The following is a 55989-nucleotide window of genomic DNA, read 5'->3' on the forward strand; positions in this document are numbered from 1 at the left end:
CAATAGTGTAACATCACAACATAGAAAGACACACTATAAAATATCAATTGAAATGACATGTTCACCTATTTGCAATTAAGCGAAATTGAGAAAAATATAGCAAAAATAGATGAATGCATGTTTAATCGGATGTGATTTTAAATTACATTTCCCAAAAATGGTCCAAAATGTTTTGATTTTTATTACTAGAAAGTGAAAGGATATGAAGTAAATGTACATGGGACAAAATCGCACACAATATATAGAAAACATAGAAAATTATCAATGAACAGGGCTTTTATTCCTGTTCTTCATCTTGACAGTTGATGTAGGGTCTTGGCACATAGAAATATTAATTACGTATTTTGTATTATTTCAAGTGAATGCACCGATTTCGTTTTCTGGCAAGAGCATTCACTTTGTCATAAATTTTAATATTTCGCCTTTTGAAGATACAAAGGCGACAATGCGTAAACGTGAAAAACCAAATTGGTAGCATCCAGCTTCCATTTTGTTCCTCTTGATGGAAAATATGCATTTACGTTTTAAATATGTTTAATTGTTTTAAGATGTATGTTTATGCAAGGATTTCTTACTATACAAATCCTTGGTTTATGTATTATTTAGTTTCATGAGGTTTCCAAGCCTTTGGGCCCAAACATGCGTTGATACTTCGGTAATAACTAAATCAGTGTGTATATAAACACCATATTCAATATGAAGTTAGTATAAGGTGTTGAAACAAAATATAAACACGTTCTTATTTTTGTCTCTCAATAATATACTTACTAATACTATCTTACTTGAAAAAAGCCGAAATACAGAAGATACTAAACTAGAGGGAGAAAAAAATCACAAGTCGAGAAAATCTGATTCAGACAACACCATGATCAAAACCTGAGATCACTATAACACATCTACACTATATATTATAACCTCAGTCAAAAAGTAACATGACAAAACAAAGCAAAACAAAAATGAACAACATAGTCAGAAGATTGCAAAGAAAACGAAGCCATCAAAACTGAACAGGGTGCTTAAGCTTACTCTTGTGCGCCTAGGGCTTAACCCTTATATCTGCGATTCGGATGCAGCAAATTTATAAAGTATTGTCAGTTTCATTTTCTAGCACACGATCGATACCACTTCCTGTTAGACTGCCGCGTAGGTCCCAGTCATCGGGTATCATCGGCTCCGTAGTCAGAGCATCGGCATTGACATGATTTATGACATATCTTACTTAACTCAGTCTACGTTGACAAATTTGACCCGCCCGGCGGAAGCTAGTATCATAAAACTTAGGCTCCAACATCCTCAGGAAAGTTGACCTTATAGTTTTATTTCGCTATTGTCTTTAGGCCATTATAAAAACATATAATGAAATACATTTGTATTTTATGTCTCTGTTTATATTAATTTGACATATAAACAAGAGACACACCTGTGCCTCACAACGGTATCGCTCACCTGGTGAAAAAATCGCCAGTTAGCTAATTAGGACTTTTATATTAATAATTTAGTTGCTCTTTGTGTTGCTGTCTTGCTGATCATTATTGCAATTTACATGCTCCGATAAAACGGAGGAATATACCAGAACAGAACAGAACATGTTTAACCTAGCTCCTATAGGTTTGTAGAACCCAAAGCCAAAACTTCAAAAACAGTTAAAATCAACATTTCAAGGGCAATACCTCAAAAACTTGTTGTAAAAAATATCATAGGTCGTTATGCTGATTTTTTGTTTTAGTTTACTCTTTTAATCTAGCTCATATAGTTCCTTTAAATAATCCTTTAAAGGCAATAACTCCTTTAAAGGATCAATTGACGATTTTGGTAATGTTAACTTAAAGTTTCTCTTTATCTATCATAGTTTCTAAAAAAAAACTTGAAAATTTAATACATTTACAATTTCCGTCAGTTGACTTATTTGTAGACCTTAACTTGCTGAACATTTTTGCTGTTCAAAATTTCTCTTTATAACAGCATTCAACTTGAGATCATAGTAATAACCCGAAAAACAGAGACATTTCGTAAAATTTATAATTTCGGGTTCAATAACCGTCCAAAAAGGGCTGTTCAATTGGTCTGAAAATTTGGTGGAAGATCTTAACATGCATGCTTATTATTTTTACTTTGGTCAGTTTTGCTTTCACTGCTTTAGTTTTTGAGATATAAGCCAAAAACTGCATTTTACCCCTATGTTTTCTAGCCACGACAGTCATATTTCTTGGTGGACAAGAATGAAAAACACAAACTGTATACTACATACCCTAATTAGTGGAGAAGATCTTTGAAAAAGTTTACAACGGACGACGGACGCATAGGAATGGCAAAAACTCTCATGGCCCAGTTTTATGCGTATATGTCTCTGGAACAATTAAGCGGAAAACTTTACCGATATGATTTAATTTTATTCAACCTAAATCTCATCTTCGGGATTTTTCCATACGATCGAAGGAAATACCAGATAGACTTCCCGAAAATGGCAACGAAAATAGAAGATTGGATGTGTGAAGAGCTAGAAAAGCTTGGCATTCCAGCTTCTCATGAAAATGCACAGTAGGTTTAGGGTAAAACATATCAGGTGATAACCAAGGGAATCACGTAACCATATAAGGTTGTGGAGATTATGAAGCCAGAGAAATAATTGCAATATGTTGATGTACAAAATGATGATTGTGCAATAATCAGTAAATCGCTTGGGATTTAATAGCAAATGTATAGATTTTAATATCTGATTATTTGATCTATTTGGCAATACTTGGAGGAAATTTTTTTTAAAACCAGGTGTCCTTCGTTAAATATCTGTACAATACGTCATTTCTGGAATCATAAAATTGAGAATGAAAATGGGGAATGTGTCAAAGAGACAACAACCCGACCATAGAGCAGACAACAGCCGAAGGCCACCAATGGGTCTTCAATGCAGCGAGAAACTCCCGCACCCGGAGGCGTCCTTCAGCTGGCCCCTAAACAAATATGTATACTAGTTCAGTGATAATGGACGTCATACTAAACTCCAAATTATACACAGGAAACTAAAATAAAAAATGATACAAGACTAACAAAGGCCAGAGGCTCCTGACTTGGGACAGACGCAAAAATGTGGCAGGGTTAAACATGTTTTTTGAGATCTCAACCCTCCCCCTATACCTCTATCCAATGTAGAAAAAACAAACGCACAACAGTACGCACAGTAAAACTCAGTATTATAAGAGAAGTCTGAGTCCAATGTCAGAATAGGAAACAAAAGAAAATAAACAAAATAAACAAAATGACAATAATACATAAAATAACAACAGACTACTAGCAGTTACTGACATGCCAGCTCCAGACCTCAATTAAACTGATTGAAAGATTGTGTCTTCATCATATGAATATCAGCCTTATCAGGCACAATCCCTCCTGTTAGGGGTTTAGTATTATACAGTCGTAAATTATATGAGAAGAACATAACCCGTGTCATGCCAACAACTGGTTTTAGAATAAATGTGTTTAATTCCGATGCAAAGACCCTATAAGTGAATCAATATTAATGCCAAAATATGCAATCTCTAATGACCTGACAACAGTATCGTAACTATATCCCTTCTTAATAAGTCTGTTTAAAGGTTTTGTAAGCTTTTGAGGTGAATACTGACATTTTTGTGCTTTGTAAAGAATATTACCATAAAAGATTGGATGTGAAATACCCGAACGTATAAGATGTCTGCATGTTGAGTTATATTTACGAATGATGTCCTTATACCGATGATAAAATTTAGTAAATGTTTTGACTAGTTTATGATATCGAAAACCCTGGTGTATTAATTTTTTAGTAATACAGTAATGTCTTTCACCGTAAAAGATCGTCAATTTCGCATGCCTTTAATGGCTTTATGATAGATAGAAGGCACGCCTGTATCCCTGCTCTATTAAAAGTTTCCAGCACTTTCAAAATCATCATTCTGTAGTATAAAAATAATTTATGTTCTGTAAATACGTAATCTTGATTCCCGTACGAATGAGGGAGGGCGACCATCTTATTAGATTTTAATTTCCCAAATATTTTGTGCAGTATAAAATCAAATTTTTTCATCAGTTTGCTCAATATGTGTTGGAAGTGACGATGCCTACATTTTGGTCACATGGTGATGGAAGTCCCATGACAGATTCAACTAAAAACCATATCCCGGAACTGCTGTATTTCTTGAGTGTACTCTTTCTATTGATGCCTGGGAGCCTTTATAAATATAAGGTTGGGGAGGATCCTCTTAAATGGGTACTATCCTCATTTACAGGTATTATACTCCAAAACGGGTATCAATTTTCAGTGATAAAAATATAATCTTTAGATTTACAGATATTTTCTGTCAAGGCGCAAACATTCGGATAAAGGACAACATTTTTGCCTTAAGACACCAAGACTGAAATATCATTAGGAAAAAAAGTTAACAGTCTTCAAAAAGTAGGAGTTTTAGAGGCCATGTATTCAGTTCTCATTTGATCTATGGTCTTAACGGAAAAAATATTGCCATTTAAATGAATATTTGGGCCATGACAGCTATCATGACAATGCATGATGAATTACACAATTTTATTTTTTATCACTACAAATTGATACCCGATTTTGGGTATAATACCCATAAATGGGGATAGTACCCATTTATGAGGATCTTCCCTAACCTGTTTATCAGTTGAGCCAAGTTATATTAAACAAAGATTTATCCTCAATTATATATAAAAGGTTGGTAGCAGGTACTAAATCACCTAAATCCGTTAAATTATTGTGCTAAAAAATCCTTGGAAGGTTACTAAATGTAAATAATAAGATAGTTAAATTGATTAACAACTTTTTATTTATTAATCCATGTTGGGGTTTGGAGGTCTGAGCTACTTTTTGTAATTTGGCAACTATAGGTTTCTGTACGACCTTCAACAATTAGCACAACCCATACCTTATAATCATGTTACTTTGTATAAAAGTATCAATCAGTACACATCCAACAGTTGGGGCAATATGCCCAATTGATTTTCCATAGGTGGTAATGGTAACGTTTTCTTCTGTAGCTCAGTCCATAACTTAAACTTGGATATGTATGATGGCTCGTTTCGAAGTCAAGGTATTTTCACATATGTGGTTAAATTTTCTGGGTACGCTGTGTGATTCATTTTTTCATAAATTAGCATACCCCGAAAATCCTTTCTTGATACGGCTCTTTGTGGTAAAAAATCCCTTTTTTCACAAAATAAGTTCTTTGAAAATTTAATACTTTGAATTCATTTAATAACTCCATAGTTTTTACACATTTATTCTATGGTCCTCTACTTTCTAAATCAACACAAATGGTTAAGCTCAGTCACTTGTTAAAAATAGAAACATGTCCAATATCACTACACAGAGATTTTTTGTTTATGCACAACTTTTGAGTTCCTCAATTTGAGGCCCATTAGGGATATTGACCCAGTTATGTATATAAGTATCAATCAGTACAGATCCAACAGTTATGTATAAAAGTCAGTGAAAGTATCAATCAGTACACATCCAACAGTCATGTTTAAAAGTATCAAACAGTCAACAGTCATGTTTAAAAGTATCAATCAGTCAACAGTCATGTTTAAAAGTATCAATCAGTTCACATCCAACAGTTAGGTATAAAGTTGGTGAAAGTATCAATCAGTACACATCCAACAGTTATGTATAAAAGTCAGTGAAAGTATCAATCAGTATACATCCAACAGTCATGTATAAAAGTATCAATCAGTACACATCCAACAGTCATGTATAAAAGTATCAATCAGTACACATCCAACAGTCTGTATTATATTTCAGTTGAATTTTTTAATGAAATTCAGAATGTTTTATAATAATATATATATATACATGATATATATATATATCGTTACATTAGATATTTGAAATTTCTGGTTTCTGTAGATGTGAACTATATATGTAATTAGAAGAATTACTTCTGTCGACAGAGGCGGATTGGGGGGAGGGGGTCAGCAGGGGCCCTGGCCCCCCTTATGGAGCTACATATATGATAAACATCAGTCCAAATGTTGGGTTGGCTTACTAGGGCCCCCCCTTTTTTAAATCCTGGATCCGCACCTGGTCAACACACTTACACACCAATTAAAATACACACAAAAAAACCCATTCAATTCTCTAATAATTAGATATATTCCTTTTCTATAATGTGAAATAGCAATTCACCATTTTTGTTGAAGAGTTGCCATTTGGAATCACAATATGAAAATGTTTGAAAGTGTCACAAGCAAAACTTGAAAACAGTAAAATGAAAGGCCAAGAAACTCGTGATTAGTTAGAGTATCTTTTGTAGACTTTTCAGTAGAATAGGTACATGAAATACAAAAAGTTCTCTAAAGACATGAAAGAAAAACAAAAGTCACATATAGATTTGTAGCAAAATTTCCCAGGTAACTTTATAGTTTGTGATTGACAACCTAGGTTACCATTCAGTAATCATTTACATCGGAAGAAACCAGTCGTTCATGTTAATTATGAGTTTTGTATAAATTTATGACATTGAAACTTCTGTTGTAATAATTTACAGATACATTCTGAGTATTGGAAGTGCAGAAGATTTAGAGGAATACATGTTGGAGTTATTAGATGGCAATGATCCACGTGTTCATAAATTTATACATGAATTATTGAAAAAATGGGATCCACCTGAAAAGTTACCTGAAATTATACAGGTACACTTCAAGTTAATAGCAGATTCTTATATTAAATTAACAGATACCTTATCACCAACAAGAAGTCATGGCATATATACAAAATTCTTAAAACTAATTAAGGTACATATTACCAGTATTTTTGAAAGTCCTACCATTGAAGTATTCTTTACAATATTAAATTTCACACAGACCAAAGACATGTAATACAAAATAACAGTTATACCTAAAACAAGAATCAGGGTGTCAACGTCACATAAAATGATAATACATACACTATAAATGTCTAAAGAATCTTGATAAAGATTATGAAATGTGTACACTATTTATTCTCTTAGGTTTACAGAAAACCTGCCTTGGAAGTCGAGGATTGGAATTCAAAGAAAAAACCAGAGAAATCAAACAAGCACACAGACAACCAGAAGAAAGGATTGGTCAATGGAGCTGTCAAATCTAAAAGTGTAAGTACAATGTAAGTTTACCGGCATAAAACACTTCATACACAAATATTTAGTTTTAAAGTGGGTCACTCTGACTTACATTTCATGATTAATATTATGCCTGAGTTTAGGTATCAGATAATTCATGAGCTAGCATCATATGAAATGATGTAAGGATGAGAATAATATCTTCCCAGTTAGAATTAGGTCACATTGATCTACATTTCTGGCTTCATTGACCCTGGGTGAGTTTATCATCTTTAATTTCAAAATATCAATAGGATTGCATTGATCACACAAAAAACATAAAAGTTGCTGGAAGGTCTCTGCACAATATCAGTAACTAGTGTATGACAACATAACAACATAAAAGTTGCTGGACGGTCTCTGCACAATTTCAATAACTAGTGTATGACAACATAACAACATAAAGGTTGCTGGAAGGTCTGCACAATATCAGTAACTAGTGTATGACAACATAACAACATAAAAGTTGCTGGAAGGTCTATGTACAATATCAATAACTAGTGTATGACAACATAACAACATAAAAGTTGCTGGAAGGTCTATGTACAATATCAATAACTAGTGTATGACAACATAACAACATAAAAGTCGCTGGAAGGTCTATGTACAATATCAATAACTAGTGTATGACAACATAACAACATAAAAGTTGCTGGACGGTCTCTGCACAATATCAATAACTAGTGTATGACAACATAACAACATAAAAGTTGCTGGAAGGTCTCTGCACAATATCAATAACTAGTGTATTACAACATAACAACATAAAAGTTGCTGGAAGGTCTATGCACAATATCAATAACTAGTGTATGACAACATAACAACATAAAAGTTGCTGGAAGGTCTCTGCACAATATCAATAACTAGTGTATTACAACATAACAACATAAAAGTTGCTGGAAGGTCTATGTACAATATCAATAACTAGTGTATGACAACATAACAACATAAAAGTTGCTGGAAGGTCTATGTACAATATCAATAACTAGTGTATGACAACATAACAACATAAAAGTCGCTGGAAGGTCTATGTACAATATCAATAACTAGTGTATGACAACATAACAACATAAAAGTTGCTGGACGGTCTCTGCACAATATCAATAACTAGTGTATGACAACATAACAACATAAAAGTTGCTGGAAGGTCTCTGCACAATATCAATAACTAGTGTATGACAACATAACAACATAAAAGTTGCTGGAAGGTCTCTGCACAATATCAATAACTAGTGTATGACAACATAACAACATAAAAGTTGCTGGAAGGTCTCTGCACAATATCAATAACTAGTGTATAACAACATAACAACATAAAAGTTGCTGGAAGGTCTATTTACAATATCAATAAGTAGTGTATGACAACATAACAACATAAAAGTTGCTGGAAGGTCTATGTACAATATCAATAACTAGTGTATGACAACATAACAACATAAAAGTTGCTGGAAGGTCTCTGCACAATATCAATAACTAGTGTATTACAACATAACAACATAAAAGTTGCTGGAAGGTCTATGCACAATATCAATAACTAGTGTATGACAACATAACAACATAAAAGTTGCTGGAAGGTCTCTGCACAATATCAATAACTAGTGTATTACAACATAACAACATAAAAGTTGCTGGAAGGTCTATGCACAATATCAATAACTAGTGTATGACAACATAACAACATAAAGGTTGCTGGAAGGTCTGCACAATATCAATAACTAGTGTATGACAACATAACAACATAAAAGTTGCTGGAAGGTCTATGTACAATATCAATAACTAGTGTTTGACAACATAACAACATAAAAGTCGCTGGAAGGTCTATGCACAATATCAGTAACTAGTGTATTACAACATAACAACATAAAAGTTGCTGGAAGGTCTATGCACAATATCAGTAACTAGTGTATTACAACATAACAACATAAAAGTTGCTGGACGGTCTCTGCACAATTTCAATAACTAGTGTATGACAACATAACAACATAAAAGTTGCTGGAAGGTCTCTGCACAATATCAGTAACTAGTGTATGACAACATAACATAAAAGTTGCTGGAAGGTCTATGTACAATATCAGTAACTAGTGTATAACAACATAACAACATAAAAGTTGCTGGAAGGTCTCTGCACAATATCAATAACTAGTGTATTACAACATAACAACATAAAAGTTGCTGGAAGGTCTATGTACAATATCAGTAACTAGTGTATAACAACATAACAACATAAAAGTCGCTGCAAGGTTTATGTACAATATCAGTAACTAGTGTATTACAACATGTATGTGTAAATGTACAATTATAGAAGGTCTTTTTTAGAATTTCAAGAGAACCCTTGAAAAATGTGAAAACATAAAAAAAGGATAACTGAAATTACCAAAAATACTGGACAATACAACAGACCACATAAACATCCAACACCTCAGAGATAAAAGACATTTAAACAAAGACAAACATCAACAAACAAAATATTGTCCATATAGCCTGACTTGGTACCGACGAAATATTTGCGAGTTTGTGGAAGGGTGTTTAAACCAAATTTACATGCTTACAAAACTCTTCCTATTCTATCTAGACCATACTGTTAAATAAAATAAAAAACCTGCCACGTGCAAAGACCAGATTTTATAAAAGACAATACAAGAACTAAATGGGCTTAGTGTTAGGTGTTCCTTTGCTTATATTTCATTTGCAAAGATTTTATATGGTAACAACCCTTTTTGAAAAAGTCCTAGATCAACAATAAGAAATGTGAGAGATAGATATATATAAAAAAAACTAGTTGGCAGAACTGTGTGTATATTTTATGTCTTGTTAGTACTTGTTATTTTGATCTTCATTGTTCAACTCATTGTTTTCTTTTTATTTTAGGATAGTTTTCCATCTGCCAAGACAAGCTCAGCACAGCTGCCTTCCAACGATCTTAAAAAGAAAAATAAATTTGTGCCGCTTTTTAGTCAGGAAGGACAGGAGAAGACTGTTGTTAAGTTACAAGGTAGAAATAGATTTAATCTTTCATTTATACTTCGAGGATTGTAGTTATCTTATTATACCCTCACTCTAGAAGAGGACCTATATTGCAGTCACTTTGTCAGTCTATCTGTCCATCTGTTTGTCCAACAAATATTTTCGTCACACTTTTATCAGAAACTAATCAACAGAATGACTTCATGTTTGGTTGTCAGTTTGACAGTGATATGTTGTAGTGTGTCAGCATGTTTGGTTGGCAGTTTGACAGTGATATGTTGAAGTTTGTCAGCATGTTTGGTTGGCAGTTTGACAGTGATATGTTGTAGTGTGTCAGCATGTTTGGTTGGCAGTTTGACAGTGATATGTTGTAGTGTGTCAGCATGTTTGGTTGGCAGTTTGACAGTGATATGTTGTAGTGTGTCAGCATGTTTGGTTGGCAGTTTGACAGTGATATGTTGTAGTGTGTCAGCATGTTTGGTTGGCAGTTTGACAGTGATATGTTGTAGTGTGTCAGCATGTTTGGTTGGCAGTTTGACAGTGATATGTTGAAGTGTGTCAGCATGTTTGGTTGGCAGTTTGACAGTGATATGTTGTAGTGTGTCAGCATGTTTGGTTGGCAGTTTGACAGTGATATGTTGTAGTGTGTCAGCATGTTTGGTTGGCAATTTGACAGTGATATGTTTTAGTGTGTCAGCACTTTTTTGATCTGTCAGATACATGTACCTACTACTTTTTGGAGATAATTTTTATACGACCGCAAAATTGGTATGAAGTTTGCGTCTCCGGCGTCGGCATCGTTGTCGTCTGAAGACACATTGGTTTTCGCACTCTAATTTTAGTTTAAGTGAAAGGAACTCTATGAAATTTTACCATAAGGTTCAATACCACAAAAGGAAGGTTGGGATTGATTTTGGGGGTTATGGTACCAACAGTTAAGGAATTAGGGGCCACAAATGGGCCAAAAATAAGCATTTTTGTAACTTCCAGACATAACTTGTGTGTTAGTGTATGGATCTCTCTGACATTGTACCACAAGGTTCCATATCACATAGGGAATGCTGGGATTGATTTTGGGGGTAATTGCCTCAAAATTTTAGGAACTGGGGGCCAAAAAAGGGGCAAAAAACAAGCATTTTTCTTGTTTCATGACAATAACTTGTGTGTAAGTGTATGGATCTTTATGAAATTGTACTACAAGGTTCCATATCACAAAGGGAAAGCTGGAATTGAGTTTGGGGGTAATTGCCCAAAACGTTTTGGAATTAGGGGCCAAAAATAAGTATTTTTCTAGTTTCCAGACAATAACTTGTGTTCAAGTGTATGGATCTCTCTGAAATTGTACTGCAAGGTACCATACCACACAGGGAAGGCTGGGATTGATTTTGAGGGTAATTTCCTCAAAATTTTAGGAATTAGGGGCAAAAAAGGGGCAAAAAAACAAGCATTTTTCTAGTTTCAGGACAATAACTTGTGTGTAAGTGTATGGATCTTTATGAAATTGTACTACAAGGTTCCATATCACAAAGGAAAAGTTGGGTTTGAGTTTGGGGGTAATTGCCCTAAACCTTTAGGAATTTGGGGCCAAAAAACAAGCATTTTTCTAGTTTCCAGACAATAACTTGTGTTCAAGTGTACAGATTTCTCTGAAATTGTACTGCAAGGTACCATACCACACAGGGAAGGCTGGGATTGATTTTGGGGGTAATTGCCTCAAAATTTTAGGAATTAGGGGCAAAAAAAAACAAGCATTTTTCTAGTTTCAGGACAATAACTTGTGTGTAAGTGTATGGATCTTTATGAAATTGTACTACAAGGTTCCATATCACAAAGGGAAAGCTGGGTTTGAGTTTGGGGGTAATTGCCCTAAAGGGCGGATTTTTTTCCCTTTTTTTCTTTAAAATTTTCCATTTTAAATTGGTTATCTCTGATTTATATATAAAAGCAAATAATAATGATATGGTTTGAATAGTTAAATTAAAATTTGTTAAGTTCTTAGACCACATTCATTCTGTGTCAAAAACCTATGCTGTGTCAAATATTTAATCACAATCCAAATTCAGTGCTGTATCAAGCTTGAATGTTGTGTCCATACTTGCCCCAACTGTTCAGGGTTGGACCTCTGCGGTCGTATCAAGCTGCATCCAGCGGAGCATTTTATCAATATGTTGAATGAACTTAAAATATTTTGCTATATATTTCTCCAGTTTGACTGCACAGAATGACTTCATATTTGGTCAGCACCTCAACTGTGATGAGTTGTAATGTATGTGTGGGTCTGTCAGACACCTACTTCCTGTTTTTATATGACCACAAAAAATTTGCGTTTGTATATTTTCTAGTTTTCAGACAATAACTTGTGTTCAAGTGTATGGATGTCTCTTAAATTGTACCACATTTCACAAATCGAAAATTTCTTCGAATATTATTTTTTTTCGAAGAGGGTGGGGGTGGGGGTAAAAAAAAATTTTTTTGGAGGGGGGTAATTTTTTTTCCTCAAGATTTAGGAAATTATTACATGTATTAATTTTCCATTATTTTTTTTGGAAGGGGGTAAAAAAAAAAAAAAAATTTTAGGGGGGGGGGAGGGGAGGGGGGTCAATATTTTTCCCTCAAGATTTAAGAAATTATCAATTTTCCAAAAAAAATTTGGGGGGTCACAATTTATTTTGAAAATTCTGAAAACAGATTTACTTAGTATAGCGCAACAGCACAGTGTATTGCACAACAACAAGAAATCTTCAATTGAATATGAATTCAAATCATATAACCAATTTCAAGTTCTTTGACTTCATTTATTCTGTGTCAGAAACCTATAATGTGTCAAATATTTAATTACAATCCAAATTGAGACCTGTATCAAGCTTGAATATTGTGTCCATTTTTGCCCCAACTGTTCAGGGTTGGACGTCTGTGGTCGTATCTAGCTGTGCTCGGTGAAGCACATTTATTTTTTCGATACTTTGAATTAAGAGAATGGGTATGCTGAGCAAGACAATTAGTGCATTCTTGTTCAAGTTATTAGTAAAAGCAAAGTGTACAAGGTCAACAAGACAGAATCCAATCAGCACAAAAATTACATTACGAGTCAAACATCTTCAACAATAGACTTATATTTATACTTCATACTTGTTCAAAGTTAATTCATGTGAAAAAAGTACAGTTACATTTTCACAATAGCAAAAACATCGTAAAAATATCTGAATTTACATTACTGTATAAGCTGTGTCTATGTGGTAATATTACAAAATTTTATATACAAAAAAAATATAGGAATCTACAATATTGTTTTATGTTTTTATCTATTGCATAGGTCGACATGCATGTGAATGCCAGGCAGCCAAACACAAACTAATAAGTAATTGTACAAGATGTGGTCGGGTTGTTTGTGAACAAGAAGGATCAGGACCATGTTTGTTTTGTGGACATTTAGTAAGTTTATCAGAAGAATGATGTTATCAAATCTGAGTGAAGTTTTTATGATAATGAAATACAACTATGGTCCCTAAATCCAAAGTTATTAAATTGCTGAAAGGTAATTTTTCTGAGGTCCACATACATCGTGTGAGGGTGTGTAAATTGTAAGGATTTTAATTTTATTTAAATTTTCCATAAAAGACAGGATTTTTTATTTAACTTTTCATTATGTTAGTACCGGTATATTTTTAAAGAAAGTGCATATTGTCAGGATTTTGATTTTTTTTTAATTTTTCAATATGACAAATAGTTGAAATAAGTCATTTTTATGACCCTATAACATAAGTCCAGTGGTTTACCTTTGTCATTACACTGTGGAGTAAAATTCATTTATGAAAATGTTTCATCTGATAAATGGAATTTATCATATAAGCCCCACATTTGCCAAGAACAGCGCATTTACCATGTACATTTTCGTTATGCTCCTGCTGCTAGGTGGAGGAGGCATTAAGGTTTACCCTTGTCCTTCTGTATGGTCTGTATGTTCATCCCGAAGTTGGTTTCTGTTTTCTTACTTTATTTTGCCTCAACCAAATGTTATGAAACTTATACACAATGCTTATTACCACCAAACACAGAATTTGAGTGGTTTAATTTTACACAGTTCTTGAGTGGTGTCCTTTTATAAATGGACAAATTGCTGAGTTTGCAGTTTCAACACTCTGCACAATGCTTATTACCACCAAACACAGATCAGCTTTTATTTGAATTCTGGTGGCATCACTTTCGCTGTTCTTGTGTAATGCCCCTTTATAAATGGAAAATTGCCAAATTTGCTGTTTTGCACACTCAAACCCATAAGCAATCTCTAATGACAACATTCAGAAACAAATGTCATTAAGTTTCAAAGAAAATAAAAGTTCAATAGGTTTGAGGTAGTACATTGACTCTAAATTATTTACAAGCGGGGCATCTGTGTCTCATGGACATATTCTTCTTTTATTTTACATGTAATAAAATTCACTTTTTTATGCCCCCGCCGTAGCGGAATGGGCATTAAGTTTTACCCTTTTCTGTCCATCTGTATGCACGTCCGTACATCCATCCGTACGTCCCAAAGTTGGTTTCCGTTCTCTAACTTAAGTTTGCCTCAACCAAATTTTATGAAACTTATACACAATGCTTATTACCACAAAACACAGATCAAGTTTGAATTTTGGTGGCGTCACTTTAACCGTTCTAGAGGTATGCCCCTTTACAAATGGAAAAAATTGCTGAATTTTTCGTTTCTGTTCTCTAACTTTAGTTTGCCTTAACCAATTGTTATGAAACTTATACACAATGCTTACTACCACAATATACAGATCAACTTTGAATTTTGGTGATGTTACTTTTACCGTTCTAGAGTTATGCTCGTTTACCCAAATGGAAAAATCGCTGAATTTTTTGTTTCCATTCTCTAACTTTAGTTAGCCTCAACCAAATGTTATTAAACTTATACACACACAATGCTTATTACCACAAAACACAGATAAAGTTTGAATTTTGGTGGTGTCACTTTTACTGTTCTGGAGTTATACCCCTTTACAAATGGAAAAATTGCTGAATTTTTCGTTTCCGTTCTCTAACTTAAATTTGCCTCAACCAAATGTTATGAAACTTATGCACAATGCTTATTACCACAAAACACAGATAAAGATTGAATTTTGGTGGTGTCACTTTTACCATTCTAGAGTTATGTCCCTTTATAAATGGAAAAATTGCTTAATTTTTCGTTTCCATTCTCTGACTTAAGTTAGTCTTAACCAAATGTAATGAAACTTATACACAATGCTTATTACCACAATTCTCAGATCAAGTACAAATTTGGGTAGCGTCACTTTTACTGTTCTTCAGTTATGTCCCTTTATAACTTTATATGATATGCCAGCGGGGGCATCATCTGTGTCCCATGGACACATTCCCCATTTATTTACCTCCTGTTATGTTTGCAGAGTTATGAAGTTAAAAAGCAACAACAACTACAACAATAAATTGACTTACATTATGGAATAAACCATAAGTATGGCGGGGTGTTATATACTTTAACATCACTGTTTGCTTAATTTAATGTTTGCAGAACTATATTCATTCATATGGTAGTGGTATCATCTTTGTCTATATAAAAAAAGAAGATGTGGTATGATTGCCAATGAGACAACTCTCCACAAGAGACCAAATGACACAGAAATTAACAACTATAGGTCACTGTACAGCCTTCAACAATGAGCAAAGCCCATACCGCACAGTCAGCTATAAAAGGCCCCGAAATGACAATGTAAAACAATTCAAACGAGAAAACTAACAGCCTAATTTATGTACCAAAAATGAACAAAGTTCATCAGTTATGCTTCTTGTCAAGTTGAATTTAACAGAAAATTAAAAAAAAGTAACATTTTTTAGTTTGCTGCCAAGGAAGTAATCTATGAATACTAGGAGATGTGTGGTATTCATCAATAGGATAGCAATTCAACATAATAATAATAACCACAAGACATTTAGAGGGCAATGCACAAAAGACAGGGGTTTATACAAATTGTTAACTTTGCATCTGATTGCAGGTTTGTACAGTGGAAGAACAGGAAGTGCTATCTCGTGGTTCAAAGAAAAGTGAACAGTTACGACATCGGTTAATGAAGGACGCAGATCGAGTGCAATATATCAGGGATAAAAAAGACTTCTTCCCTAGTTCTGGTGCTAAAATTAATGAGGGATATCAGAAAGCTCTTCAGCATAAGGATAAATTATTAGATTATGATAAAACAAGGTAATAGCATGTGCTACAAGAGGGTCTGCATGGAGAGGAAAGCCTTCATTTCTATATTTTTTATGCTTTTTTTCACTATTCTTTATTTTTTTCCCCATTATTCTCTTTTCTTCAAATGGGCATGTTAAATCTGATCCCTCATATTTTTATTACTGCAAAATGACTGGTAAATAATACAAATGTACATCAATGAAAAAAAAACATTTAATTTTCACACTGTCACTTTTTGAAGATTGGATTCAAATTGATTTTTTTATACGACCGCAAAATTTTTGCGGTCGTATATTGGTATGACGTCGGTGTTGGCGTCGTCGTCGTCGTCCGAAGACACATTGGTTTTCGCACTCTAACTTTAGTTTAAGTGAATGGATCTCTTTGAAATTTTACCATAAGGTTCAATACCACAAAAGGAAGGTGGGGATTGATTTTGGGGGTCATGGTACCAACGGTCAAGGAATTAGGGGCCAAAAATAAGCATTTTCTAGTTTCCAGACAATAACTGTGGAACGGTGTATGGATCTCTCTGATCTTTATACTACAAGTTTTCATACCACAAAGGGATGGTTAGGATTTGCTTTGGGGGGTTTTGGCTCAACCGTTTAGGAATTAGGGGCAAAAAAGGGGGAAAAACAAGGTTGTCCTGGTTAATGGACAAATACTTTAGTACAAAACATAATTTAAAGCAGTGTAAGGGAGATAAATCAAATACATCATTGAAATTATCTCCCTTACACTGCTTTTAAATTATGTATAATATAATGGTTAATGAACAATTAAGATAATTTAAAACAGTGTAAGGGAGGTAATCCAAATACAACATTTTGGTTACTTCCCTTACACTGCTTTTAAATTATGTTTAAAGAAATGCAAATTTATAAAGGAAGACCAGTAAAAATATCTGCATATGTTGCATCTTTTTTTTTACAAAAAAAATCCATATGAAAGATTTGACACTATATTTTAAATTCTATTATAAAATAGATTAAGTTAGCACTATGGTAAATTTAAATGTGTAATTATGGTTGCAAACTCCATTGGAAATTTGAATTGAGATTATGACCATATCTTGAGGGAAAGAATTTTTTTGGGGAAAAAGGGGGGGGGGGGGGGTAAAAAGAAATTGTGGGGGGTCAATTTTTTCTCATTTCAGATTTCAGAAATTAAAAAGAATTATTCTTCAAATATTATTTTTTTTTCAAATTTCAAATATTGAAAAATTTCAAGAAGTAATCTTTAATTGCACAGGATGGCGCATTAGATTTGTAAAATCTTTGACCACATTTATTTATTTGTTATGCCGAATCTAACCGTGTATTTAGATTTTTAATTTTGGGTCCAGTTTTCAAATTGGTCTACATTAAGGTCCAAAGGGTCCAAAATTAAACTTTGTTTGATTTTAACAAAAATTGAATATATGGGGTTCTTTGATATGCTGAATCTAACCATGTATTTAGATTTTTGATTTTTGGCCCAGTTTTCAAGTTGGTCCAAATTGGGGTCCAAAATTAAACTTTGTTTGATTTCAACAAAAATTGAATATATGGGGTTCTTTGATATGCTGAATCTAACCATGTATTCAGATTTTTTATTTGTGGACACCGCTATCAAATTGGTTCATATTGAGGTCAAAAGGGTCCAAAATCAAACTTCGTTTGATTTCATCAAAAATTGAATTATTTGGGTTCTTTGATATGCCAAATCTAACCGTGTTTTTAGATTTTTAATTTTGGGTCCCGTTTTTATACGCCCGTTTACAGGACGTATTATGGTATACTGTTGTCCGTCTTACCGTCCGTCCGTCTGTCCGTCCGTCTGTCCGTCCTCAACATGTCAGACATTAACTCAAAAATGCTTTAACCAATTTGCATAAAACTTTGGTGAATTGTTTATATCTATTGACGTGAGCTCCCTTTCGTTTTTTATAAAATTTAGATTTTACGTTTCCGAGTTATGGGGTTTTATTCATTAAAAAAAGAGGGATTTTCCAGTTTTCGGACAATTAGTCAAGAAAGCTTTCACCAACTTGCAAGAAATGGTTGTGAATTGTTTATATCTATTGACATGAGCTCCCTTTCGATTTTTATAAACTTTAGATTTTACGTTTCCGAGTTACAGGGTTTTATTCATAAAAAAGGGGGGGGGGATTTTCCAGTTTTCGGACAAAAACTCAAAAATGCTTTCAGCAATTCTTATGAAACTTTGGTGAATTGTTTGTATGTATTGATGTAAGCTCCTTTTAGAATTTTATAAATTTTACATTTTACATTTCTGAGTTATGGGGTTTAATCATAAAAAAAAGGGGTGATTTTCCAGTTTTCGGACAATAACTCAAAAATTCTGTCACCAATTCTCATGAAACTTTGGTGAATTGTTTATATCTATTGATGTAAGCTCCCTTTTTATTTTCATAAATTTCTAATATGACATTGAGAATTAATTGAACTTTATTTGTTTATAGTCTGACAACAGATTTACTAAGTATTGCACAACAGCAAGAAATCTTTAATTGAATATAAATTCAATTCATATAACCAATTTCAAGTTCTTCGACTACATTTATTCAGAAACCTATAATATGTCAGATATTTAATTACAATCCAAATTCAGACCTGAATCAAGCTTGAATATTGTGTCCATTTTTGCCCCAACTGTTCAGGGTTGGACCTCTGCGGGCGTATCTAGCTGCGCTCAGCGAAGCAGTTTATTTAAATTGGTCTACATTTAGGTCCAAAGGGTCCAAAATTAAACTTAGTATGATTTTAACAAAAGTTGAATTCTTGGGGTTCTTTGATATGCTGAATCTAAACATGTGTTTAGATTTTTGATTATGAGCCCAGTTTTCATGTTGGTCTAAGTTGGGGTCCAAAATTAAACTTTTTCTTATTTCAACAAAAATTGAATATATGGGGTTCTTTGATATGCTGAATCTAACCATGTATTTAGATTTTTTATTTGTGGGCCCCGCTATCAAATTGGTTCATATTGAGGTCAAAAGGGTCCAAAATTAAACTTTGTTTGATTTCATCAAAAATTGAATTATTAGGGTTCTTTGATATTCCAAATCTAACCGTGTATTTAGATTTTTAATTTTGGGTCCCGTTTTTCAAATTGGTCTACATTAAGGTCCAAAGGGTCCAAAATTAAACTTAGTTTGATTTTAACAAAAATTGAATTCTTGGGGTTCTTTGATATGCTGAATCTAAACATGTGTTTAGATTTTTGATTATGGGCCCAGTTTTCAAGTTTGTCCAAGTTGGGGTCCAAAATTAAACTTTGTTTGATTTCAACAAAAATTGAATATATGGGGTTCTTTGATATGCTGAATCTAACCATGTAATTTGATTTTGGACATTGGACCATAATAGGTAAATTAAAAAAAATCAAGTTCTTAGACCACATTCTTTCTGTGTCAGAAACCTATGCTGTGTCAAATATTTAATTACAATCCAAATTCAGAGCTGTATCAAGCTTGAATGTTGTGTCCATACTTGCCCCAACTGTTCAGGGTTCGACCTCTGCGGTCGTATCAAGCTGCGCCCAGCAGAGCATTTTATTTTATTTACGATTTACAGGAATTCTCTTTGCATTTTACAAAACCATTTTAAGGTGTACATGTACAAGAAAGTCCATCCAGGAAACTTGTTAAAAAAAACTGTATTCTGGATAAAACATGTCTGATAAAAGAACTTAATACAACTAAAAGTGTCTATAACCTTTTCATCGCAAAATCTAACATCTTAAAAGATTTTAATCAGTTAAGCTTTGTTTCTGATAATGTTACACTTAAGGCACAAATTCCAACCTCAAATGGTACCACTGCAACAATTTAAACTAGCATATTATTGCAAAAAGGGTGATCAAGGTGATGAACATGACATGGGTGATGAAAATATATGTGATACGAAAAAGGGGTAGGATAGGCACAAAAGGGAAATGAATTTTGAAGATGTTTGTACTTGCTGTTTCTAATTTCTATACACCAATTTACAGGAAATTTCTTTGCATTTGACAAAACCATTTTCAGAAATCCCTACACCTTTATAGACAATATTTCCATGGAAAACTGTGAATTCAGAAATTTTTGCTACGTTTTTATTGTTGTAAAAATTACTGCGCTTAAATTTGGCGTAAAATTTTAAATTTTGATTGTATTATATATATATGCATCATTTCCAGAAACTGTAATACTTAATCTCATATTTTTATCAATACTTTGAAAAACACTCACAATAGTAAATGCACACAGAAATTTCTTAGTATATAATTCAATCAAAAGTTTTATTATCCGGAAACTGAACATGTTCATTGTTCAATATTACAGGCAGGTGTATTATGTTAAAAGTGCTCTTATGAAGATTATTTTTAATCTACATGACATGTTGCCTACCAAGTGCAGTTTTTAATTTGTAAAAAAATTAGACATCAACAAGCAATGACCATGAATGAAATTCATTTTTGGCTACAAACCATGAATGAATAGCTATCATTTAAAATTATATCATGTTGTTAACTTTTGGAACACTGCATGGTTGTATAGTATGGATTTATGATATCTTATTTATTTGAGAAGAACCGTTTGTTTGATGCAAAATGAAAGATTTATTTATTGTGGTCGATTTGTCACATTAGAAAATTCAGTAAAATAGGGGTAAAAATGATTAGGACTTCAAATATATTTATAAATTATTTTTCATTTTCAGTGCAAGAAGAACACAGGTAATAGACGATGAATCTGATTATTTTGCTACGGACAGTAATAGATGGTTAAGTAATAAAGAACGGGAAAAATTACGGAAACGTGAAGAAGAATTACGGTCACAAAGATTTGCTTCAAGAAAAGACAGAAAAATTACATTAGATTTTGCAGGTCGACAAGTGTTAGAAGAAAACAATACAGTTGATATGTATAATGTGAACGATGAGGTAGTTCAGGAAATACACTATGGTGCTAAACATAAAAAACAGGAGTTTGTACACAAAGAGGAAGACTTTGATTCACTTACTGGAATTGTTAATCCAAATATTAAACAGCATGCACCTCAGGTAGATATCATAGAGTAACTTGTCTGGCACCTCAGGTAGATATCATAAAGTAACTTTTGTCTTGCCTGGCACCTCAGGTAGATATCATAGAGTAACTTTTGTCTTGTCTGGCACCTCGGGTAGATATCATAGAGTAACTTTTGTCTTGCCTGGCACCTCAGGTAGATATCAAAGAGTAACTTTTGTCTTGTCTGGCACCTCAGGTAGATATCATAGAGTAACTTTTGTCTTGCCTGGCACCTCAGTTAGATATCATAGAGTCTTGTTTGGCACCTCAGGTAGATATCATAGAGTCTTGTCTGGCACCTCAGGTAGATATCATAGAGTAACTTTTGTCTTGTCTGAGAAGAATGTTGCAGAGTGCCAATACTGGGACCATGTTAGATCTTATTATAAAACTTTATATTTCAGAAGTTAGAATGCCTGGATACTTCACATCTTGTATATAGATGCCTTATGCCCTAAAGTTTCCGTCTTGCCTATTTCTGTTGTCTTTGATCTTATTTCCATGGTTGAGAAACTGCTTAAAATATAGGTTTGTGCATATCTGTCTGGCAGGTTTTGGTTGACCATAAACTCATTTTCGTGGTTCATAAGTCAATATTTAGTTCCTTTCTGAGGTACTGGTACTTAAGCAGAGGGTCAACTGTATATGTATTTAGTGTTTGGCACGATTGAAAGGTGTACATGTCCATCTGACCTGATTCAAGTTTATATGTCTATGTTAAGTTTTCTTGAATAGGTCTCTTTCTCAGATACTATAAGCAGTAGTTAAACTATATGTGGTGTATGGAATGATTGAAAGTTGTAGATGTTTGTCTGGCAGGTTTCATTAGATCTTGAACTCATTTTCATGGACAGTGGTCAGCATTTAGTTTTTTTGGCTTACACCCTTTTCTCAGATACTATAAACAACAAGCTAAGTCAACTACATGAACATTTGGTGTATGGAATAATTGTAAGGTGTATATTGTCTGTCTTGCAGTGTTCATCTGACAAATGACCTCATTCTCATGGCTCATTTTTCAGCATTAAGTTTTTGTGGTTTCACCTGTTTATAATATACTACAAGTAATAGGTTCACTATGTTTGGTGTATGGAATGATTGTAAAATGTACCCTTGTTCAAAAGCATGAAAAAACCATTGGTCATTAATGACATCCCAACCAATGGTTGATGAAGAATAGCAATAAAAGTGCTATCCATTGGATATATGGTTACAATTAAATTACAGCTAAAACATTTTGAGGGTTTTTATTCAGTTATTTAAGTTTGTTTTTAATATCATTGTTAGCATCCTGTTTATAAAGAGACAATTTTCAGTATCAGCCAATCAGGGTGTAATAGTACGTAGCGGAGGGGGCATTAATTAAGTTTTACCCTTGTCCATCCGTACGTTCATCCCAAAGTTGGTTTCCGTTCTCTAACATTAGATTACCTCAACCAAATGTTATGAAACTTATACACAATGCTTATTATCACAAAATACAGATCAAGTTCGAATTTTGGTGGCGTCACTTTAACCATTCTAGAGTTATGCCCCTTTACAAATGGAAAAATTGCTGAATTTTTCGTTTCCATTCCCTAACTTAAGTTTGCCTCTACCAAATGCTATGAAACTTATACACAATGCTTATTACCACAAAATACAGATCAATTTTGAATTTTGGGAGTGTCACTTTTATTGTTCTAGAGTTATGCCCCTTTACAAATGGAAAAATTGCTAAATTTTTTGTTTCCGCTCTCTAACTTTAGTTTGCCTCAACCAAATGCTATGAAATTTAAACACAATGCTTATTTACAAAATACAGTTGAAGTTTGAATTTTGGTGGTGTTACTTTAACCATTCTTGAGTTATGCCCCTTTACAAATGGAAAAATTGCTGAATTTTTTGTTTCCGTTCTCTAACTATAGTTAGCCTCAACCAAATGTTATTAAACTTATACACACACAATGCTTATTACCACAAAACACAGATCAATTTTAAATTTTGGGTTTCACTTTTATTGTTCTAGAGTTATGCCCCTTTACAAATGGAAAAATTGCTGAATTTTTCGTTTCCATTCTCTCACTGAAGTTAGTCTTAACCAAATGTTATGAAACTTATACATGTACACAATGCTTATTACCACAAAACTCAGATCAAGTACAAATTTGGGTAGCATCACTTTTACAGTTCTTGAGTTATGTCCCTTTATAATGTTATATGTAAGTGAGGGGCTTCATCTGTGTCCTATGGACACATTCCCCATTTATTATTTTATACCTGGACCTGCAGGATATTAACAGAACATTGAAATACAAACGTACTACCTTTTTAGTTTTATTGATTGTAGTCACTACATGTATAACTTCAAAATTTTAAATCAAAATTTAGTTTTGTTCATAATGTTTGGTAATTTCTTCAATGAACAAAATGACGGTAGTAAATTCATGTGGAATATAATACAGTACTACTAAATAAACTTGTTCAGTGTAAGTCCTAGTAATAGTTATATCAAGAGTTTTATATGATATTAAAGGTTTTGCCTTGAATATTTATGTTGTAAAAATGTATTAATAAAATACCTTATAAATATTTCATGTTTACTTAGTTTGTAGATGAAAAGGTAAGTGGAAAAAATTCTCCAGCAAATGTAGTGGGACCAGAAAAAAAGAAACCAGTAAGAATACAAGACAGAGAGTTGTTACAGATGTCAGATGAAGGTCATTGTCTTAGCATGCATCAACCATGGGCATTATTGTTGGTCAAAGGTATTAAAATGTAAGTATGCACCAACCATGGGAAAGTCAAAGGTTAAAAATATAAATATACATCAGCCATGGGCATTAATTACTGTTAGACAAGGGCAAGGATCCTTAAAATTTTCCACACAATAACAGGTTTTTTAAGATGACAGGTTCTTTTTCAAACTATCAAATTCATATTTGATTCAAGGCATCAACAAAGTTGTATTAACAGTTTCACCACATTACTCCATGAAAATTGTTACTGATTTCTAAACACATTCAAGAACAATTTATGGAATGTTATAACAGTTTAAGATTGTAATGATTTTAATGACTTCAAGCTGTAAATTTCTCAGGAACAGACAATGCTACTTTTGGTTTTGATAATCAATATAAAAACTGGAAGTTGAAAGTTAATCATAGATTACAAGATATTCTGGATTCATCTTTGGGGTTCGCTCTGTTTATCAAATGGCAGGAAATCATCATGTTTTTATGTCCATGCCACTTGGCGAAGTGGGTATAAAGTGTTACCCATGTCCATCCCATCCGTCACCTACGTCCTTAAAATTGGTTTCCGGTCTCCAACTTTAGTTTGCCTCAACCAAGAGGAGGAGAGACAGGAGAACACTTTATCAAGATAGACGATAAATTGCATTATTTCATTACGTTTCAGCAAATGCTAATTTAGATTAAAAAATCAATTCGAACACGTGCTTTTACATTGACTTACGCAATCAGCATTCCCCCTTTTAAATGAGTACAAATAAGACGTAACATAATTTCATGCCAAATATCACAGTACAACAATTATCGATATCATTGAATCACTTTACAATTTTAAAAGTAAATACAACTTGATAATCTGAAGAATCTATCGCAAATCCGAATTCATTTTGTAGCTCACAATCAAACTTATACATCCGGTTTATATTCAGAATCGAAAGATGCATGTTGCAGAGTCTATTACTATGAAATTTGCAATTTAAAGTCATTAAAATCATTTTAAGTTGTAAACATTTGCCCTGCAAATCTTTACTCAACGTTTTACAAAACGGGTACAAAACTTGTTGATGCTGCATATCGTCGATACTGGTTCATGACATTTGACAGGGAAAAAAAGATCCCCCGATTTTTAAGTCCTAAACAATTATCAAAATAGCAAGAAAACGACTTAAGGACAGCTTGTGGCCATTCTTTTTTTGGGAGCCATGCAGGCTTGACATTGAAATTGTAACAAATGACAATTAATGAAAATATTTGTTATATTCTGTAATGAAATAAATATAATAAGCAATACATCAGTTTGTTCACCATTCCTTACATAGAAATGGAGGATGGAAATACTTTCGATCATGTCACAGGATAGACAAGGGGTTTTGTCATGGTGAAAGTTCCTCCATCGTTAAATTGTCATCCATGCAGATCCCTGGTCACTTTTACGGTTTATGAGTTATGCCCCTTTATAAACATAAAAATTGCTGAAATTTTCGTTTACGTTTACTAACTTTAGTTTGCCTCAACCAAATGTTATGAAATTTATACACAATGCCTATTACAACAAAACACAGATCAAGTTGAAATTAAGTGGCGTCACTTTTACCGTTCTTGAGTTATGCCCTTTATAAATGGAAAAATTACAAAATCTGTCGTTTCTGTTCTCTCACTTAAGTTTCTCTCACTCAATCAAATGTTATAAAAGTTATACACGATGCTTATTACCACAAAACACAGATCAAGTTTGAAATTGGGTGGCGTCACTTTTACAATTAGTACATTGACTCATGCATATTTACAAGCGGGGCTGTGGCCCATAGACACATTCTCCATTTATTTTATTTTATTACCTGTAATATTTTTTTTGATATAACTGATACTAGTAATAGTTTCACTGTTTTAATTTGGCATGAAATCATTTTGCATGTTATGATTAAGTGTCTAATCTGTTGAAGACACTTGCACACATGCATATTTAACATAGTAAATAAAGCACAAGTTTGTCTTCCGATTTTACATATTGCCAATAAAAATTCCAACAGAGCCAAAGTGAAGGATCTGATTTTAATCAGATTTGCTAAGTACACACTGTAGCTGAAATATTCTGTAATATTCTACAATTATTAGTGAAATAATATTTACACTAAGAGGGAAATAAATCAAATGTCAGAGTTGGTTATTTTTTTTGTTTTCAGTCATGAAGGTAGATCATGGTATACACCTATTCGTGGACGGTTGTGGATTGCTGCAACAGCCAAATCACCTTCTCCACAGGAAACTGTGGATGTTGAACAACAGTACAGATATTTACTTAATGGTAGAAATTAATTTAAATCAGGAGAAAATTTTTAATGTTAAATGTGGGACTCATTTAAAGAAGTAACACTGGGTTGTCATGAGTTGGGCAGGAAATGCTTATTATTTCATAGCACCTGACATTATCTACAGGGGTTCATGTTGCACACCATTCAGATATGTACACTGTTTATCCTCTCACCTTTTTCTTTCGGCTACGATGCTGTCTGTTTTTATCTTACTATTTTTAATGCCCCATAATATCTTTTTGTTTTTAAGATAAAAGAACAATGTAGACACGTCTGATATTTTAGTCTGTCTGGAAAGGTTGTTTGTATATGGGAAAATTGAAAAGTTACTGTTGAATTGATAACAAAAAAGCTTTAACAATATCCAATCAAGAACAATACTCTACAAAATGTTTCAATGAATAGAAATGAATAATTCCTTTAAAAGAATTGAAAACACATACAACCACAGTTTTCATCATTCATATAGGGGTTACTGTTATTAAATTTAGGGTGCACTTAGAACCCTATCTACATAATTGTAAAATGTCAATGTTTTTAGTCCCCTATGGATGAAGTCGAAGGGACTGTAGGTTTGCACTCAGTCAGTCTGTCTGTCTGTCTGTCTGTCTGTCTGTCTGTCTGTCTGTCTGTCTGTCTGTCTGTTCTACAAATCAGTTTTCCACACTTTTTTTCTTCGTGCTTGAAGATATTGACTTGATATTTGGTGTATTGTTTAATCATGACAAGTTACAGATCTGGTCTGATGATTTTGTGCAGAGTTATGGTCCTTTGACTTAGAAAATTTACTCAAATAATCAGTTTTTCGCACTTTTTTTTGTCATGCTTGAAGATATTGATTTGATAATTAGTATATAGTTTTATCATGACAAGTTACAGATCAAGTTTGAATTTTGTTCCGGTCTGATGATTTTGTGCAGAGTTATGGTCCTTGGACTTAGAAAATTCAATTAAATTATCATTTTCCACACTTTTTTTCGTCATGCTTGAAGATATTGACTTAATATTTGTTATATAGTTTACACCGAGACAAGTTATAGATCAAGTTAGCATTTTGTTCCAGTACAATATATTTTTAACCGGTAGGGGACTATGTATTGCCATGCAATACTCTCAGATTGCTTGTTAATTTTAATCTTGTACAAAAATTTTGAATTGCAATTGAAGCAAAAGAAATTTATATTTTTTGTTAATTTGTTGTTATGACTATATATTCATTCTTAACCCTGTATTGTTTCTTCTTGTTGTTTAACCTGCAATGAATGTTGTTCCCTTTTCAGTAATGTTGACAATGTTAATGTTAACTACTTAAGTTGAATGTTTCTACTATGTCTATTTCGGAGAAATATTTCTGAACACCTATACATCTCAACTAAGAGAGTATATGGGCCCTTCATTCTCAGTCATGATCTATGGACTTTGAATATTTTTTTTTTTCTTTCTCATGTAATGTTGAGTTTTCTGATAAGATGTATTTATGAAGAAGCATGTATGATAAGCTTTAAAGTGTACTTAGGCATTAGTATATACCAGTATACATTTCGATTTCAAGCTGAATTAGAGCCACCTGAGACATGTTTTAGACTTGAGATATTTTTACTGTTTTTGTAACATTAAGTTCTCTGTCAGACTGGATGCTTTTTGTGATAGTATTTAGGAAAGGCTATTGTTATATAGTATGCTTTTGTATAGGCATCTATGCATTGTAGTTTCAAACAATATAAGGATTTCTTTGCAACTTTACTTTCAAATGGAGGAAATTAAACCCAGTCAGAAGTTAAAACATAAACTCATCATATACGTTTTTTCATGAACAAATCACTGGCAAAAGCCTACCCGAAAGTCTCCAATGCACAGTATGACAGTGCATCTAATTTATACTTTTCATTTTGATTTTGATATATGTGTTTGTATTAACAATTATATTTATTTTCATTTAGACCAGAAGTTATCATTCCCTACACATTACCCAGTAGCCTGTTTGTTAGGTTGTGTTGATCTAGTCGATTGTTTACCACAAGATGAATATAGAAAAAAGGTAGATAAATATTAACAAGATTAAATGAAGCAACGTGCAAATTTTATACTTTGTACTAATTTAAAACATAAGTACGAAAAAATGTAGTAAACAATGTTAAAATTGTATCCATTAGATGGAACAACTGAGTGGCATTGTTTTTGTGTTGAATAATTTTGCTGTTCTTCATCTCGTAGTCACAGTTAGGCTTTCAACACAGAGCAAAAAATTTAGAATCTAACTTAATCTATTGATTTGAAATACTGTGGATTCATTTATAATTTGTAAATACCAATATTCGTGGATAGAGAAATATTTGTATTTCAGTGGATACTTGATTTGGTGATTTCAACCAAATTTTACGTACTGTAATCTTGAAATAATTGTGTAGGAGTTATTTTCAATTATTTGGTGATAATGTCAAATACACCAAAACATCCCCTGAGCGAATAGTATGTAGAAAGCAACAATATTGGCATAAAAGATGAACTTACCATTTAATGAGGGAGTTTGACCTTAGTATGAAAAGACTAAATGTAAAAAATAATGAGCATAGAACTTTTTTCTCCATACAGCTGTTGCTGTAAAAGGTCACTCTTATCCAACAATTTCTCATATAATACGTCTGCTACAACCTCATCCTGACATGTATGTGTAGCATATTTATATAAACATTATAGTATTTTTGTATTGCCTGCGATGAAAATCGCAGAAAGCGAGACATAGGGATTGCTTTTCCGTTGATGTTAAGTTTTCTGCTTATGTTAGTTTGATAGAAACAACTTGTGATAGATCATTGATATTTAGTATGAAGATGCATTACTATCAGTACATATCAGTTTGACGACTATTTTGAGGCCCTGCCCCATAGTCCATGGTTCAGTGACAATGAATTAATTAGCAATTTTAAATGTTAAGTTTTCTGCTTAAGTTAGATAGATAGGAACTACTGGTGATAAATCAATGATATTTTGTGTGAAGTTGCATTGCTATCAGTACATATCAGTTTGATGTCTATTTTGAGGCCCTGCCTCCTATGCCATGGTTCAGTGACTTTCTATAAATTAGCAATTTTCAATGATAAGTTTCCTACTTAAGTTAGTTTGATATGAACTACTTGCAATAGATCAGTGATATTTTCTATAAAGTTGCATTACTATCAGTACCTAGGTCATGGTCCAGTGACTTTCAATCAATTAACAATTTTCAATGTTAAGTTTTCTGATTAAGTTAGTTTGATAGGAACTACTTACAATAGACAATATTTTTTATAAAGTTACATTGCTGTCTGTACATCTCAGTTTGTCAACCATAAGTCCATTTCGAGACCCTACCCACTAGTTGTCCAGTGACTTTGAATTAATTAGCAATGTTACTTTCCATCAGATTGTTTTTTTCTGAATTTTATGCTGACAGGCGAGACATATCTCTGTGTCAACAGTTTATTTTTAATTGACCCAAGTACATCATAGTCATTACTTTCATAACTAAGTTTTTTGTTTCAGTTTCCAGATGGGGAGTCAATATCACCTTATGTGTTTATATGTGAAAACCCACAAGAATTAGTTGTCAAATTTCCAGTTAAAGGGAAACATAAGATATGTAAGTTTTAATTGGTATACAATATATTCTATGTTTGTGGAGTTGAGTTTAATATCTGTGTATTCTATATAATAAATTTTATTTTATTATTGTGTCACATACTGATTGAACATTATACAATGACATAATAAAAATATACATTAAAACAATCAGTACCCAGCCATTAGATTATATATGCCTTTATATGAGTCCAGGGAGGTTAAAGTTCGACATGTAAACCTCATGATCATTGATCAACCTTTACAAGAAAGATAATACAGGAACAGGTCAACATGAACATGTTAGTGAATAAACATTGTATCTGTGACATGTCAGGTTTAAAAACAGCACATAATCCTGTGTCATACATAGTGTATATTGTTGAAAATGTAAAACTTAAAAATGAAAACTGACTGATTCCTACCACAAAAAAAGTAATATCTTCAAAAAGTCTAAATCTACATTTCTAATTGTCTTTTTAGTGTTAAAATGTCTCACTTTTTATGACAAATAATCTAAATTTCATAAATGTATGTGCAAAAAGAAATACAAATCAGTGACAGATTATTCCTCAATTATTGATAAAAACAACATGATTGATTTTTGGACAGCTTTTTTGGTCAAACACACCTGCAGCATGCGGGGTACGAACTGGCAACCTCAGTGTTAAGAGGCTAGTGGTACAGAAGATTTATTACTTAGACCACTGGGCCACTGAGACTCCTAAAAAAAAATCCAAAAGAAAATATGAAATAAAGTATCCTATCCCCATTGTATTTGACTTGGGTATATAACTCCACATTCAATAAAACACTTGGAAATCATATGAACGGTTTATGAATTTGATCTTCACAATTTAATATAAGTAAATAAGGAATCAGGTGATTACTTCATGTTCATTTGTAGTTCTTTTGAGGCAGTCTTTATGTTCATGGCCAAAAATTATCAAACTGAATACGGGTAATGTTTAACACTTGCAAATAGAAGCAGGAAATCAGGGTGAAAAACATTAATATGTACAAATAGATCTTTGATATTGACAAAAATAGTTTGTATTTAATGGTCACCTTTTCAACAGTTAGAGAACAATTTGTTTTGTTATATATTTTAGTTTTTATACGACCGCAAAAAAATTTTGTGGTCGTATATTGGTATGACGTCGTCGTCGTCGTCGTCCATAGACACATTGGTTTTCGCACTCTAACTTTAGTTTAAGTGAATGGATCGCTATGAAATTTTACCATAAGGTTCAATACCACAAAAGGAAGCTTGGGATTGATTTTGGGGGTTATGGTACCAACAGTTAAGGAATTAGGGGCCAAAAAGGGGCCAAAAATAAGCATTTTTGTAACTTCCAAACATAACTTGTGTGTTAGTGTATGGATCTCTCTGACATTGTACCACAAGGTGTCCATATCACAAAGGGAATGCTGGGATTGATTTTGGGGGTAATTGCCTCAAAATTTTAGGAATTAGGGGCTAAAAAAGGGGCAAAAAAAAGCATTTTTCTAGTTTCATGACAATAACTTGTGTGTAAGTCTATGGATCTTTCTAAAATTGTACTTCAAGGTTCCATATCACAAAGGGAAAGCTGGAATTGAGTTTGGGGGTAATTGCCCAAAACGTTTAGGAATAAGGGGCCAAAAATAAGCATTTTTCTAGTTTCCAGACAATAACTTGTGTTCAAGTGTATGGATCTCTCTGAAATTGTACTGCAAGGTTCCATATCACAAAGGGAATGTTTGGATTGATTTTGTGGGTAATTGCCTCAAAATTTTAGGAACTAGGGGCAAAAAAAGGGGCAAAAAACAAGCATTTTTCTAGTTTCATGACAATAACTTGTGTATAAGTCTATGGATCTTTCTGAAATTGTACTACAAGGTTCCATATCACAAAGGGAAAGCTGGAATTGAGTTTGGGGGTAATTGCCAAGAACGTTTAAGAATAAGGGGCCAAAAATAAGCATTTTTCTAGTTTCCAGACAATAACTTGTGTTCAAGTGTATGGATCTCTCTGAAATTATACTGCAAGGTTCCATACCACAAAGGGAAGACTGGGATTGATTTTGGGGGTAATTGTCTCAAAATTTTAGGAATTAGGGGCCAAAAAGGGGCAAAAAACAAGCATTTTTCTAGTTTCAGGACAATAACTTGTGTGTAAGTGAATGGATCTTTATGAAATTGTACTACAAGGTTCCATATCACAAAGGGAAAGCTGGGTTTGAGTTTGGGGGTAATTGCCCTATATGTTTAGGAATATGGGGCCAAAAAGGGGCCAAAAAACAAGCATTTTTCTAGTTTCCAGACAATAACTTGTGTTCAAGTGTTCCATACATTCCATACAATTTCTCTATGAAATTGTACTGCAAGGTACCATACCACAAAGGGAAGGCTGGGATTGAGTTTGGGGGTGATGAATTATAAGGGGTTCAAAAAATTTGGGGGGGGGGATTTTTTTTTTCCTTTTTTTTTTTTTTAAATTTTCCATTTTAAATTGGTTATTTCTGATTTATATATAAAAGCAAATAATAATGATATGGTTTGAATAGGTAAATTAAAAATTTTTAAGTTCTTAGACCACATTTATTCTGTGTCAGAAACCTATGCTGTGTCAAATATTTAATCACAATCCAAATTCAGTGCTGTATCAAGCTTGAATGTTGTGTCCATACTTGCCCAAACTGTTCAGGGTTCGACCTCTGCGGTTGTATCAAGCTGCTGCAAGCGGAGCATTTCATTTTAGTTTATACAGTGTGAATAAAAAATAAGATCTGTGAAAATTTGAATATCAAACTATACCAAGATTTTACAAATCCTTCTTCATTTTATTTTTTGCAGATAAGTTAGATGGACATATACACCAAGCTGCCAAAAAAGGATTAAGAAGTTCAAGTGATTAAAATCTGTGATATACAACATGATAATTGTTTTATGTTATTACATGTCTTTGCATACCAGTATATACATTTTAATTTTTTCTCAGCATCAATGCATCAGATTAAACTGCAAGACCTACCTAGAAAAAAAAGCAACATTGTAATGACCAACAAGATTACCTGCCATCTTTTCAAAATCTGCATGGGGAATTCAATCACAAGAGAACCAAATGCATCTCTTAACAACATATCATTTAAGTGCTTTTAATCTAATATACTAAGGTTTTGAATGAGTTACCATATTGTTTTGCCTGTTTTGTCATGAATATGAGCTAAAATATAGAATGCCTTTTTTGAGGTATTAGTCTATATAATTTATGATTTCAAGTGTCAGGCCAATAACTCTTCATCGGGGAAATCCTTAATGAATGGCAAAAGTTGGTAGGTCGGATCATGGAAGTATTATATCGACAGGAATAACAACAACGCCAGTTCAAAGGTTTCATCTGCGTTACCGCCTATCTTCCGATTACTTGTTAATTAGTTTATTATATGGAATGATAATTGATTCTCGGCATGTGATCAATCAAATCACTGACAATTTTCGGTCATTTTCGTGTTCACGGAAATTACGAACAGACGGTTGTTGTCGTATATAAAGTAAACCGAATAGTTCACTTGTTACATTCCGCTGCTGTACGCTGCCGAATAGAGTCATTCATTCAATGTTGATTTTAGTCTATTTTTCCTATTTATGTCTTTTTCGATCTTGATAGTTTAAGCCGACAGTTGTCACATATGAAATTGGTGAAAAAGGGTGGATCATGTTCAATTTTAATATCTAAAGATAGTTAAGAACCATTTCTGAAAGTTAAGAAGATGATTGTACAAAAAATATGTTTCGACCTGTTCTTAAATACGAATAATCAAAGTCTTTCGTATGTACCAGTCAATTAAAATATTCACAATTTTAAACCTATTATTTAATTTGTACATAAACTAATTCATATAGAATAATACATTTGCGGTTAAAAATGCTCATTTTGTTTGGTTGTTTTTCTTTTTGCTGTAATGTATTGTATTAATACTAGTATTCAATTGTTAACACTTTTTAAAATAGATATAAATTTAACATGTTTTACGAACTTATTATCCCGATTTTAATTGTCCAGTTTCAATAATGTAATCAATGACATTTATTGCAAATACATAAACCTAAAATACTTAAAAGTAAATAACCTTTTTATAAATCTCGATAAACTTGGCACATTTCAACAGTAAAATATTCTATGTCTACATTTGTCTACATTATTTTGTTAAACATTATGTAAAACCTGATCTCTTCATCGTTATTACCTGTTTTACTCGTGTTCTGCTTTCAATCTAAAAATACTTTTAGAACAGTTTAAAACAAACAGTAAAAAGCAAAAATATGCAAAAATAAATACAATTTTCCATGTTAAACTGTTGTAGTTTAAACAATTCTCATCCGTTTTTCAAGTTTGTTACATCATTCGATTTCTTTCTGAAGGTAGAAGTTTTATATGATACAGCGCCACCTTTGATTTCTTTCTGAAGATAGAAGTTTTATATGATACAGCGCCACCCTGTAATTAATAAACTAGGGATTTTCCACAGGTGCTTATAATTACCGGACTCGATAAAATCATGTGACTGACAAGAAATTCTAGATGCGAATTACAACTGCGGTATCACAGATAGTAACCAAAGGGGTCTTGTCGCTGAGACAATAATTGGATAAAATCATATGACTTTAGTACAGAGCTCTGCAGGTCATTAATACATGCTAATTTATCGTTGTTATTCCTTCTCATAATACTTCCATGGTCTGATGGAGAATTAATGATATCATTCACATTATCATTATTTTCATTACTAGGTGTAAAACATTGTTATTGAATTATTAGATATAACAATTAAATATCATTTATATATTTATTCTTTATATTTAAAAGCACATGAAAAAGATGTTTCAAAATAGCTCTGTACTGGTAAAAATGTGATTTAAGTCCTTTATGGAGACCAGTGTTGCCAGCTTTTCTGATTTAATTCATAAAATTACCAAATTATACATTTATCATAAATGTATATCAGCACAGCCTAAGATTGTTGTGACAATCAGCTTAACATTTAATTTCAGAATATATCAATATTTTGTATATACAGTGAGTTAGATTCGTCTTTTTTCCCTGGAACTATACTTCTGCAAGTTTTTTAAAAGTTACTTGAAAAATTTCATTAATTAGCACTTTTAATATTGTAAAATAATGTTAACATTGCTTACATTTCAAAACAGAAGCAATGACCCAATATTTAATTACATCACCTCGCTTAAAGGACTGGTTCACTTTTGATTCCATGGCTATTATCTGCCCCCCACTCTTAAATAAAGAAAAACACCAAGCATAAAAGAACTAAAAGTTCACAGGAAAGATCCTTTATGGAATATGACAGATACTTTTTATGCCCCCGCCGTAGTGGTGGGGGCATTAAGTTTTACCCTTGTCCGTCTGTAAGTACGTAATCCGTACGTACGTCCCAAAATTGGTTTCCGTTTAATAACTTGAGTGTGCCTCAACCAAATGTTATGAAACTTATACACAATGCTTATTACCACAAAACACAGATCAAGTTTGAATTTTGGTGGCGTCATTTTAACCGTTCTAGAGTTATGCCCCTTTATAAATGAAAAAAATTGCAAAGTTTTAAGTTTCCGTTCTCTAACTTAAGTTTGCCTCAACCAAATGTTATGAAATTTGTACACAATGCTTATAACCACAAACACAGATCAAGTTTGAATTTTGGTAGCGTCGCTTTAACCGTTCTAGGGATATGCCTCTTTATAAATGGAAAAATTGCAAAATTTTTAGTTTCCGTTCTCTAACTTAAGTTTGCCTCAACCAAATGTTATGAAACTTATACACAATGCTTATTACCACAAAACACAGATCAAGTTTGAATTTTGGTGGCGTCCCTTTAACCGTTCTAGAGTTATGCCCCTTTATAAATGGAAAAATTGCTAAATTTTTATTTTCTTCTAAATATCAAGTAATTTTTAAAATTGAAGTTATCTTCCTTTGTCCATGATTATAGTTGAATCAACTACAATCAGTGCTTTATACAATGCAATGTTTAATTTTGACTTCCACTGATAAAACACAGATCAAGTTGAATTTGGGTAGTGTCACTTTAACCATTATTGAGTTATGCCCCTTTCTAAATCGAAAGATTGCAAAATTTTTAGTTTCCATTCTGTAACTTAAGTTTGCCCCAACCAAACATTATGAAACCAATACACAATATTCATTACCACTAAACTAAGATCAAGTACAAATTTTTTGTTTCCGTTTTTTAACTTTAGTTTGCCTCAACCAAATGTTATGAAACTTATACACAATGCTTATTACTACATAATAAAGATCAAGTTTGAAATTTGGTGGCGTCATTTTAACCGTTCTAGAGTTATGCCCCTTTATAAATGGAAAAATTGCAAAGTTTTTAATTTCCGTTCTCTAACACTTAAGTTTGCCTCAACCAAATGTTATGAAATTTGTACACAATGCTTAAAACCACAAAACACAGATCAAGTTTGAATTTTGGTAGCATCACTTTAACCGTTCTAGAGTTATGCCTCTTTATAAATGGAAAAATTGCAAAATTTATTGTTTCCGTTCTCTAACTTTAGTTTGCCTCAACCAAATGTTATGAAACTTATACACAATGCTTATTACTACATAATACAGATTAAGTACGAAATTTGGTGCCGACACTTTTATAATTCTTGAGTTATGTCCCTTTATAAACATAAAAATTGCTGAATTTTTTAGTTTGTCTCAACCAAATGTTATAAAACTTATACACAATCGTTCTAGAGTTATGCGTGTTTACAAATAGAAAAATTGCTAAATTTTTAGTTTCTGTTCTCTACTTAAGTTAGCCTCAACCAAATGTAATGAGACTTACACACAATGCTTATTACCACAAAACTCAGATCAAGTTCAAATTTGGGTACCGTCACTTTTACCATTCTTCAGTTATGTCCCTTTATAACTATATGATATGCAAGCGGGGGCATCATCTGTGGAGACATGTGGACACTATCCACATTTATTTACACCAATATAAAACCTTTATAAAACTGGTGATTTGATACGTTTTAGTCACTAAAATTCATGAAGAACGAAAAGGCCTGTTTCCTCCAAAAACTTGAATGAGGATTATGTAATATGTTTTATGATTGTCCAAAATTCAGAATCAGAAACATATTTTTTAAGTCCTTTGATACATTATTTTCTTTTGGGAGTTGGGACCATTGTGTTAAGGTAGGATGGGGGTTGTGTCATAGTAAATATTTTTGAGAGGATAAAGGAAAAGAGGATCATACAAGTAAAACTTATGTTATAGATATCCTATCAACTTCTTACATGTTCAAAACCAGATAGATGAATACAGGTAACTATTGGGTTTCTGGATAAGTCTCAGTGAGTTCATTGGTCCTTATTATTTGTCGAGAGACACACTATTTATTCACCATAACTCAAGTAATATTCATGATTCCTCAAATATCAGAATAAAAAATTAGGTGAATGCAAATTTAAGAATTTTAGTGGATAAATTCACAATGACCTTCAAAATTTTAATTATATACATATAGAATAATACATGGCAAAATCTGTATCGCATGCTGTATCACCACGAGAAACCAATATCAGTCTTGAGGGCCGAAGGTCTTATTTGCTTAATATCCACATCGTAATGTCCCCTACAACCTTATTACATGCTCAATAAGGTATGAAACTGGCAAATAGAATCATGTGCAAAACAGTGTAGCCGAGACCATTGATTGGCGCGCTAAAATATCCCATTGACTGGGTCAGATTAGGTGAACGTTCGTCTGTAACGCCCACAACTCACGACGTATTTATTATAGACATTTAAACTGTGGGGTCACCAAAGGGTCTCAGCGCCTAAATAAAATAATTCGAAAAACTAATCAGGAATAACCTTTGTGTTTTGATTTATATTGAATACTTAAACGTTCTTTACTTGTGTTTTCGTTATGTTTTGATAATCAATTTTTATGATATCGCACGTTCTTTCAGCAAAAAAAAAGGATTTAACTGGCTTTAAAAGTTACAATGCATGTGTTGATTATTATCTTTTTTTTTCGGACGTCAAAGCGATTTAACAATTGCGGTTGTCCAATTATGTCATCTTTTAACTTTTATCTGGTCAAAATTTTATTTTAGAACGAATGCATGATCAACTTTTAAAAGTGTGCAAACACAAAACATATAGACAAAATATACTTCTTTCTTGTCTTTTTCGTACTTGCAAGTTATTAGACAGTAAAAAGGCTATTTGGATCAAGCCTTGTGAAATTTGCATTTACGTTTTTGAATAGGTAAAATGTATAGTTTGGTGAACTTTTCTGCTAACTAATATACTTGTGAAAAATCCTTGGCAACAGAAACATATTCAGCTTTTTTTTTAATCGACCCAATTTAAATAGTAATGGACGACTTCGTACATTTTATGATCACAAATAAAATATGTATATAATATACTGTGCACTGTAGTTCGTATATATACTGAGACCCTTTGGCAACCCCACAGTTTAAATGTTTATAATAAATACGTGGTGAGTTGTGGGCGTTACAGACGAACGTTCACCTAATCTGACCCAGTCAATGGGATATTTTAGCGCGCCAATCAATGGTCTCGGCTACACTGTTTTGCACATGATTCTAATATACTTTAAGATCATGTATTTAAAAGCATGCACTAACGATACTGTAAACTGTTCCTTCCCGTAGAATACAACCTACCTTCCCAATATTTGTTATTAAGTTTAATCATTATACTACAATCAGAATCTGAGCTCATTTGTAATCATAAATATGGACAACAATATTACCAAGCATCATCTATTCAAAGATTATTAACAGACCGGCAAACAGGGGATTCCTATATACACAGTCATTGGACAAAAATGAGTTCCCACTGAAAGACCTATTGTATCTATTTTATAAAAATCGGTCATAAAGTTACTGGGTAATATTTTTTTTGAAAAAATATCGATTTTAGTTGAAATGATAGGACATTTCTTGAGTGGGAACTCACTTTTTAGCTCACCTGGCCCGAAGGGCCAAGTGAGCTTTACTCATCACTTGGCGTCCGTCGTCCGTCGTCGTCGTCGTCGTCGTCGTCCGTCGTCGTTAGCTTTTTACAAAAATCTTCTCTGAAACCACTGGGCAAAATTTATCCAAACTTGGCCACAATCATCATTAGGGTATCTAGTTTAAAAAATGTGTCTGATGACCCCCACCAACCAACTAAGATGGCGGCCATGGCTAAAAATAGAACATAGGGGTAAAATGTAGATTTTGGCTTATATTTCTGAAACCAAAGCATTTAGAGTAAATATGACATAGGGTAAAACTGATTATCAGGTCAAGATCTATATGCCCTGAAATTTTCAGACAAATCTGACAACCTGTTGTTGGGTTGCTGCCCCTGAATTGGTAATTTTAAGGAAATTTTGCAGTTTTTATACGACCGCAAAAATTGAAAATTTTTTGGTCGTATATTGGTATGACGTTGGCGTCGTCGTCGTCGTCGTCGTCGTCGTCGTCGTCGTCGTCTGGCGTCGTCCGGCGTCGTCCGAAGACACATTGGTTTTCGCACTCTAACTTTAGTTTAAGTGAATGGATCTCCATGAAATTTTACCATAAGGTTCAATACCACGAAAGGAAGGTGGGGATTGATTTTGGGGGTTATGGTACCAACAGTTAAGGAATAAGGGGCCAAAAAGGGGCCAAAAATAAGCATTTTTGTAACTTCCAGACAATAACTTGTGTGTAAGTGTATGGATCTCTCTGACATTGTACCACAAGGTTCCATATCACAAAGGGAAGGCTGTAATTGATTTTGGGGGTAATTGCCTCAAAATTTTAGGAATTAGGGGCCAAAAAAGGGGCAAAAAACAAGCATTTTTCTAGTTTCATGACAATAACTTGTGTGTAAGTGTTTGGATATTTCTGAAATTGTACTACAAGGTTCCATATCACAAAGGGAAAGTTGGAATTGAGTTTGGGGGTAATTGCCCGAAACGTTTAGGAATTGGGGGCCAAAAAGGGGCCAAAAATAAGCATTTTTCTAGTTTCCAGACAATAACTTGTGTTCAAGTGTATGGATCTCTCTGAAATTGCACTGCAAGGTACCATACCACAAAGGGAAGGCTGGGATTGAGTTTGGGGGTGATGAATCATAAGGGGGTTCAAAAAATTTGGGGGGGGGGATTTTTTTTTTTCTTTTTTTGTCTTTTTTTCCTTTTTTTTTTCTTTTAAAATTTTCCATTTTAAGTTGGTTATTTCTGATTAATATTTAAAAGCAAATAATAATGATATGGTAGGAGATACACACCAAACAGGATGTGTAAATTATTATATAATAAGTATTGTGCAATAGCAAGAAATTTTCAATTGCACAGTATTGCACAATTGCAAGAAATCTTCAATTGCACAGTATTGCGCAATAGCAAGAAATCTTCAATTGCACAGTATTGCGCAATAGCAAGAAATATCCAATAGCACAATATTGCGCAATAGCAAGAAATTGTCAATTGTACAGTATTGCACAATAGCAAGAAATATTCAATTGCACAGTATTGTGCAAAAGAAGATACTTCGTATAAATTGCTTATTTCTTGATCAATTTCAATGGGGTTTTATTCTTGAATTCTTGGGGTTCTTTAATATGCTGAATCTAACCGTGTATTAAGTTTTTGGATTTTGGGCCCCGTTTTTAAATTGGTCCACATTGAGGTCCAAAGGGTCCAAAATTTAACTTTGTTTGATTTCATCAAAAATTGAATTATTGGGGTTCTTTGATATGCCGAATCTAACCGTGTATTTAGATTCTTAATTTTTGGTTCTGTTTTCAAATTGGTCTACATTAAGGTCAAAAGGGTCCAAAATTAAACTTAGTTTGATTTTAACAAAAATTGAATTTTTAGGGTACTTTGATATGCTGAATCTAAACATGTATTTAGATTTTTGATTATGGGCCCAGTTTTCAAGTTGGTCCAAATCGGGGTCCAAAATTAAACTTTGTTTGATTTCAACAAAAATTGAATATATGGGGTTCTTTGATATGCTGAATCTAACCATGTATTTAGATTTTTGATTTTTGGGCCCCGTTATCAACTTTGTCCACATTGAGGTCAAAAGGGTCCAAAATTAAACTTTGTTTGATTTCATCAAAAATTGAATTCTTGGGGTTCTTTGATATGCTGAATCTAACCATGTATTTAGATTTTTTATTTGTGGACCCGCTATCAAATTGGTTCATATTGAGGTCAAAAGGGTCCAAAATTAAACTTTGTTTGATTTCATCAAAAATTGAATTATTGGGGTTCTTTGATATGCCAAATCTAACCGTGTATTTAGATTTTTAATTTTGGGTCCCGTTTTTAAATTGGTCTACATTAAGGTCCAAAGGGTCCAAAATTAAACTTAGTTTGATTTTAACAAAAATTGAATTCTTGGGGTTCTTTGATATGCTGAATCTAAACATGTGTTTAGATTTTTGATTATGGGCCCAGTTTTCAAGTTGGTCCAAGTTGGGGTCCAAAATTAAACTTTGTTTGATTTCAACAAAAATTGAATATATGGGGTTCTTTGATATGCTGAATCTAAACATGTATTTAGATTTTAGATTTTTGGCCCAGTTTTCAAGTTGGTCCAAATTGGGGTCCAAAATTAAACTTTGTTTGATTTCAACAAAAATTGAATATATGGGGTTCTTTGATATGCTGAATCTTACCATGTATTTAGATTTTTTATTTGTGGGCCCGCTATCAAATTGGTTCATATTGAGGTCAAAAGGGTCCAAAATTAAACTTTGTTTGATTTCATCAAAAATTGAATTATTGGGGTTCTTTGATATGCCAAATCTAACCGTGTATTTAGATTTTTAATTTTGGGTCCCGTTTTTTAAATTGGTCTACATTAAGGTCCAAAGGGTCCAAAATTAAACTTAGTTTGATTTTAACAAAAATTGAATTTTTGGGGTTCTTTGATATGCTGAATCTAAACATGTGTTTAGATTTTTGATTATGGGACCAGTTTTCAAGTTTGTCCAAGTTGGGGTCCAAAATTAAACTTTGTTTGATTTCAACAAAAATTGAAAATATGGGGTTCTTTGATATGCTGAATCTAAACATGTATTTAGATTTTAGATTTTTGGTCCAGTTTTCAAGTTGGTCCAAATTGGGGTCCAAAATTAAACTTTGTTTGATTTCAACAAAAATTGAATTCTTGGGGTTCTTTGATATGCTGAATCTTACCATGTATTTAGATTTTTTATTTTGTGGGCCTGCTATCAAATTGGTTCATATTGAGGTCAAAAGGGTCCAAAATTAAACTTTGTTTGATTTCATCAAAAATTGAATTATTGGGGTTCTTTGATATGCCAAATCTAACCGTGTTTTTAGATTTTTAATTTTGGGTCCCGTTTTTTAAATTGGTCTACATTAAGGTCCAAAGGGTCCAAAATTAAACTTAGTTTGATTTTAACAAAAATTGAATTCTTGGGGTACTTTGATATGCTGAATCTAAACATGTGTTTAGATTTTTGATTATGGGACCAGTTTTCAAGTTTGTCCAAGGTGGGGTCCAAAATTAAACTTTGTTTGATTTCAACAAAAATTGAATATATGGGGTTCTTTGATATGCTGAATCTAACCATGTATTTTGATTTTGGACATTGGACCATAATAGGTAAATTAAAAAAATTGAAGTTCTTAGACCACATTCTTTCTGTGTCAGAAACCTATGCTGTGTCAAATATTTAATCACAATCCAAATTCAGAGCTGTATCAAGCTTGAATGTTGTGTCCATACTTGCCCCAACTGTTCAGGGTTCGACCTCTGCGGTCGTATCAAGCTGCGCCCAGCGAAGCATTTTATTGGTTATTATCTTGAATATTATTATAGATAGAGATAAACTGTAAACAGCAATAATGTTCAGCAAAGTAAGATCTACAAATAAGTCGTCATGACCAAAATTGTCAGTCGACCCCTTTAGGAGTTATTGCCCTTGATAGTAAATTTTTAACAATTTTTCTTAAATTTTTGTAATCTTTTACAAAAATCTTCTTCTCTGAAACTACTGAGACAAATTTAACCATACTTGGCCATAATCATTATTAGGGTATCTAGTTTAAAAATGCCTTCCAACCATCAAGGCCGACTTGGTTAAAAATAGAACATAGGGGTAAAATGCAGTTTTTGGTTTATATCTCTGAAACTAAAGCATTTAGAGCAAATCTGACAGGTGGCAAAAATGTGCACCAGATTTAGATTTATCTGCCCTGAAATTTTCAGACGAATCCGACAACCCGTTGTTGGGTTGCTGCCCCTGAGTTAGTAATTTTACAGAAATTTTACAGTTTTTATACGACCGCAAAAATTAAAAATTTTTTGGTCGTATATTGGTATGACGTTGGCGTCGACGTCGTCGTCGTCATCGTCGTCGTCGTCGTCGTCTGGCGTCGTCCGGCGTCGTCCGAAGACACATTGGTTTTCGCACTCTAACTTTAGTTTAAGTGAATAGATCTCCATGAAATTTTACTATAAGGTTCAATACCACAAAAGGAAGGTTGGGATTGTTTTTGGGGGTTATGGTACCAACAGTTAAGGAATTAGGGGCCAAAAAGGGGCCAAAAATAAGCATTTTTGTAACTTCCAGACAATAACTTGTGTGTAAGTGTATGGATCTCTCTGACATTGTACCACAAGGTTCCATATCACAAAGGGAAGGCTGTAATTTATTTTGGGGGTAATTGCCTCAAAATTTTAGGAATTAGGGGCCAAAAAAAGGGGCAAAAAACAAGCATTTTTCTAGTTTCATGACAATAACTTGTGTGTAAGTGTTTGGATATTTCTGAAATTGTACTACAAGGTTCCATATCACAAAGGGAAAGCTGGAATTGAGTTTGGGGATAATTGCCCGAAACGTTTAGGAATTCGGGGCCAAAAAGGGGCCAAAAATAAGCATTTTTCTAGTTTCCAGACAATAACTTGTGTTCAAGTGTATGGATCTCTCTGAAATTGTGCTGCAAGGTACCATACCACAAAGGGAAGGCTGGGATTGAGTTTGGGGGTGATGAATCATAGGGGGGTTCAAAAAATTTGGGGGGGGGGGGATTTTTTTTTATTCTTTTTTTTTCTTTTCCTTTTTTTTTTTCTTTTAAAATTTTCCATTTTAAGTTGGTTATTTCTGATTTATATTTAAAAGCAAATAATAATGATATGGTAGGAGATACACACCAAATAGGATGTGTAAATTATTATATAATAAGTATTGTGCAATAGCAAGAAATTTTCAATTGCACAGTATTGCACAATAGCAAGAAATCTTCAATTGCACAGTATTGCGCAATAGCAAGAAATCTTCAATTGCACAGTATTGCGCAATAGCAAGAAATATCCAATAGCACAATATTGCGCAATAGCAAGAAATTGTCAATTGTACAGTATTGCGCAATAGCAAGAAATATTCAATTGCACAGTATTGTGCAAAAGAAGATACTTCATATAAATTGCTTATTTCTTGATCAATTTCAATGGGGTTTTATTCTTGAATTCTTGGGGTTCTTTAATATGCTGAATCTAACTGTGTATTAAGTTTTTGGATTTTGGGCCCCGTTTTTAAATTGGTCCACATTGAGGTCCAAAGGGTCCAAAATTTAAACTTTGTTTGATTTCAACAAAAATTGAATATATTGGGTTCTTTGATATGCTGAATCTAACCATGTATTTAGATTTTTGATTTTTGGGCCCCGTTATCAATTTTGTCCACATTGAGATCAAAAGGGTCCAAAATTAAACTTTGTTTGATTTCATCAATAATTGAATTCTTGGGGTTCTTTGATATGCTGAATCTAACCATGTATTTAGATTTTGGATATTGGACCATAATAGGTGAATGTCCAATTTAAAATTTTTAAGTTCTTAGACCACATTCATTCTGTGTCAGAAACCTATGCTGTGTCAAATATTTAATCACAATCCAAATTCAGAGCTGTATCAAGCTTGAATGTTGTGTCCATACTTGCCCCAACTGTTCAGGGTTCGACCTCTGCGGTCGTATCAAGCTGCGCCCTGCGGAGCATTTTATTTGTTAATATCTTAGATATCATTATAATATCTAATATCTAATACTATTAATTATGATTTTAACCTTATTTTACATGATTTCCAAAGCATCAGTAAATACAGGTGAGCGACACAGGCTCTTGAGAGCCTCTAGTTACCTATGCCAGGAAATACAGCAACTGGACGTCATAGGTCAAACGTTGTCGTCATTTGATTTATGACGTCATGCCAGGTATGCGATACGGATTTTGCTATGCGATACGGGTTTAACTATGCGATACGGGGTATGCGATATAGGGTAGGTGATACAGACTGGAAAACAGAACCTTTATTAAATATACAAAATTGCTGTATTTTGTACTAAATATATGATAAATAAAAGTAATAAAGCATGCTTAAATGTGCATCTTTTTTAAAATTAAGATAATAAGTGTGTATGTGTGTGCTGTTCCTTGTTTGTGTGTGTAATGCACAATAACTTGGAAAAAAGTAAATAAGTCGAGCGTTTTAGTTCTAAATGTGATTTGGATATTTATGATAAATTTCAACAGGAGGACAATAATGTATAAATAAAGGGGTTCATATTCAGTCAACATTTTTTTTTACAATTGTCGCTTTTTTTCATCCAGCTTTGATAAGATTTTACATAAATCATTCTGTAGTAGTTTGACATGCCAACGCTTACTTTTATTAAACATGTTAAAAAATACCTTTATCAACATGCTGTGGTCATATCAGGCTGAAAACAAAATTGTGCTAGGCTTATCATATGATGAATGCCTTCTTAGTTTCATTTTTTTGTCAAATCTTTTGAGTCATTAAAGGTATCTGTTTCATAGAATTGGCTTGATAATTCCCATATGAAGAGGAGGAGGACCCTATTCATTTTAAGGTCAATAAATCAACAGTCAAGGTCAAAGCAGCTCTAAAGAGACTAATTGTTTTCCAGATATCTTTTTAACGTATGTCCAACTTTTACCAAACTTGGTTCTATAAATGCTTCATAGGATTTTGAAAACCCCCATGAATTAAGTATCAATAGGTTAAAGGTCAACTTGACCATCAGGGTCACAGCAGCTATTCATAGACAGAAATGTGGGCAAAATGTTGGTTTCCTTGTGTCTTTTGAACCATATGTCCCAAATATGCAACATAAGATAGCAAACACCCCTTTTGATATTTAAGGTCACTAGGTCATGGGTCAAACTTACATCAGCAATTAATGGACTGAAATGGGGGTAAACATTTTGTTTTTAGATAATATATTTTGAATCATTTGTCCAACCTTCACCAAACTTAGCTGGAGAATGCCACTTGGAATTATTTATTCTTTTAGTCAGTAAGTCAAAGGTCAAGGTCCATAATATAAAAAGATCTGGTTAAGAATTGTTTCCCTCTCCTATAGTATCATTAAGACCCAGGGGTTATGCAATTTGCAGTTGATTATATCACCTACAAACAAAGTCTTCTTTATCTTTTGTTTGAATCATTTCATACCTTGTGTAGAATAATTGAGAATGATATACAAACATCACCAAGAAGTTTATCCTGAATTATTTCCCTTTCACCTTAAAAAGTTTTACTCTTTTCTTAACCAACTTTAAAGTAGGCTAGCTGGATGATTTTTTTTTTCAATTGATGTTTATGATTTTTTTTTTTGAGATATTTATATTATTTTACAATATGAGAATAAGCTAAACAATCCTGGACATTGCACTATGTCAGAACTTATTGCAGACTGAATCAATTTTAAAATCTAGAAAAATCCTGTATGGTTGGTATGCAATTTACTGGCGTTCAACAAGAAAAGGTTGATTGTTCATGTTCTATTGTTCAATATTGCCCTATTATCTAGTATGTTGGAGGAAAAAATGATACAGTGAACTATAAAAATCAACCTGTTAAGACTGATGATGCAGATGTTGTCATGTGGTTTGGCTTTTATCCATTGTATTGTTACCCATGTGTGTTAAAATTTAGTAGAATTGTGTTGATGAGAATTGGTCTCATTAATGTTTGCCCTAAATTTACCTTCATTGTTACATTACAAATAATATCATATAATGTTATAACAAAGGACACTACTAGTTGCTACATAGTTTGTAGTTTTCATCAGCCTAAAAAAAGATATTAGAATAAAATTCTTTACACAACTCAAAGATTGATCGATTGTTGGTTACTTCATGTCCAATGGCAAATATTTCATGCTTATTCAGAACGAGCTACTACTAATAGAAAGTTTTGCAACACTTCAATTGGGATGAATGGGGGTCAAACTTTGAGGACTCATATCTTTGTAGAAAATGCTCAAAATAATTGGAAATTAACAGCATTCCAGTAAAGGATTTTGAATTGAAGAAAACTAAGAAAAAAAGAAACAAATGATAAAAATAATTATGGTAAAAAGTACTCCTCCCATTTTTAAAATTTTTTTTCTTGCGAGGGAAATGCAAGTTCCTGTTCATATGTACCGTAATCAATTATGAATCAGATTCACCATGCATGTACGTTGTTTTCATTTTTTTTTTAACTAGACCATGTGCAACAAATTGTTACAATTGTGACTTTCAATTTTTAGACAACCGCAAAAATTTTGCTTGGGATTGATTTTGGGGGTTATGGTCCTAACAGTTCAGGAGTTAGGGGCCAAAATGGGGCCCAAATAAGCATTTTTCTAGTTTCCAGACAATAACTTGTGAAATGGTGTATGGATCTCTCTGAAATTATACCACAAGTTACCATATCACAAAGGGATGGTAAGAATTTGCTTTGGGGGGTTATGGCTCAAACTGTTTAGGAATTAGGGGCGAAAAAAAGGGGGAAAAACAAGGGTTTCCAGGTTAATGGACAATTACTTTTAGTACAAAACATAATTTTAAAGCAGTGTAAGGGAGGAAATTCAAACACATATTGTCAAATTACCTCCCTTACACTGCTTGTAAATTATTTATAAAGAAATGGAAAGTCTTTAGGTGATTAGCTGTCAAGTTTTTAGAAGTTACTATTTTAGAAATGTTTAATAAAGGTAATTTAATTATAGCCATGATTATGTATGTGAAGGAATTTTATTTTTAGATATTACTATTTAATGTTGCTGATGGAGGCTTTTTAATTTTAGGCATGATTATGATGTCATTTTCTATTTTAAAAATTATTTAATTTTAGCCATGATTATGTATGTAAAGGAATTTTTGTTTAGATATTACTATTTAATGTTGCTGATGAAAGTGTTTTAATTTTAGGCATGATTATGATGTCATTTTCTATTTTAATACTTTTTTGATGTATTTAAATGGGTTTTTATGGTTGCAAAGTCCTAGCTGTCAATTTATTTTTAGAAGTTACTTTTAAATGCTGATGAAGGAATTTTATTTTTAGATATTACTATTAAAAGTTCCTGATGAAGGTTTTTTATGCCCCCGCCGTGGCGGTGGGGCATTAAGTTTTACCCTTGCCCGTCTGTATGTACGTACATATGAACGTAGGAACGTACGTCCCAAAATCGGTGTCCGTTCTCTAACTTGAGTTTGCCTCAACCAAATGTTATGAAACTTATACACAATGCTTATTACCACAAAACACAGATCAAGTTTGAATTTTGGTGGCGTCACTTTAACCGTTCTAGAGTTATGCCCCTTTATAAATGGAAAAATTGCAAAATTTTTATTTTCTTCTAAATATCAAGTAATTTTTTAAATTGGAGTTATCTTTCTTTGTCCATGATTATAGTTGAATCAACTACAATCAATATTTTATACAATGCAATGTTTAATTTTGACTTCCACAGATAAAACACAGATCAAGTTGAATTTGGGTAGTGTCACTATAACCATTATTGATTATGCCCCTTTATAAATCGAAAGATAGCAAAATTTTTAGTTTCCATTCTGTAACTTCAGTTTGCCCCAACCAAACATTATGAAACCTATACACAATATTCATTACCACAAAACTAAGATCAAGTACAAATTTTTTGTTTCCGTTTTCTAACTTTAGTTTGCCTCAACCAAATTTTATGAAACTTATACACAATGCTTATTACTACATAATACAAATTTAGTACGAAATTTGGTGGCGACACTTTTACCATTCTTGATTTATGACCCTTTATAAACATAAAAATTGCTGAATTTTTCGTTTCCGTTCTCTAACTTTATTTTGTCTCAACCAAATGTTTTAAAACTTATACACAACCGTTCTAGAGTTATGCGTGTTTACAAATAGAAAAATTGCTGAATTTTAAGTTTCTGTTCTCTACTTAAGTTAGCCTCAACCAAATGTTATGAGACTTACACACAATGCTTATTACCACAAAACTCAGTTAAGTTCAAATTTGGGTAGCGTCACTTTTACCGTTCTACAGTTATGTCCCTTTATAACTATATGATATGCAAGTGGGGGCATCATCTGTGTCCACACGTGGACACTATCCACATTTATTTAATTTTAGCCATGACTATGATGTCATTTTCTATTTTAATACTTTTATGGTTAAAAAAAAGCATTTTTCTAGTTTCCAGACAGTAACTTGTGATTAAGTGTATGGATCTCTCTAAAATTGTACTACAAGGTTCAATACTACAAAGGATAGAATGCAATTGAGTTTGATGGTTAATGCTAAAAGGGGGATTCAAAACGTTTGAGGGGAAGGGGGTTTCCAATTTTTTTTAAAAGGGTTCATTTTTTTTTTCAAAATTTTCAAAATTTCAAATTTTTGAAAGGTTCAAGAAGAAATCTTCAATTGCACAGTATTGCGCATTAGATTTGTAAGATCTTTGACCACATTTATTTTGTGTCATAAACCTATATTATGTCAAAAATTTGATCACAATCCAAATTTAGATAGAATCAAGCTTGAATATTGTGTCCAAATTTGCCTCAACTGTTCAGGGTTCGATCACCGCGGTCGTATCAGGCTGCGCTCAGCGAAGCATTTTATTAGCTGTCTGAAATTTGGCCAACATAACGGTAGTACTTTTCAATACACAAATAATTGAAGATTAAGGAAACACAAACTAGAAAGCTAAATCGAGATTTTGTTTTATATAGTTATAGGAAGATGTGGTATGAGTGCCAATGAGACAACTCTCCATCCAAGTTACAATTTATAAAAGTAAACCATTATAGATCAAGGTACGGCCTTCAACACGGAGCATTGGCTCACACCGAACAGCAAGCTATAAAGGGCCCCAAAAAAATACTAGTGTAAAACCATTCAAACGGAAAAACCAACGGTCTAATCTATATAAAAACGAGAAACGAGAAACACGTATGAACCACATAAACAGACGACAACTACTGTAATCAGATTCCTAACTTAGGACAAGTGCAAACAGCGGGATTAAACGTTTTAATGGTACCAAACCTTCTCCCTTTTCTGAAACAATAGTATAACATCACAACATAGAAAAACACACTATAAAATATCAATTGGAAGGCTTAACTCAATCAAAAAACGTAAATAAACACACAATGAACGAATAAATTTGACCTGCGACACCTGAATGCAAATACACAGTTAATAAAAAATTACAAGGGATAAATAATTAAAGTCAAAAGTAAATAAACAGGTAACTTTATTTTCAGTCAGAAGTGGTGTTGCAAAACCTTTTTTAGTAGTATATTTAGTGCATAAAAAACGATTCTGCTGTTCCCACAAAAAAAACTTGTATAAGGCTTTTCATTTAAAAAAAATCCCAGATCTTTAACCATGTACATTATTCACTATGGGTACTCATAAACAAGAGAACATACCTTGTTAGAGGTAAGTAATGAGTTTTACATGGGCGTGTCGTACATGATATTTAGATTATATTTTACACCATATAGTTTCTTTATTTAAATGTTTATCTTGTATAATGAAATTGATAAAGTGTCTTTTACACATTTGGATGAACATATACGTCACATTTTGTGCGATGTGAGTAACAGAATTTTAACAATTACGCCCAAATCTTATATCCTCGACATTAACTAGAGTTATCTCTCGTTCTGCTGTTAATTAAAGTCATAGCTAGTTCAGGAAATTGTTTAATTCACAAGCTACCAAAATAAAAACACTTTTTAACGGATGGATACTAGCGTATTTGCTGTTCTCTACATTAAAAGAAAATTTATGATTGGAACGTCTAAAAAAATGTTATTCATTAAGCATCTTTAAAAGAAAATCTGCCCTATTTAGACCCCTCACGTTTCTTTGATAGCCGATATTTGTTAATTAATTGTACATATATCCCTCTTAATGTTTAATAGTTATATTTTCTGTTTGCTTTCAATTGATACTCATATTTTCCCTAGAGTGATTGGAGAATAGGATGTATTAATTTTATTCGCAGGTGTAAGGAATAGAAACGATATTTTTCATTTTTCCCAATAAATAACACTCGAGGGACAAGCATATCAACAAACCAGAACAACAGTTATGTGCTAACAATGATAATGAATTAATCTGAAGTGAAGAAGCGTACTTTCAGATATATTGCATTTCATTCATTTCGTTTGAACAAAGATTTAATACATATATATATATACCATAGACTTCTACTATAGTAATGTAATTACATGTGATGAATCGTCGTTTTTAGCCTGCATGGGATCCTGGCTCACTGCTTGACACGGAGGAGGTTGGGCTAGGATGTCCGGCTATCGTCGTTTTGTCCAGTAGGAGACTTGATTCGAACCGCCTCCTGTAACTGACCTCATGGCAGCTTGACAAAAAATCATAGCATCATCTGCTTACAAAAATAAGTAGTTCGTCCCTTAACCTATCAAATAAATTAGTGCTGTGTTTATCATTATTACCATCTAACGTCTGTTTTAAATTACTTGCCTATTTCAAACCAATTTTCCATAAATACCCTCAAAGTCTATTAATGCCTTGTCTTCCGAAGCCTGGTATAAAGTTTGCACTATCTAAATTCAAATGTATCCGAAGTACACAGTTGTCCGTAAAGGACATTTGTAATCCCAGTCATGTTTACCAATGAAGCACGATCTAAATATGGATTTGTTTGTCATTACCTATATCGGTAAATGACGCAAAGAAACAAAGAATTGGAAACCACTTTGATCCCCAGACTTATTGGAAATATCCAACCCATTACCATATCTCCGACAGTTATACATATCGGTATAAGTCTAATGGCAAATTATCCAATTTCGCATTTGGTTTCAAAGACTAGAGGTAGTTGAACTTTAAAAAATGTCGTTCTTTCGATTTTATTATTCATTATATATATCTGAACGGCTATAGTTACATAAAAAGATAATTCCATATATATGTAACTGCAGTTTTATGATAATGAAAAATCGTAATTTAAAAAAGTGAGTGCTACATGTGGGGCGAATATTGTCCAACAACAATGGTACCGAATTGATATCAGTTTAAAAAGTCTGATGATACTAATTAGAAATTATACAATACCTTAGTCAATAAAGTTATCAGCAGAGTATCCTTCAGCCCCCCCCCTTTTTTTTCCCACGCACACACATACAACCACACCATCACCACCCACAACTAAAAGCAACAAAGCAATAGAAAAATAAACAATGAAATCGGTACCAAATAACTAATAATTGTACAATATTTATCGAAGACATCCTTTTATCAGATTAAGATCCCAATCATACCTACTTCGTTCATGCATATCTTCACACTAATTTTTTAGCAACACAAAATCCAAAAAAAAATCTGATTAAAAAATACGTGTAGTTATAATGATAAATATTTCGAAAGTCTGTACGTTGTTACCAGAGATATGTGCATCCTCCTACAAAACAGGAATAGCCAACGGACCATCTATTATTTTTTATTGGATACATGTTTTTAATCTATCTCTGTCTCCTAAGCATTGTCAGTAGACTACTGTATTTACATATGATGTATCGCTATCTTAACACAAACACCAATGTCTTCTACTGCATTCTTTAAATTCACTGTTTCAGACTTTAAACATTTCTCTAAGAGCATTTAGATGTTTTTCATGTAAATTTTATAGTGAAATGAACGTTTTCGCTATAAGTATTTGAATACAACTAATCTGTCATTGTGGAAAATGAGGTGTAAAGGTTATATAAGAGATATTCTAAATGATCGATCGGTGTATTTCCATTACTGTAAGCGTCTGGAGATTTCAAAGAAACCTGAAAATGAACCACTTTCTATTTCATTATTGAACTAAAGATTAGATTAATAAGTAATAAGGAAACGTCAGTCTATTTAATTTTTCAATTTTTCATTTGGTTGAATTAAATGTTTGACAATCATGCAATTTACTTTATTTTTTTACCATAGCAAAATATACAAATATGTTATGCGGTTTGTCTTTATTGAAACAGCATTGTGACAAAGAGGGTTCGCTGTCATTGTGAGATATAAATGATCATAGTTACGCTCAGATCTTTTTCTGATAACGTTTGCTCAGATTGCAATTAAACATAACAAACGTAATAGGTCGACAAATACATCAAATAAAACTTAACTTCAAATATACCAAGATTTGAATCATATATATAGAACTATTCTTTCACTATAAACATGCCTTAAAATGTTAAATGATATTCCGAGTCGTCCCTGTAACATTACAGTTATATTATACCACTGGAAAACAGCAGTTATGTCGAAAACAAAAATAACATTATATTTCTGTGACATAATTATAGCTATATCTATGTATAGAGAGAGACAATCTTCCGTATTATAATTGTCTAATAAAAGTGAGAAGAAATTATGTAGAATGTCATCTGATATGACAGTAATGACCACTTATCTATGTGTATTGTTTGAGGTTTACCAATATTATTTTATTGTGACATGACCTTACCTTATAATTAGTTTGTCCTTAAATCTTGTCGTGTTAAAAAGGTGAACCTATCTATACATGTATACATGTACAAAATCTGTTCGTTATTGATAATAAAAAAAGACATATATATTAGCGAACTTCTTTATACTATATGAAATTCTTTCAGGCACATTACTAATTTATTAGTCCAAGGTAAATACAGAAAGAGCGAAAAAAACAATTTTATTATTACTGTAATACATGCAGATGGAATCTTTGTCGTATAACTGATGACATATTTATAGAATTATCTCGTTAGTTTTCCGTATACACGAGTTCTGAACATGCTGAAAGCAATTCAACCAAGTCATTTTATTTGCTTTCACTAAAAAATGTACTTCTTGTTAACTTTTCCACTTTGAAATAAACTGCGTCTCTGTAGAGATTGAAGTCGTTTGTATCAGCTAGCGAAGATGAGTAAACTGGCATATCTCCCCCAGACATACTGCACTGACTATGAACCGACCAGTCTTTTAAAAAGAATTGCTACAGTGTTTCCGTTGTTACAGTAAGCAAACAACAAATTGTATGGGAGATACTACCGGAAAGAAGAAATAATTTGCAAATGTGTTATATTACATCACTCAAAAATGAGATCCGACTTATTCACCGAATCTTGTTCCGGCACGACTATTTTTTCGCTTATAAACGTTTGCGATATAAATGTTCCATTTCGTAGACCCTTTTGAACCCAAGATTCTGTTATTTCCTATATAATATTAGACGATGGAATAATGAGACCGTTCTTATCAAGTGTTTTATTGCGTAAGTAACAGATGGGAACAAAAACTGCCCCCTTGACAAAATATAAGATTTTTCACCTGTAATAAAATCTACAGAACTATATAATTCGACTACAACATCCCCTTTCAACGCTTGTAAAAAAAAATAATTAAAATACAAGATTCCTTCTTTCCTACACCCCTCTCTTAGTCGCCATGGAACGCCTACACAAATGTTCACGATTCACTTTGTAGCATCAGTTAGTACACGATAGTCAACAGATTAAAAAACGTGAATGAACAAGTATCATACACTTTGATAAAATTCCCTAAGGATAATCCTTAATAGAAGCATAACTACACACTTTACAAAATGAAACAAGAAAAATAATATCAGATATTTGTGGAAAAAACAACTCTATAAGATAGAAAATAGGAGTCAATTACACGTGTTATTAGTTCGATACCCCAGACAATTGAATTTTATCTAAGTAGTACTATTGTCTTACTTGTTAGGTTTGTAATTTATATAGGTCGCTATTGTTCTGGTCATTTTCATTTGTTAAGTGCTTCTAGATGCCAATTTAGTCTATTTTCTCTGAAGATGATATTTACATCTAATTTCATCTAGTCAATGGTTACCGTCCCTCTGTGTATACTTAGTATACAATAAAGTCAATTAAAGAGCCTTTTATGGTCCACCAAAGTTACGACGGGGCCATATGATATATGTTGAAAAAAAGAACATCAATCGGTTTGGCTTTCTTGAGATTAATCAAAGAATTTAATCAATATTAACGTTTGGTTTCCGCTGCAAATATACGAATTATATTATTGACTGGCATCCATTGTTTACTGGTATCTATTGTGTCATAGATGTATAAACCCATCTATGATTGTGTTAAAGGAAAACTCTATGATCAAACCGCAGGTGCAGATCCAGGATTTTGAAAAAGTGGGCGGGGGCACTGGCAAGCGAACGTTCAGAGTGATATATATATATATATATATCACTGTAAAAATTGTGCTCAGAATTTAAACGTGTTGCAAGACTTATGTGCTTAGGAAAGTGTTTAATTTCTAAACATAAAAAAATAAACATGTTTTGGCTCTCAGCACTTCGCAATAAACATGTTTTGGCTCTCAGCACTTTTCAATAAACATGTTGCTGTGCTACACATGTTTAGCTACTTTGTCAAGTATATAAAGCTAAACGTGTTTAAATTCTAAGCACTTTTAATATTTAGACACTTTCCTAAACACGTTTAGAATTACAACACATTGAGCCGAATACGGCATTCATATTACGTGCTAATTTTTGAGCGGGAAGAAGAAACAAAGAACCCGAAGTCAAAGGCCAC

At 32.8% G+C, this 55989-nt stretch overlaps 1 protein-coding gene and 1 long non-coding RNA gene across 2 annotated transcripts in view; both read left to right on the forward strand.

Annotated features, from left to right (window-relative positions):
• Window positions 1–2408: 2408 nt before the first annotated feature.
• On the forward strand, window positions 2409–35835 carry LOC127735528 (activating signal cointegrator 1-like). Its single transcript, XM_052245718.1, has 12 exons — window positions 2409–2538; window positions 6537–6681; window positions 6999–7121; window positions 9996–10119; window positions 13405–13523; window positions 16109–16314; window positions 21015–21357; window positions 23952–24121; window positions 26280–26401; window positions 28349–28446; window positions 29931–30027; window positions 32844–35835. Exons 1-12 carry the CDS (start codon window positions 2462–2464, stop codon window positions 32903–32905), a joined length of 1686 nt encoding a protein of 561 aa, XP_052101678.1. The 5' UTR covers window positions 2409–2461; the 3' UTR covers window positions 32906–35835.
• A 19831-nt stretch (window positions 35836–55666) lies between these two features.
• LOC127735542 (uncharacterized) overlaps window positions 55667–55989 on the forward strand; it is a 3076-nt gene continuing 2753 nt past the window's right edge. The window contains exon 1 of the long non-coding RNA XR_007998443.1: window positions 55667–55989. This exon is cut by the window's right edge and continues 49 nt beyond it. This is a non-coding gene — a long non-coding RNA (uncharacterized LOC127735542).

Source organism: Mytilus californianus, unplaced genomic scaffold (genome assembly GCF_021869535.1).
Source record: "Mytilus californianus isolate M0D057914Y unplaced genomic scaffold, xbMytCali1.0.p SCAF_3, whole genome shotgun sequence".
In the NCBI taxonomy this organism is placed as follows: Eukaryota; Metazoa; Mollusca; class Bivalvia; order Mytilida; family Mytilidae; genus Mytilus; species Mytilus californianus.

Bases quoted from the DNA above. Each gene is read 5' to 3' on its own strand.
- LOC127735528 (XM_052245718.1), top strand. From the start codon at position 2,462: ATGGCAACGAAAATAGAAGATTGGATGTGTGAAGAGCTAGAAAAGCTT. The intron at 24,122-26,279 runs GTAAGTATGCAC...TTTTGTTTTCAG, and splicing joins TTGGTCAAAGGTATTAAAAT to TCATGAAGGTAGATCATGGT. The intron at 28,447-29,930 runs GTAGATAAATAT...TTTTTGTTTCAG, and splicing joins AAGATGAATATAGAAAAAAG to TTTCCAGATGGGGAGTCAAT.